This window comes from Eleginops maclovinus, chromosome 4, assembly GCF_036324505.1.
Source record: "Eleginops maclovinus isolate JMC-PN-2008 ecotype Puerto Natales chromosome 4, JC_Emac_rtc_rv5, whole genome shotgun sequence".
Lineage (NCBI taxonomy): Eukaryota > Metazoa > Chordata > Actinopteri > Perciformes > Eleginopidae > Eleginops > Eleginops maclovinus.
This window is the reverse complement of record NC_086352.1, coordinates 10,608,625-10,680,713: the sequence shown is the minus strand read 5'-3', so window position 1 is coordinate 10,680,713 and position 72,089 is coordinate 10,608,625. Positions and strand designations below refer to the sequence as shown.

The 72,089-nt window shown below is 40.6% G+C and overlaps 1 protein-coding gene across 1 annotated transcript; it reads right to left on the bottom strand.

The window, feature by feature from the left end:
- Positions 1 to 24,886: 24,886 nt before the first annotated feature.
- Positions 24,887 to 66,838, bottom strand: igdcc4 (immunoglobulin superfamily, DCC subclass, member 4). Its single transcript, XM_063880496.1, has 20 exons — positions 66,557 to 66,838; positions 49,878 to 50,195; positions 43,933 to 44,074; positions 41,063 to 41,196; positions 37,108 to 37,242; positions 36,120 to 36,272; positions 35,457 to 35,867; positions 35,205 to 35,369; positions 34,779 to 34,916; positions 33,894 to 34,076; positions 33,273 to 33,485; positions 32,803 to 32,904; positions 32,485 to 32,671; positions 31,468 to 31,595; positions 30,308 to 30,478; positions 29,992 to 30,126; positions 27,819 to 27,921; positions 27,462 to 27,693; positions 27,236 to 27,343; positions 24,887 to 26,605 (listed from the first exon to the last, which is right to left on the bottom strand). Exons 1-20 carry the CDS (start codon positions 66,621 to 66,623, stop codon positions 26,087 to 26,089), a joined length of 3,744 nt encoding a protein of 1,247 aa, XP_063736566.1. The 5' UTR covers positions 66,624 to 66,838; the 3' UTR covers positions 24,887 to 26,086.
- Between the last annotated feature and the right edge of the window lie 5,251 nt (positions 66,839 to 72,089).

Below are 72,089 nucleotides of genomic sequence, written 5' to 3'. Positions count from 1 at the left end.
CTTATCTGTTCCTTTGTTCACTTCTCTGGCTGAGTTCACACATCCGCCTCAGGAAGCAAGATTATTAAGCAAACTTAGATCTGAATGAACTCTGGCTGGCCCTTCTTGATGATTGTTCTCTTTTTTTTACGTCATGTATGTCACCATGGAGACTCACGCTGCAAAGCTAATATACAGACCAGATCCTCTTCAGTCAGATGTATAGAAGCATGAATCCCAGCTAATCAAGTCCCTCCGGTCCACTGTGATGCTCAATGAACATTATCCTCTCCCCCTGATGATTCATTATATCACACACTGTAGATGTAATGTGTTTCATACTTACAGGCTGTTTTGCCACACTGGCTGCTAAAACAGAAAATGTACACAATTTACATCAGTTACATAAACCATAGCTTTCATGATGATTTGACTTTTACTGTGTGCTGTGCTCTGACATTTATACAATTTCCACAAGTAGCTGATGCAATTTATTGTCACAGCTGCCCTGGGGAGCCTGAGGCCAACTATTGAACTCAAAGTAATGTCAGAACTAATATGATAGCATAGCATTTCATCAATGAGAAGCACTTTAGCTGTGCCTTAGTGCCTGGGTAGCAACTAACCTGTTTACACTATCTAAAATTTCCCCCCAGTAATCCTCTATAGGTCTAAAGCGAAACAGTATCACTCTTCACTGTTAACAATGTTTGTTATTGATCATTCTTGAGGGAAAGATATCCATTCATGCTAATCCCAAAATGTCACAATTTTATATTCCATATGCCAATCCTTATACTGCATTTCATTTCCCTTGCTGAATAATTTACTCGCCTTTATGACCTCATTTCCCAAGGGAAATCAATAAAAAGTTGGGTAATCTTAAACCTACTGCTTAACTTAAACCCAGATGAGAGGGTTGTGTACAGACCTGAGGTGTAAACTGTCTAGAGAAAGCTTGCCCGACAATTGGAGAGACAGCCTCAACCCTTCTTTTTGCTATCCCTTATTTAGATGGTTCACCAGCTTTGCTTTCTGTTTGCGTTTGTTCAATTATTACTGAAGTTGAGCACGTGGGTCTTTCAGTCACCACTCTGTCTGTATATGCATTTGTCGATTCCTCCTTCCTCTGAGCAGAACAGCTAATGCTGACTGATAAATGTTTTGAAAGGTCGACAAACCTTTCAATCTGGCCTTACAAATCAGTAGATGGAATCACTTATTTTACGCACCTCATGTGGTTTTGAGTCCACATTCTTGTCCAGGGTTTCAAGTCTGGCTGCTGATATGTGGAAAAGGCCTCTGTTAGCTTAGCAATATGTGGCACTGAAGCTTTTTTCTGAGTCATCTCAGGTAAGCCTGCAGCTTTTCAGGATACTTCTGAGGTGTTGTTTTTGCATCTGATATTTTTGGTCACAGTTAATTTAAATAATTTATGTTTACAGAAGGTAAGGTCTGTCAGCCTAACAGAAAAGGCCCTAACTGTATATCCTTTATGAAAAAAGGCTTGTTTTTTGGTGTCTATTATATGTGGCAACTATTTTATTTTCATGAGTCTAACTATAGACATTTCTCAATAAAGGTGTACAACTTTATTTGTGGTAAATCATATTAAAGTAACATATTTATACTTTTAAATCCAGAAATGAATAAGGAATTATGAAATACCTCAAGAAATGAACGGCAGGTTTTCTGACATAATAAAAATGGTATGTTAGTTGTAGGCTACAACACTGGTAAAAAAAAAAATGCTCACCTGTATTGGATAACCCTTCGGTGTATGCATCAATATGAGGGTGTCCCATCGAGGCAGCCCGGATGATTTAGGGGTCACAACTCACTGAGTTGATGCCATTGCATTGTCTAAAGAATGAGGATTTGTTGCCTTCAGGTGCATTGAAAGACTGGATGATTTGTGGGACGCTGTAGTTCAGGCTCGTCCATAGGGTTAATGGATGTGGGGGGGGTCATTAATCTCTATAAGGAGAGGAAATGGCACAGGTATACAGGCCATGTTCAGGCAGGCCCCTCTCAGATGATGCATCATTACCAGCGATCTACCTCTTTGCACACTTGTCTTTGTTTTCACGTTCGACAGGATCCCTTAAATCCCTCAGAGCCACAAAAACAAAAATGAAACTACCTGAAATCACTCTCTGGCTGAAATACTCTTGTGAATAAAGATGACAAGCACCATAATGTTACTTTTTTATGGCTTATATAACAGGTCATATCTCCAAGGGAAAAACAGGGAAATTGTCTTCTAATGATCATTGGGCTTTTTCCCTCCGTTTTGCTGCATGAAAGTGGACAGGAACAAAAGAAGAAAAGGAAAATGCTGAAGTTTTTCTAGAAGGATAAGGGAAGAGTGAACTCATGAAACTGGGTTTACTGTATCCAAAACAGATGTTTTCTCTGGTCTTTTTAAAATATGCATTTAATTGATGCTTACAGTATGATTAGATTTCTTGATAAGAGGTTCATAAAGACATGAATACCAATTAAGCTCGGCATTAAAGCTGAAAACAGGCAACATTACACCCCTGTTAAACAACATGCGTCGTGTTTTACACTTTTTCTTTCTTTATGTTTGACAATACTATATATTTTTTTGACTTTTCGACCTTTACTATATTTTTCTTTGCATATTTTTGGACCACCTTGATTTGTTGACTCTCTAAAATGTTGTACATACAATACTTTGTCGTTTTCAATGATATTTTTGCCCACAAGAAATAAAATCGCTAAATTGCCGAAAATATTAAACTTTAAAAGTCATTTTGAAAGTGTAATTTTGAAAGTATAAAGGGCTTAATCTCTGCAAAATCATGCTCTTTTTTAATTAAAAAAATTACATTTTTATGAACTGACATAATAGACTTACTTTGTAAGACTTATAATAGGAAACATTAACAGTTTCAACTCATTGCATAAGATGTCCAACAATGACATTTTGGCAAATTTAACGATATAATTCCTCTTCAAAATCTGGGCTGAAAAGACGAATAATTATAGTAATGTTCAATTACTTCAAACCTACGCCAACAATTCCTCACATTTCTAAATCATCTGAATTATGGGCAGTAAAGATGAAAGAAAGAAAGATGAAAGATTCAACTTTATTGTCATTGCACAGAGTACAAGTACTAGGACAACAAAATGTGGTCTCTGCATTTGACCCATCCTAGTGTTAGGGGCAGTGGGCTGCCATTATGTACGGCGCCCGGGGAGCAGTGTAGGTAACCAGTGTCTTGCTCAGGGACACCACGGTGGCACTTGGTCTTTCGGGGACTTGAACTGGTGACCTTCCAGTTCCCAGGCCAAGCCCCTATGGACTTCGCCACCACCGCCCTAAAAAAGGTGGCATTTAAAGATCTGGTCCTTAAACATGTTTGAAGATTATTGCTGGTTTGGAGGTTCAAGGGACGTCAACAGCGTAGTTGGGTAGAGCTGTTTTTTTTATTTCTTGTTTTTGCAGAACGGAGAGGGTAGAGTGATGGAAAGCAGAGTTATCAAAGACAGAATATAAATTTCACATTTACGTCTGTTCAAGCCTTACTTACTGAACTACACATTAGCAAACAGGTCCCCATAGTGTTCTAAAAAGAAAGTCTGGAGCAAGGCAAAGAAAGACTGAGTAAGCTGTTATATACCGAACAAATATTGGTAGATCCATCCCAGACTCTTTTCTTTTTATTCTATGATTTCCTTTTCTTTACAATGTAACCGCTAAGCCTTTGGCAATGACTGAAAATCCATAAAGGTTGTTTGAATTGTTTATGTTGGATAAAAATGATATTCGAATTGTATATTTGTAGAGACTCTGCTCTGGTGTAACTTAAAACGACTGCTAAATAGTGATGACACATCCTCTGCACATTTGTGTTGCCAGAAAAAAGGTCAGATTTGCATATGTTTAATTTAAGCAAACTGGCTGTGCTTTGAAGGTATATGGCTTACTACAGGGGTGTGTTTGATCTGAGTAAGCAGGGACTGAATAAAGCAGTGGTTAATGTCATGAAGGCCACAGCCATGTCGCGACACAGACCAAGCTATGCATGTCAATTGGTAGAGGCAATAGCCATAGATATAGAATTCGTGCCCATTTTATACACTGAACATATTTCTACACCATTACATTGGACAAGGGATTATGTAAATGTATCTAGAAACTGAATTCAATAAAAAGAGGTTGTCATACTCATCCAGTGCTTTATTGATCTGGAGTCATTATGTACGGTGGCCCGCAGGTGCAAATGCGCTACAGTGACCCAAAACACAAATGTGCTGCAAGTTTAAAATTATGCAAATAATAATCACAAATCTGCCAAACCACATGCAAATAAAGATACCGCTTCACCAACACATGCGCAGCATTTACAATATATTTATCAGTGTTTACTGAAATCGTTGTGTTATGGGCAGCGGTTTTTTTGTATTTGCAGCATTTTGGTATTTGCAACGTTGCTGCACATATTTATTTGCATGTGTTTACGCCCATTTGTGTTTTTATATTTGCATTGTTTTTGAAAGTGCAGCCCTCCTAATGGAATTTTCTTTGTGCCATTGAAGCGCGATTGCACCTGTTGGCCAGCGTGATAAAGGAACATTATTTTGAAGCGATTCAAAAAATTAAGAATACTTTTTTACAACACTATTTATATAAAATTGAAAAACATTTCAATCCTCCAGAATACGTTTGTAGTATATATTACAATATATATATATATATATATATATATATATATATTGTAATATATATATATATATATATATATATATATATATTGTAATATATATATATATATATATATAATACAATTTTGCATTGAATTTGAGCAATAAGGTCACATAATATGGAAGCTGTAGAAACTATGAGTGGAAATAATGAGGACTTTTAAAATAAGATCCTGAATTTTCCGGGGCTGAACATGAAACATCCTTTTGATTTTCATTTGTTTTTTGTTAAGGAACTAATTCAGCATTTCCAAGTAAAAACTCATTTGGCAGCTTTTACTAATTACTAGGTTTTTGTCCAAAAAGTAATTAGGGATTATAAAACTGTGAATAATGTAGCACTGTCCTTGAGGGGGAAAAAAGTAACTTATGATTATTTGATTAATAATTAATGAGTCAACCAGTCCTGCGCCGCTCACTCTTACATTGTAAATATAACTATTGAAAAGAAGGGGTCAGCATGTTGGTTCATGAACTAATGATTATTTAATGATTCGTAAATAAAGTATAATCTTGTATTTTCCAGTCTGTTCTTCAGTTACTTATCATTATCTACTATTAGTCCTGAAATCATACATTAAATATGTGAGTTTGTGAGTGTGTGTGAGTTTTCAGGAACTACTCATTAATGATTCAGCAATTATTAGGTCAATGCTCCGCACTCACGAATAACCACATACGATTTTGTATACCGTCTTATAAAGCATAGAGGAAGTAAGCCACCTTCACCATCAGTTTCAAAAATAAGAATCTGACATACTGCTATTTGTATTACTTAAACCCCCCTTGGTTCTCAGTGAAAATGAAGCTAAGGGTTTCTAATAATGGGATGGTGAACTGTGAATGAGTACCCAGCTGATGGTTTGTTTGTTTCCGCTGGGGAAGTGACGGGACATTAACATGTCGTTAGAGATATTGGTTGTATTCAGTCAGTGCTTCTCCTGCTGGGCAATAATGAAAAGCTTTGTAAAGAGGCCATAATGAGTTGAACAAGGTAAGCTCTAGAGAGGACAGCTGAAATATCTCACAATTATATTGCTGTGCTTTCACAAAAGCTGCTGTCACAATACATCTCACTGATGACTGTGTAGCTATTGATCCAACATGTTTATTGTTAAAGACTTGATTGGATTATTCAAGGTATAGTAACCCAAAGGAACATGTCAGTAGTAAATTAATTATTCATTTTCTCACATCTCATAGTCAGGGTCAAAAGTGCATGAGGTTATTTAAAGGAAGGCAACATCCAAGACAAGTTTCCAAACAGGGCCTTCAAATTCTTACACTGACCTTTTGATGCTTTTATGTTCCATTTCTTTGGACCGGAGGAGAAACTAGATTACTAAGAGCAGCACATGCCAAACCTCACACAGAATAATCCAAAGCCAACATTATGCAAATGTTCTTCCTCTAAGGTTATAGAGCTAAGACCTAAAAAGCACTTTACATTAGTACAATTTAGAAAGTATTTGCATCAAAATATATCAAAAGTGAAGGCAGATGCTACTGGTTGCGTAATAACCCATTTCAGATTCATATTAAATACTGCCATATGCATTAGTGTGTCTACGACAGCTGTTCAAGGTGCACTCATTTGAATAACTTTGTATACTGCTGTTTTATCTTAAACTATAACTATATGTCAATGTTTATGTATAGTTGTTTTTAAAATGTATAAACTAGTAAACTGAAGCTGCCAGATATATTTCCATCACTGCCACCCCAGGTCCTCTCTACCTCTTTCGTTTAAAGAAATGCATGTATGAAAAATATAGTTGCGGACTCTTCATCCTGTTCAATTCAATCTAAAAACATGAACATGAAAATACTGTCCTGATGAAAAAGGATAACAATGAGGAAGAGAATGGCAGTGGTTATTGATTAGTGCGATTGAAAACCAGTGATACTTAATGTCCTGTTACTCTCAAGTGTTAGTCTTATCTGTGCTTGCATGGGATTGAATGTTAGGTTCACCAAATAGTTCAGGACAGAGATTCATCGCCTTATAGTATCTGGTCATTTGTCTTCTAAATGAAGATTCCTCTAACAAACCAGAGTACCTGGGGGTATCTCTCCTAAGCCGGGCGATATTGGTGCAGGCTGACTAACAATAAGCTGCAGACCCAGTAAACACACACATGGCAAAGAAAATGACTTTACATGACACAGCCTGGGAGCATCAGTGCAAAGGAGTGAGAGTCAATCCCATATTGATTTCCCTCTCTCCCCAGAGGCCCTGCAAACAGACCTTTAGCAAGAGCTAGTCATGTTCTCGGTGGGACCCACATAGATAGGCTGATAACCACAATGAAAAGGTCAAGCTCAGCCTGAAATTAAAAACTGGTGTAAGAAAAACTGAAAGTGTTTGTATTGTATTGAATTCTGCTGACCAGCTGCAAAGAAGTGATCCCAAACACCTTTGAGAGGCGGGATTCACAATGCCGCACTTAAAAACTCATCTGTCCGCAGTCTCTCCATATGGTCGTGTGTGAAGTGGTGGAGGCCCTCTAATAACCTTTATGGTGCTGCTTGGGGCCCAGGGACCTGCCTGCATAATCATCTCAGCCCAGGCAGAGCGCAGAAACCATAAATCAGCTGAGCATGCTCAGGTTGAGCTATTGTCGTCGTGGCAAAACTCATCTGTTTGGCGTTGAGTGCTCAGAGCCTGTTCTTTGAGACGATGACACACTGTAAATGTCCCCGTCTGAAAAATCAGTCTGAGATGGGACGCTAAAAAAAAGGTTGTAAAAGGATTAGAGCCTTTCAATGTGTCATTGTGTCCTCATTGTGATGACCTCAATTAAGTAGTGTTTGCATGGCAGTGAGAGAGTTCAGCCATTATATTATTTCAAAGTCAATTCAATAAAATATTCTATGATTGACAGCTTGCAGTGCCTACCTGCCGCTGATACATTACTCAAGGGGCTTTCAGACGTTTCTGATCGAATGATGTTTCTGCTTAATGGTGTGAAATATTTTGCAGCAGCTCTTTGAGATATGCTTGCTCTTGTTTTTTGGCTAAAACCAACACCCTACATCTGCAGTGAAGCTCACAGATGCAGTGATTTATGTACACACAGCAGGGTTCTCAATATCCATCAACACACCATAGAGCACGTTTTGCACCATAAACTGTATATTTCAACCTTCAGCTAACCGTAAACGTTCAACCTTCTCTTACCAATACTTCAGGAGACAAACAGATTACATTTATATGGTATAAGCATTACAAACAGGGTGTTTAATGTCCCATATTTGCAGTGTTTGCTATATAAAGAATAAAAAGGGAGCGCTATGTTTGTTTCCAGTGCAACAACACATCTAATCTGGGTTTTCCTGATGCAGTGCATGCCAAATATCTGCCACTTTTCTACTTAGTAACCTGGAATTGATATCTCCAGGGTCTGAAACTGCCTTTGTATTTCTCCAGGGTGCTAGACGGGGGCCAAGCCCTAGCTTTCCAATACAAACAGAAAATGAGGGTCAAGCCCAAGCTATCCCTGCATCAAGCCTCAGCTACATTGCCAGCATCTAAGAGCTGATGAATAGAAAACCACTGCCCAGGATCATGGCTCACATCACCCAGCCTCTCTGTTTTATCTTGTTTGTTTTGTTTGTTTTGCATAGCAGACGCTCTCAGGTTGGACCCAATAGAAAACAGCCTGTTCCTCTGAGATGGAAGAGAAACAATGGATTTAAAGTGACTCCCAAACACTTACAGACTCATTCGAGGTTTCTTAAGATCTCTGGAAACCTTGAGAGAGATACAGAACAGGCAATGCATCTGAAATATGTAATTAACCTCTGCCTTTTGTTTCCTGAGTCTTTCAACACAATGTACCAGCTGTTATTGTTAGGAGGTGGAGAGTGAAGGTGTGTAGTATCCTATTATTCTCAGAGATGTTAATTAAAAGTGCTTCCATCTGAATGAGTATAATCATTTTACACATTAAGAAGTCATTTTCATACTGAAAATGACTTCTTAATGTGTAATGTGAACATTGTAATTTAATGTACCACTGATGCCTTACACTACAATTATATTTCAATGTGTTTATTTATCATTACATTGATATTTTGTAGTAACTAATAATCTGAATATGTAAAGTAACGAGTAACTAAAGCTGTCAGATAAATGTAGTGGAGTAAAAAGAACGATATTGGCTTCCACAATGTAGTCGAGTAGAAAGTAGTAGCATAAAAGTACTTCAAAATTGTACTTAAGTAAATGTTCTTTATTACTTTCCACCACTGAGTTCATGTCGGTCTATTGAGTATGATAAAAGAGACGGATCAGAAGATAAATAGCGTGAAGCAAAGGGAATAATAAAAGAGTGATTCATGGAAATCATCTCATGACTCCGATGTGAACATCCTCAGGTGGGGTCTACACATGGAACTTGTCAGTAAGAGTGATAAGCCCTTAGTCAGCAAAGATAGATCATCTTATGCGCAGACAGCCTTTTTGCATTAGCAGTGTAAACCAGAGTAGATATGCACATCGCAGATTGCACGAAGGAGCTGTTTCTCAAAGCAACACTTTGCATCTCATACATCAAAACAGGCAAGCCATGTTTTTTTTTCTTTACTACACCCGTCATGTGTGCCATTACCCCTAATGACTGATGCAATGACACACAGAGGTTGCCAAGTAATGAGACTCGCCTCCTCCATTATTCCTTTCACTATCCCAACACTTTACTCTCATGTGTGAATGATTAGTTATACTAACAATAATGGGGCAGATAACAATGTAATTCCATGACACATTTTACAGACACGTGACCCTAAACACAACTCAAAGGCATGTCATTTGAATAAGCCCAGTAATAAACAAGGCCTTGTGCATTTTTTGACAACTTTGTGTAACCCTAGGGTCAGAGCTGATTCAGTGCAGCTTTAACACATCATTCTAGTCTCATTTCTTCTCAACCGTTTCATTGGTCACTTTGATTGTTGTCTGTCCATGTTCTATAATCTGTGAAGATTTAAATAATGTGTGCACCATGGGGCAGAAGCAGCTGGTCCTTTGTTGTTTTAACACTTCCAGATTTAAATCCACCTTGGTTAAATTGACCTCCCCAATCATAAGGTGTGAGCTTTTGTAAGCTTTTTTTTACCTTTTAAATTGTGCTCTGATACCCGGCCACCTCTGGTTTTCTCTTCTGGGATTGGGATACCTCGTGATTCGGAGGGCTGGCTGATGGCCCTGGATGTTGAAGCTTGATCTGCAGGTGTTGTTTTTTTTGGGGATTGGTGTGAGTAAAAGTTGCCGTTTTACTGGGTTGTCCTTTACGTCATCCTGTTTTCCTTTACTCTGCTGTTGGCCAAGAACCTTCAGTTTGGACACTCTACTTGTTTTAATGCTGACATATTTGGGAGTTGGTGCAGGCTTCCCTTTCCCCTCAACCACCAGAGAGGGCACCACCCTTTCTTTCCAACACGAGGAGGATGGACTGGTGTTGGGTGCGTAGGAGCTGCAGAAGGCAGCTTCTTTTTAGATAGTTTCACAACCTTCTGTCTTGCAGAAGACGCCAAATCTGTATTGAGTGTCTTCAGGGTGACCTGCACCACGCTCTGAGATGGAACGGATGTTTAGATTGGTGTATTCGTCTTTCTCAAGATGTTTTTCTCTGTAAAGGCAAATTTACAAAACATATTAATAGTAACATTTAAAAAAGAAATGTAGTAGTTAATTGAACCTTTATAATATTTTTGGATGTTCTAATTTTGGCTTCAGTCCTGACACAACTCCTTTGAGTTTGTACCTATATTTGCACAGGTTTAGAAATGTAACAAGTATTCTTTAGGTAATTAACAGTTGAGTGGGATTTTTTATCAGGGGTGTTTTGTTGTTTAAGTAAGCTTGGACATCATAAATTACCACTTTAAAATGGTATTCTGATATATTTGAACAGTAGATTACCCCATATCTCTAGGTTAAGTTGAAGGAATGTTTTAATTCAACACAAATGTTTCTGAAATAATGAAGAAATGCCTCATTAATAAAAAAAGACATCATTTTATAAAAAAGAATAATAAGATAACAAATAACATCATTATTTTGTGGCACACCACCATGGTTATGATTTCCTTATTTTGTAACATAATCTGCTATTTTGATAATATTTTTTATGGCACACATCTCTATGACATTTCAATGGTGTACACTATTATGACTAGATACTATTATATATATATATTTTTAAAACAGATTTTTATTGGTTTTCAACAGAAATTTTGACATCATATCAGTAACAGAGATAAATAAAATAAAATGTTGCCATCCATCTATCCTTAGCAGGCAAATCTTCCAGTTAACTGCCCCCCATCTGCCCCCACAGTGCAAGCAGGCACCCTCCTCATATTGCTCTATATACACACACATCTCCCATTAATGTAGTCCCAGTCACATCAGCATCCCACAATAAACAGTGATACATCAAGTAAACAGTAAACAGTGATAGATCAAGCAGTAAGTGCCACACTGTAAGAAAAGACCCTTACGGATTTATATCAGGTGGGCGTGACCATTGTAAGGAAGACTGGCCCCTCATCTCTAGATGAGTCAATTCGTCAGGTAGATAGTTGAGCAGAGGAGCCCACACTTCACCAAAGGACCCCTCATTACCCTTCACAACTGCACTAAGTCGTTCATGGGGGAGGACCCGGAATATTTCCCTATACCATAAGGTGACAGTAGGTGCTTTATCATTGATCCAGTTAATTAAATACATTTTCTGGTCAATAGTAGTAATTTGTCGCATAGTTTGAACTTCAAACGGGTTAGAGTCACCTCCTTTGAGGGGAGGCCGAGGATGAAAAGGCCAGGGTCCCTCTTCACCTTTGCTTGAAAGATGCCACTCAGTTCCTGTGAGATCGTTCCCCAAAATCTTTTTATCAATTTGCATTGGCAGAAGTAATGGTAATATGTTCCTACCCCTCTATGACACTTGTTACACAGAGGTGAAACCTGACGGTCCATCTTATGTAGTATGTAAGGAGTCAGGGGTGTAATATTTTATACTGTGTCTCTCTCAATCTATACATGTAAAGGTGGATTTAAATACTACAATGGCCTCCTGCCAGTCATCCTCAATATACTCTGTGTCAAGATCTTTCTCCCATTTCTGTGCAATGCTTGTGATATGACCTGGACTAAGAGAGTATAGCAGTGCATAGAAGGAAGAGATAAAACGGGTGAGACCTTTACGGGAAATAAGGAACCTCTCAACATCACTGTACATGACTGGGTCAAGAGAGAGTAGGTCCTGGATCCAACAAAGTGCCTGACCTGGAGAAAGCCAAAATGATGTTTTGTGGGAATACTGAATTTGGACTGCAGTTGTTGGAAAGTCATTAACATCCTATTGTCGTATAGGTCTCCAATCACACGCGCCCCATGCCATGCCACATGTCAAAAATATTGGGAAGGAGATCTGGGGGGAAATCCTGGTTCCTCGTAAGAGGGGTCAGGAATGAGGTATGACCTCCTCTGCCTATACATTTACAGATTTCCTGCCACACTCTAATTGTGTTGTATATAATTGGGTTATTCTTGACATCCCTATGTAGCTTTTTCTTATCACCCATGGCCAAGCTCCAAAGTGAGGACGGCAAAGCGGACCACGAATCCAGACAGGGCTTGGATTTGAGATGAACATGTAACCATTCCCATAGGAAGCGAGCGTGACATGCCCAGTTATAGAGAGTTATGTTCGGCAGGCCCAGGCCTCCCCTGTCTGAGGGTAGCTGTAATGTTTTCATTTTCTGTCTGGGCCTCTTGCCATGCCATATGAACCTAGAGAATGCCCTCTCTATATCAAGAGCAACCTTCTTGGAGATCCACAGGGGTAGCATTTGTAGGGGATATAATAACCTGGGGAATACATTCATTTTGATTAGGCTAATGCGCCCCATAAGGGATAAGGGTAGATCGTGCCATCTATCTAGGTCCTTCTTTATTTGACTTGCTATGGGAGAGAAGTTAAGCTTCCATAGCTCTGTCAGGTCTGGTGAGAATTTTATCCCAAGGTAGGTGAAGCCTGTGGGAGGCAATTTAAAGGGACAGTTGGTGAGTGAGGCCAGATGCCAGGCCAAATGAGCTACCCAATGGCATGGCCTCTGATTTGCCATAGTTTATCTTGTAGCCTGTGAAGGAACTGAACTCCTGAATAATAGAGAGAATGGTTGGTATCGATATGTCAGGCTTTGTCAGGAACAACAGAATGTCATCAGCATAAAGTGCAATTTTATGGGTTTTCCCCTCTACCGTCATCCCATGCACATCTTTGTGTTGTCTAATAGCCTCCGCTAGGGGCTCAAGTGCTAGCGCAAAGAGCAACGGAGACAGAGGACAACCTTGTCTCGTCCCCCTACACAGCGGGAAGACGACTGTGTGCCATTAGTTACAACGCTGGCCTGTGGAGAGTTGTAGAGTATCTTAATCCATTTAAGAAATTCCCCTCCCAACCCAAACCTCCCCAGTACATCAAATAAATATTCCCACTCTACCCTGTCGAACGCCTTTTCAGCGTCTAAAGATACAGCAAGTCCTCTATGATTCTTTTGACTTGAGTACTGTATGATGTTCAATAGTCTCCTCACATTTGTGAGGGAGAGCCTGTTCTGTATAAATCTGGTTTGGTCGGCATTTATTAGAGACGGCAGGAACTTTTCCAGTCTTGCTGCAAGCAGTTTGGATAACAACTTACTATCCACATTAATAAGGCTAATGGGCCTAAATGAGCCACAAATATCAGGTGGCTTATCTTTCTTAAGGATAAGTGTGATATTTGCTAGAGTAAGTGTTGGGGGGAGATGACCAATCCTCAAAGAATCCAAATACATGTCAGTAAGCGGTCCAGCTATCTGGTGACTCAATTTCTTGTAGAACTCCGGACAAAACCCATCAGGTCCCGGTGCCTTTCCACCCTTGAGGGATGGCTATGGCTGCATGGACCTCCTCCTCAGTCACTGGTGCAGATAATTTTTCCTTTTGTTCCTCTGACAGGGATGGGAGGGACACCCTATCAAGAAATTCCCTACTCTTCCCCCCAGATAACTCACATTCAGATGAGTAAATCTAGCAATGACGGTATCGTATTTGCCTCCATTCTACCTTTAGCCAATCTTGCTAAAAGACGACCAGGTTTGTTTCCTGACTCATAAAGCCTATGTTTTGCAAAAAAGATGGCTGACTCAGCCTTTCTAGTTAACAGCTGATTTAGGGCTGAACGAGCTGCTTCCAATTTTTTAGACAGAAATCTAGAGGGTGCACTCTTAAATTGTACCTCCAGCTGTTGTATTGTATTTTCTAAGCTAAGTTGTTCCTTCATAGCAGCCCTTCTCTGAGCTGTGGTATACGATATAATATTCCCCCTAAGATAGGCTTTAGCTGTTTCCCCCAGCAGAGAAGGGCTGACGTCTGGAGTCTTATTAGTAGCAATGAAAACATTCCACTGTTCAGTAATATATTCAATGAATGGTGGACTGCTCAATAGAGAGGGGTTCATCCTCAAATGGCGAGAGGAGGGATCAGTGTAAGGAGGACAGATGCTCAAACTTACATGAGAGTGGTCAGAGAGTGAACATATGCCAATTGAGCACTCCCTCACCCTATCTAGAACCATTCTGGATGACAAGAAGAAATCAATTCTTGAAAATGTCTGATGGGGATTGGAAAAGAAGGTGTTATCTCTCTCACTGGGATTGGTCATTCTCCAAGTGTCAAACAGTTCTAAGTCATGGCAGAACTCTTTCAGCCTGAGGCTCTTCCGAGGGATTGGGCTGGATTTAGGTGGGGACTGGTCAAGGCTTGGGTCAGGCACACAGTTAAAATCACCCCCCAATACAACATATGGGGTCGGTACTGATAAGACCTCAGATAAAAGCTTAGGGAAAAAGGCAGAGTCATGCATGTGAATTTGGGCCATATATGCAACCTATGAGAAATGAGGACAGCCTGAAATGAGGACATAGCGGCCATCATTATCTTTTATGGTTTTCTCTAAAGTAAATGGGAGACTGCGGTGGATCAATATGGCTACACCTCTGCTATTTGTGTTATAGGATGAGTAAAACACCTGACCCACCCAGGACCTCCTCAATTTGAGATGTTCCAAATGATTTAAGTGAGTTTCAGACAATAAAGCTGTTTGTGTGTTCTCCTTTTTTTAGAAAAGCGAGGATTTTTTGCCTTTTAATGACATTATTGAACCCCTTACCATTAAGGGAAACTATCTTAAGATCGCTCATAACATGATAAAAGTAAACAATAAAATGTTGTGTAATCTAGCAGAGAGCTTTGTGACATGGCAGAGGGGCTCAATATTTCCACCACAAACAGGCAGAGAAATGGACAGCTCTGTGAAATATCTTATGGATGACTTCAGATATATGATGGCATGAGTAAATAAAGATGGCAGAACAACATGAACAGAGTATTCATCCCCAAACGATGAAATCCCAGCAAACACCCAGTTAAAGTATCCCCAGATCACTGTCCCTCATGTTTTAGCGGTCCTTTCTCCTAGGCCGCGGCGAGGATCCTTATCTTATCCCTCGGGTTGTGCAGCTTGATAATCACTGCGCGGGACCAGTTGGGCTTTGGCGGGGCCAGGGACCTGTGGGCACGGTCAATTTTAATGATGCCCCGCTTGGTCTCCAGGTTCAGCAGTGTGGGTAGCCATTTCTCAAAGAACGTAACCGGCTGTCGGCCCTCCGCATTTTCAGTGAGGTTGTAGATTAAAAGGTTGTCCCTGCGGCTACGTCCCTCGATATCAATGCTCCTCTCCGTCAGGGAGCACACTCTGGTCTCCAAGCCCTTTAACCTGGACTCCATGGCCGACATGTTGTCCTCCGCTTCCGACACACGGCTCTCAGCCTCGGTGATGCGCTTTGTGTTGAACTCCAGTCGTGTTGTAATATTGTCCAATGTGGCTGAGAGATCTCCAAACCTCTTGTCCATCATCGTAGTTATTTTCTCAGCGACGTATTCTGATATTTCCATAGCGAGAGCTTCTGTATCCACACCAGGTGGTGTAGCATCCATGCTAGCTGGCACGGTCGGCTTCGCTACTGGTTCTTCAGCAGACTTGTTTACTGCGAGTTTGGAGGTTTTAGTATTAGGCATGTTATCTCGATGCTGTTAAGCAAAAATGTTTAAGGTTGTAACTTTTTTAAAGTGAGGTGAATAGTAAGATATGGCTCAGTAGCAGCGGGAGCTCAGCAACGGTCGACTGCTCAGGGTGATGACATCACGTGACCCCCTATACTATTATATTTCATGGAATAATATACCATAAATTGTACGACTTTTTTATTCATACTATACTATGATGTTTTTTATGACATTTTTAGTGTGTCTGCAGTACCAACCTGCTGAGAGTTAAACTGTGAGAGCATACTCTGGTATGTGTATCACCAACTGGAGATGCATTAGATTACCAATGAGCCAGCATTGACATTTTTCTGTGATTTCAAATTCACCGAAATCTGCGTCACTAACAACAAAGCTTCTTTTTTTTTTTATCAGTGCTGTGGTGGTAACTTTAAATCCTAAGACACACAACAAATCATTTGTATTGATGTTCCTGATGCTCTTTGGGATGTGATGTTTAAAGCTGGCACGCTTTTCTGTCTTTTGCCATGAGAAGCTGGCAGAGACATACGAGTGAATCTAGATAACAGCCGAGTGTTGTGTGATGTGCAGCATGCAACACTTACATACACTTGGAGAGCTGGAAAGTGGGTCACCCAGCCCACTGAGATTCAGCCTGTACCATTCACTGATGTGGAAATAAGTCTCCTGCATCACCCAGCTGCACTACCGAACACTACCACAGAGAGCAGCAAGCTTTGAACTACACACAACTCGACAAAGATTGAGTCATATTCTCACCACATCTACGTTATGTAATCTGCAACACATGCTGAGAGGATATTGTTTTGAAACAGAACACGCTTCTCCAAACTGGGTATGTGAATGTGCTAAAAATGTGGCATCTTCTAGATTTTCCTTCAGAAAAAATCCACCCTAAAATAATTAGAAACCTGCACATTATTGTCAGAAGTTAGTTAATAACACTATATTAAGAAATTTAGTTGGAATTCCATGGATACATTTCAAGGATGACAGGCTCAATTTGTGCAATAGAAGTTTAATCTGTTATTTAATAGGGGTATTAGGCCTTGAGGTTGTTATCACTGGATGCATCACATATCCATTATTGCTATAATTTTCCAAAGGAACTGCTTTATGACTATTTGTCATAGCAATTTGTCATTGGTAATGAAACATGTTTTTTTTTAAAGAAGCTTTGTATTGGATTTCCTCTGCCTTGGTGCAGTAAAACACAGAACGAAATTAAGTGGAAAATGCAAAGAAGGTGCAACATAAATCGCATGCAAGTCAAATATTTCAGACATAGTTAGCCACATAAACTTGGCTGTCACTGCTGCTGACAGACCATAAAACAAAATAAATGCATTGCTTTGTATTGCTTACAGGCACTGGTGGAATTAAATCCCTCGAGTTTAGAGAACCTGTGTGTTTGTTTAACTCTGCCAGACCTGGTGTAATGTATGCAGAGATTTGAGCTGTGCAGCTTTGACATCAGGTCAGAGTTGGATACAATGTAAGGGCAAGTGAAAGCCTTGTCGGATGACTGATGGCCAGGAGCCAGCACTTTACTCTGAGCAAGCTCTTACTGGCAAGCAACATGCAGGCTCTAATCCTCATGCATTGCCCAAAGCAGAAGGTTTTCATTGCCATGGTTGGCTCACAACTATTGTTGGATCAACTCACTGTTGGCCCCATGTGAAGCCAGGGAGACAGGCATGCTGTCAGTCAGATTCAAAGCATCCCCTTATCAGCCATGGACCTGTGGGGGTTGGACTGTAAGAAGGAGAGAGAGATGAAGGACAAAGCAGGTAGAAGTAAAAGTGAAACATTTACGAACAACAACATTTTAAATCCTTTGGCTCTTGAATCCTTTAGAAATACATAATGTAACTCCTATTTCTTTTATCCAATCCCCTCACTTGACTGGACAAGGGAGTCAGGGATGCACCATCTTGATACTTGAAATAACAGTGTCACACTTGCCCGTGGTTGTAGTATATACAATTGGTATACAGTGATTTTTAAAGCTGCACCCTCTCTGGGGTCCTATTGTGTCCAGCCAACAGTGAATGGAGAGCAGCAGACTGAACCCAGGGGAGAGAAAAAGCTGGGGCAAACAGTCCAGAGCTATTACTGACAGCTCTCTGGTTTTTCTGCCAGCCATACCCCTGTGACTTCAACTTTTACAGCTACTTCTTTACGGGGTATATTAAAGCTTATTGTAAAGCACACAGGGTTTATTATAATTCCAGAGATATGTAGTCCAAAGAAAGCAGATGACTTCCCCCACATTCATCCTCCTCTCAAATCCGCTCTCGCCGACTTCATTCATTTATCTTCAGCCTCATCCTCCTTCATTCTCTATCTCCTCAGGCTGTCTCTGTTTAGTTTGGGGAATTCTTGATTGACAGGTAATAACTCACACTAGGGTTGACATTGAGAAAATGTCTTATCTGTAAAAAGTGTTACTTCTTATAGTAATTTCAGTGAAAAGAAAAATGACTGCAGGAAAAGAGAGCGGGTGCACATGCAAATACTGACAGAAACAAAGACATGTAGCATGCTTTTGAAATTTGACAGGATATTATTTAAGGGTTCACACGAAAACTTATTTTAAAAAGGACACATTCTTAGGTGATTCTGCTTTACTTGAAAGCCAACAGTGTGAAATGACATTCAGCTAAGGTCATGCACAAGACCTGTAGCCATGATGTCATTACCACATTGTACACCTACACCCACTTAAGCACCAGCCACTTTTACATGTTGATGTAAAGCAAGAATAGTCAAAGAAGTAAAAAGGAATGCGGTCAATATAATGCTTTTAGTGTAAGAGGTTTGAATTAAACGAGCCAATATCCAAAGATAAATAAACTGTGACATTTCAAACCCAATGCACACACAAGACTTTGTCCTAACCTACATAGAGGACAACATTGATTCTATAACATGCAAGGGCGACAGTCGTAAAATAAACAAACTGGATGCTGATGTCATAAATAATTCATAAAGGGACAGGACACATGGGATCTAGAAGAGGAGGGTCAACATTGTTAAATAATAAACTAGAAAAAAGAAAGCACTCATTTATTTTGAAATATATAGATATTATTGTTGTGGCATTTCTGCTCTGAAACTGATCTGTCTTTAAAGTAAAGTGGCCAACTGGGTAGTCGAACCCCTGGGTTTCCACAAGCACACAACATCATTTGCAAATACTAGCCAATCCAGGGGGTCTTCTATTGTATGCTTTGAAGTGTCAGAGAGCATACACAGTTCAGCAGTGAAACAAGCAGAGCTGACATAGCAGAAACAGGAAGAGGAAGAATGAATGGGCTGATTCAAGAGCATCACACTGTTATTTCCCCACAGGCAGTGAGCTGTACCTCTCGAGTCCAACCCTCACCTGACTCACTGTGCTCCACTTGCCTGCCTCTCTGATGAAATATGAGGCATGCTGAACTAGCCAAGAGACCACTCCAATGCTTGAGGAGGAAACACAATGCACTATGACAATACCCAGGCGAGTACAGTTATTTATGAGAATGCATTCACGCTTGTGTGTGATAATGTGTGCTTATGTGCAGAGTTGTGCATATCACCCTCTGATGAACAGTGTCGAGTGGCTGAAGATAGTGAGCTCGACCCCTCTGTCGCTCAGCAAGAGCTTTTATCTTACTCGTCTGGGGATTCTGCCACATGATGTCACCTCACTGCTTCTGTCTTAACTCTGTGCCCTCATCTCACCCTCTTATCTCCATCACCTGCCTGTCCTGGCTTTTCTTTTTTTTTTTTACAGTCAGTCTGTCTGCCTTGCCAGTGCACACATAAACACTCAAATCCACCCACACTACCATCCACATGCACACATGCTCATGCAGAAACAGGGACAGACTGACAATAAGACACAGGTGCAAAACGTTTTTCTCCTTCTTTGAGCATTCCATGACATTAGGACTGAATTTTTTAGACAAACTTAGTATGATGGAGAAAACCATTTCCCCCCCTTATGCAATAAATAGTAATGAGGGAAAAGGAATACACAGTATTCAATACATTTACACAAACCTGCAGCCAAGTCAGGTAACGTGAAAGCAGCACATGATGTCCAGCACAGCAATCTCCCTTAATGGGAGTGGCACCAGGTTACTATGCTTCTTTTAAAGGATCAGTGGGAAGGGTCGCACTGCCCCCTGGTGGTTTATAAAAGAATGACAGCTTTTAAGTATGAGCGATTACTACCCAGAGGCGAGTGCTGGAGTGAATAGGGTTGGGCACAAAGCCACTGAGGGCATGTTACCCGACTGATTTGTGGCCCAGACACTGGCTATAACTATGCAGGATTTATTTAACTGTAGCCTGGGCCCTTGAGACCAAGTCTAAAGTATCCCCGTTAGCCCAACATTGTGTGATTTACACATAATCATGATTAAATGGTCTTGACTCGGTTAACACAGAACAGTTCTACAGGTCACAGTATTTAAGGATATACTACAAGATTGATACCTCATTTTTGTGCATTAAAAAAAGCCAGCGATTAGCTTAGCACAAAGACTGGAAACAGCGATAGCCTACAGCTAGCATTTCCTTTGCCCTTTGCCTCAACTCAGGGTAACACAAATAATAATAGCATGTTATATGTTTGTTTAAGATACAGAAGCATGAAAAATAATGTGGTTTCGCTGAACAGATTTTTTTTTTTAACAGGAGCAGGGACATCCAGGAGTCTAGTGGGCTAAGCTAATTGTTGTTTCAAACTTACAGCAAGCTATGTGTGTGCTTTGTATCTTTATTTTTTAATGGCAAGAAAGAACTTGGATATATTCCATACTGTCAAAAATGGCTGCATGAAGTGGCATTGCAGTAACACAACTACATATAAGTGGTGAGAAAGTAACAAAGAAACAAAGGCTAACATTTTAAGATTGATTAATACATTTACTGTTTGACTACATACTGTATACATTGTGTGCTTCAGAGGCAAACTCCTAGCACCGACATGGTTTCTTTGTTGATTGTACATTCTTACAGATCTTCTGCAAGGTTTATCCACAGTTAAGAGGGTGGCATACATTATAATCTTGAATGCCAACAAGCAAAACTCACTGTATCATTAAAGACGATAAAATAAAGAGCAAATGATATAAATATGACAAGACATACCCAAGAATCCAAGTTCCCTGGTGTCTTGAATGTCAGTTTTGAAAAAACAAATGCAAGGAAAGTGGACAGAGTTAAATAAATATAGAAGGTGATAGAAAATGCATTTCAAATCTACATCCGCTTTGGCCTGAAGACAGCAAAGTTTGGTTGAGTTTTTTTTTAAGAATGACACTGAGAACAGTTTTATGTTTATTTACAGAAGAGTAGTTTCCACAGACATCTTGAGAGTTGCTGTGAGTTTCGACATGATCACAAATGGTAACACAGTGGAAATATTTCTACAAACCACAAGCACTACCTATCCTGTGATGATACCTTTGAACAAGCGATGTTTCTAATGACAAATCATGAACACATTTGCCATGACTAACACTGAGTAATCCATCTGTTGTTTTACAGAATAAGAAAATTGCACTTTGAAAAATGTAAGGGGGTCAGAGCACAGATAGAGTCTGTGCTTATACATTCTGAGAAACACGACTGAGCTGGTACACACAAAACTACACAAGGAGACGTACAAAAAATGCACAACAATGTGACATCACTGGACAAAGCAGCGCACCACTAAAGCACCAGAATGTATAGAGAAAAGCCGTAGAGATAGAAATACACAGGGATTTGTACAAAACAAAAATATCATTTATGCATAAGAACTTCATTGTTTTTACCTTTGAAAATAACACATTCTGGCATTGTTTGACAAAAAATGACATGTATCTGAGTTGGATATGCTGGCATGATCCTCTACAATTGTATGCAAAGATGGAGCACCTGAGTAGAGAAGAGACAATTTATTTTAAAATGGGTGTCTGCACTGAGAGGTATGACCTGCCTGGGGAGAATGTCCCTTTAGCCCTTCTCCCTGTGCAGCACTTCAGTCGCCTGGCTTGTGTTAAAGTGGTGTTCTACCAAAGATGACTATTAGGGTGTTATTCGGCAGAAACAGACACTTATTTGCTTTTTTCTCCTACTATATTGGGTTAACCCGTGCTTTAAACTCTTATAAAAGCTTTTACTATTGTAGGATGAAAATTCAAAAGTCAACTGCTCCCACTGACCCCTCCACCCCTCTTTGTTCACCACCAGACTGGACAATCCAAGCCACTGTTATGAGTAAAAACTCTCACTGAGGTAAAATGAAACGGTCGATCCTGTCCTCTCTCTCGGCTCACACAACAGGATGCTTATGAATACATGTTAACTAAAAAACTGATCAAAATAAAATCAACAATTTACCAACATGAGGTATAGTGTTTAACCCCCTTGAAAAAGGGGATGAAATAAACACAATTATTAAAGTAATTATCATCTCTACAAAATAAGATCAGGAGTAATTTCCCTCCCAAATACTCTGATGTTCTAGCCAACAAAAAGACAGACAAAATGTTCATGTATTTAAAAGACAGAGGTTAAAGTAGTTAGCGGAGCTCCTTTAGGCAGAGCATACATCCTTTATGCTGGAGGCAGGTTTATGCTCATTCCTATTTCAGAGTCTATGTGTCGTCTCTATATAACATAATGATCCACTACTGCATCAAGAACGTTGCAATTTGTACAGTGTACCATACAAAAAATCATACTTACATTTTATGTCAGATTTTGGTAGCTATAGTGACTTTTTTCACTATTACTTTCTATATGGTATGATGAAATGCTGGATAAACAAAATAAGTTAATTTATTTTTAAAATGGAAATGCTGGGTGAGAGAAAACTTCACAAACTTTATGCTGAAAAGATCCGAAGAAAATGTTTGAAAGGTCGTTTTTGTCACAGTGACCGATGACTTACTTGAAACACTATCTTAATCCTGCTGATTCAGTTACCGCCATCCACGGTGTTGTAGTCCAAGTAGTTTGCCAAACTGCAGCTCAGACTTTAGTATCTGCAAATGGTGAATGGAAGAACTGAAACCAGCTCTGCATGAAGCCTACGCAGAGCAGGAGCAGAGTCTGGGTTTGCAGCTTCTTCTCTTCATCACATCAATATTACATTATTACGGCTGACCTGGACTGAGAGAGGTATGTTTAAGGTATCAAACTGGAATGCTTTTGAGGTCATTATGCTTATTTCTAGATTTTGGACATACAGGCTTTTAAATATGATGTGAAACAGCTTCAATATAAAATCAGTTAAGAACCTGGATCAAAAATATAAACATAATTTTGGTGGTTTGCTTTAGTTTACTGCATATGACGATGGTAATTAAATCACATGTCAGAAAGGTGTAGCTGCACTGCTTTTTATATATTTAAATCCGTCACCCAAATAAAAGATGTCAAAGCAGGTGTTTGGTTTTAAACAGCTGATAGCAACCTACTCTGGCATCACTAATTGGAACTGGGCCACAGGTAAAACACGGTTGTCACTTCAGATTGATGAGTTGAGTGGTGCAGCAGCAGTTTCCTGCTATTGGCAGGCGTGCTTTTGAGTGCTTTTTATGCACCATTTGAGTATGATTTCCAAATAGCATACTACATTAGGTGCCATACATGTTTAGGTCTTAAAGTAAGGCATTTAACAAAGACTTCTGTAACTGACATGTCTTCAAATCAGAATGTCCATGCACTCACCTCCAAAATATCTAGCAATCACTGTAATGTTTACCCATGGTTTGCTTAGAACACATTCATTTGTCCTTATATGACTGCTACTGTAGCACAAAAAAAAAAGATGGGTACCAACTATGCATTATCAGAAAATCAAGGACTGTATGCTTTAGAGAAAAATGTCTGTCATGTCGTGTCATGTCTGAACAGTTTACATTTCTGTTGCTGATGTAATTGGGTATAGCTGGTGATATTTTGACACTTGCAAAAACAAAGGTAGAGAGAAAGGTAGGATAAAACAGATTTATGACAAGAAGAAATCCACCTGAGAGAAAATGAGGCATCATATTCAACACATTTGGGCTCAATGCTCTGCCAAATTATATCTATATCTGAGTGGATATTAGTTTTAAGATGATTTTTTTTAACTGATATCTACATCGTCCTTCGTCAATCACGGGTAAGAGGAACTTGTTTGAAACTTTAAATCAGTCTATTCGATGTGAAGCACCTTGTGGAACCAGCTTGTTTGCAAACCCACTCTCTCATCTGTGAAGAAGTCAATAATTGCCTCATTTGGGCAAAGAATTAGAGTTCTTCCTTGCAAAATAAGTAGAGCCAGAGGCTTGTTGATTTATTCAGTACTTTCAGAACTAGTTGGTAAATTACTTTAGCTGGCTAACAGGTGGCACAAATGTCAAATTGCAGCAGCTTATACTGTCAAAACTACAGCTGAATGAAATTGGCTGGACTTTGTTTCAGGGGCTTCATATCATAGATGCAGGGACATTTAAGTTGTCTGCAGGGGGTTAACGTTAAGGCTGAGAGACCAAGTCTTTCAGATATCTTAGAGGAAGCCGCAATGCTTTAAAGCGACATCTCCTTTGTCATGAAACAAGAACGTACAGTCAGTGTCGGACGATTATTTCTGCAAACACCAGAGGCTGTGATATCAGAAAAAGATCTTAAAAAGGTGCTAGTTACATAAAACTGATAAAATCACACTGGAAACAGTCCTGAAAAGTAATGAGGTAGTGTTGTTGGTAAGAGCAGGGATGCACTAGTCAACACTGCTAAAAACAATGCGGACTCAGTCAATTGTAGAAAGCAAGCTGATGGAAAACGTTGAAGTTTTAGGGGCTTATGTAAAGAAAATGAAGCACATGTATCTATATTTTCTAATAAATGCAGAAATAAATGTAAGACATGTAGTTTCTGGTACTGAAGCAGAGGTTATCATTTTGGAAATGTTTCACACAACTAGAATCAAATATACCTGTAGAGATAGGTTGATGTAAAACCATTGAGAATATTTAACATTAGAAAATGACTATACAGAGTTCAAAAGCGGTTTAATGGCACAGTATCCCTTTGGTGCATCCCGAAGAGGGAGCAAAATCAGATGGATTGTTTTAACTTTTTCTCTAGTTCTCTTTGTATCAACATGATAAAAACAAGTACCAATGTGAACATGTCAATTTTTCCAAGATGAGATATCCACCAATTGAAATACAGCAACAAAAATACTTTTTACTATTCAACTGAGTGTCCCTGGTTTACAAAGTTACACCACATGAATATATGGCATTATGGAAAAGAATACTTCATGTGTACCAAATGTGTATACTCCATCTCTGTACATTTTTTGTGTCTTTTTTTCCTTCACGATGACAGATGTTACTAAATAGAAGCATCTATAGAAATATACAGACGTTATAAACGCACCTACAATAATTAGGCACCTGAGACCTCCAAACTCCAGTCAGGAAAAGTGTGTGTATGGGTGACTGTTTAAGCTTATGTGTAATACCATGGAATCAGCTGTAATTTAACTTTGTGTGTGTGTGTGTGTGTGTGTGTGTGTGTGTGTGTGTGTGTGTGTGTGTGTGTGTGTGTGTGTGTGTGTGTGTGTGTGTGTGTGTGTGTGTGTGTGTGTGTGTGTGTGTGTGTGTGTGTGTGTGTGTGGACCCTGAGACAGCAGGAGACTGGAGAGAGACACAGGTGTTCTGCACTTTCAGAATAAGTGTGCCGATATTCTTTTCCCTCAGTGCCAGGGTAAAGCATCCACACGACAGAGCTCAGGAGACTTATCGAGCCTGCGTTTCAGATCCTCTCATCCATGATGATAGTCTGTCCCTCTCTCTTATAAAACATTGCAGGCTTTCTCATTCCTGAGTGGAACAAAGCCATGTGCGACACAGTGGGAATAGCTTCCTTCAATCCACTTCCTTCTGCTTGGTTAAGTTAAATCTTCCTCTCCTAAAGACAGGAAAAAAAGCCAGAGGAAAATATGGTTGCAATGCTAGCGAATGCATACCCATATACAGTATTCTACCACTAAAAATATACTGTATGCTGTATATAAACAAACAATGGATTCAAAGTATCTTTAAAATCTTTGCACGGAAGAGAAAGGAATCCAATAATGAGGTGCATAAAAATAATCCTTAAGAATTCTTCCTGGGTACATAAAAGAAAGAAAATCAGTCTGATGTCTGTATGTGTGTGTCAGGGCCGATGCCCTACATGCAGATGCTACGGGCACAGATAACTGTGTGCTGCTGAGGTAGAGTGGACAAGGCCGGAGCTGACAAAGGGGGCAGAGGACAGCCCGGGAGAGATGGCCTTTACTGGTGCCGGGTGGCAGTGTCTGGAATCCCCGTTCTCCAGGTGTTCTGACCTCAGCACAGAATGCACCGTCTTTGGGGAGAGGAAGCCATTGGTCAGCCTCTTTTCCTGCTGTGGCTCTGTGTCTGCACTCGGCTGGTCGCCCAGGCCTTGTAGCTCCCCATTGTGATTAGCCACCAACTTTATCAAGGGAAGACTCGAGGGGCTCTGGGCGAGTGATAGTTTTTCGAGTGAGTCCCTGTCTCCCGGTGGGCTCGGCTGACTCATAGGGGAATATCTGCCCTCTGATAATGAGGGTCCTCTGGTGGTGTTTGAATCCCTCTCGCTTTCGCTGCCATCCTCTTGGTCTGAGAGCTCTGAATGAACAATGACTTCTGCCTCTACCTGGTAACTGCACATGGATGAACACAGAAGATCTTCCAAGTCCTGCAACAAATAGTGATAGTTAGGTTGTTGTATAAGTTGATACACCCAGGTTACTCAAAGATGCAATGATGATTTGGTAAGTGAATGTAAAATGAACGGTCAATTATAGCTATTCCTTTGTACAGTCTGATAAATGTTTCAGATGGATAAAAGCCCTCCTGCTTTCAGCAAAAGCCCAATCATTGGTACATGTTGAATGGAAATGCTGTATTTCTTTCCCCTTTCAGAAACTAGACTGTTTTTTGCATATTTAAGAAACCTAGAAAAGAGTTTGTATTTTTGTTTAAAAACCATGTTTTCAGCAGTCAGAAATAAATGATGACACTACTTCTGTTCACTTTTTTCTGAAATCGAGAACATTTTGTTTTAAAAATGATTGAAAAAACGTATTTAATCGGGTACGTCTGCCCCAATCCTTCCCAATATAAATTGCATTATGCCATGCAAGAACATAAAACTTGACAAGTGTAGAAGCTGTAATTAAGGGGGGCGGGCTTTCGCAAAACTTCAATAGGAAATGCCATTTGACCCATAGATGCTACAGCTGAAGTGGCTTGTTGGTTGCCTTCTAAAATAAATAAGTCATTTGATTAACGACTACTCAGTTAATGTGCTGTTATTAGTCATTACCATGTTGAGAGCGCCATTTATGAGCGACGGAGAGTCTTCTGTTATGGTGTCTCTGTATCTAGTGATTCTGTTGGCCCAGTCATGACTCACAGAGCCATTCCACGCAGTCTGCAAGACAGTAAATCCACCAGAATTACAACTTTTATCCCTCGACCAATAGTTCAAAAAAAATAAAAGAGTGTACAAGGCCAATCTGGAGAAAAGCTCCCCCCTAGCAGGTTTTGACCTTGGGTTCAGGTGCAGGGGCATCCTCCCCCTCCCCTGGATTAGCACTTGCCATCAGGCTCTGCTCCTCGGGGGCCTCTTCTAGTGGCTGACCAGACTCTTGGCTGCCTGAGGGCATCAGTGTCTCCAGCTCGTGGCTATCGCTGCACTCTGGCACGCTGGTGGGAAGGGGGCATCCTCCTCGTCTGTACTGAAGGGTCACAGCTGTGGAGTCCAGGCCCCCAGACACCTCTCTATTTGGATCAGAGATGAGAGGGATGGTATAGCAGTTAGGCATTATAGAGGACTCCATGTTTGAAATACAACATTTATACTGCATTGGTACTGTACAAACACTGACACTGTAGAGTTACATTACCTGGATTTGGCATTACGAAAGCTGAAACACATGCAGAGGAGGATGCATATCAGTCCCAGACACACACCGACAATGATGCCCGTCACTGCATGGATGTCCAACTCTGTTCAAGTAACACACAATAAGAGATAGAAGGACAAAACAGGTAAGAATTAAAGTAAACAAGGACCAGGGCAACACAGCAGAAATGTTGCCAGTTCCAGAAATATAAGCCATATTACTTTTCATATGTGATCTGTTGCCAGGAGCTATTTTGGCTCATATCTAAAACTTCATATTAGGAAAATACTAAGAGTTATTACAGCATCTCTAGTTTGAAATATAGTTTGGCTCAGGCCTGCTGTGAAGAGGCGCTGCATATTTATTCCTTAATTTAAGATAAAGTTACAGTAGCGGAGAGATATGAGGCAACATTCAACTAGGGACAACAGGCCTTCATTGATATTCATTTATGCTGGGTTTCTTTGGCAGTGTGGACACAGAGAGGAGAGGAAACAGATGGCTGGAGCTCTCACCCACCCACCATGCAGCCACCTCGCTCCCATTCACACTGCATACTGGCAACACTGCTGCCTATGTGAACAAAATAAACCTGTTACTCTGTATTATTAATTTTTACATGGCAATACAATGCAAAAGCACTCTTGCTGCTTTTGCATCAAAAAAGTTTTATTTTCAGATTTTGAAGATAAATGATTCCTTCAAAAAATCAATTCCCATCCATTATGCACTCCATGGCTGGCAAAGAAAATAAAACAAAGTTATGTATGTATATAGTTGTGTATATAGGTAACTATATGCTTGAATGTTCAAGCTTATATCCATACTGACGTAATTGAGTTTACAAGCTCATGTTGGACAATTTGTTCACAGAATAGTGAATAACTCCCTCTGTTTGAAGACAAAAGGGACATTTAATAAATACAAGTTAAGCTAAAATGCTGACTGATGGAATTAGAAAGTGTATAATGAGATTGCAGGCTTAACCAAAAAGAGATATGAAAGAGAAGAAAGTGCTTTTTACAGCAATTATCGCAGGCACAGAAAACAGTAATTCAAAGATCTCCCCTGGGGGTCGCTGACGAGGCCGCCCCTTTGTTATCCACACTTAATATTCTCCTCCAAATTGACAAGATTAGGAAAAGCAAAATACAAGTGTCCTGCCGAGCCACACTTTCACTGCTGGCAGGGACACATTACCCACTTTAACAGGAGAGGCTGTGTGTGTGTATGAGAATAGATACACTTACGGAAGCAACAGGGCTGTGCTACTTTCTTCCTAATAAACTAAGAAGCAATTGAACACTTAATTGTGAAATAGAACAATTACTGAATTCTTAATGTTCATATATAAATACCCCTGGATTTATAGCACTTAAATATGTTACTTTCAAAACATCATCTATCTCAATTTGGCATGTTTCGACATTTCCAGAAGTGGTGCAATTTTAAAAACTTGATTTATATTTTTGGGGAATACAGATAGAATATACAGTGTCAAGTGTTTTATTCTAAAGAAAGGTGTCATTACAGTTGCTTAATGCTGATCTTAAAAATCTAAGAGATGAAAAGAAGGCCAGCTTTACTTCTTTTTTTGTTAGCAGGGTCGGCTGCATGTGCAATAAAGTGCACGCAAGTACCTATACGTCCGTCCCTTTAAAACCCTTTTCCCTATTTATGAAGATTGAACAATGGCCTTCAATACAGCATTGTAAAATCAAGATGGCATTTAGTGTACGTTGAAGCGTTCAACTAAAGCTACATAGCAGATTTTACTCCAACAAAAAAACATGTCTTCTTCAGCTAAAAAGTCTCCAACAAACAAGAGATAACTCAACAGAGTCCACATTAGTCTTCGTCTATGGAGATCGACAGCCCTTAAAGCTGCTAAAGGGATTTAACTTGACAACTAGGAGCCAGCCCATCCCTTCATGGAAGACCTGTTCATACTGTAGATGCTGGAAACCTAAATGTCGTGCATATACAATTTATGTATTTTGCATCCCTAAACCCTTCTGACAGTGAGCCTGCAACTTTCCTCTTTCCCCCTCTTTCTTTTGCTAATATATATATTCACACATTTACCCTCTCTATACCTAAATACTACTACTACTACAACAACAACAACCATAATAACAAGATTACTGTCACTTATGTGCTATTTGCCACGTACCATATTTCTGAAGTGGGGTGTGGACATCCTTTACAGGCGAATAAGGCCCCGACCCCACTTCAGTAGCTGCTCCCAGTTTGAAAAAGTAACGGGTGCCACTGGACAGACCCAGGACCTCCACACTGGTAATGCTCCCTGAGAAAGAAAGAGAGAGACAGACAGGGAAACATTGTCAAGGGCAAGCCCATCGTAAAGCATGTTTCACTCACAGTAATAAATATTAAACAAGATTATAAAAATAAAGTGGTTAGTTGCACTTAGTCTGAATATATATGAGAATGTGAGGTTTACAAATTAACAGTTTAAGTGCAGTTACCGTCCTGAGAGAGGTTTTCCCATAAGTGCTCCGGCTGGCTGAGGTTGCCACTGAACAGGATCCTGTAGCTGATGATGATACCGTTAGGCTCCAGCGGAGGGCGCCAGCTCACCAGCACTGAGGACGAGTCCAGAGCGCTCAGCTGCAGGTCCTCAGGAGGAGTGGAGGGCCCTGAAAGAAAGCGGAGGACTGGGTCAGTAATTAGAGCTCAGAGATGAGGCCTCACAGCTGTGGAATGTATTTTGTCTTGGTGGAGGATTTGACATGTTGTGTGACAACCATCTGTGTCCTTGTGTCCCCGCCACCTGGGTACAGGAGAGAGGGGCCAGGCAAAGGGAGAATGGACTGGGCCTCAGGTGATGATACATGGCAGTGGAAGGGTGACTAATGTCATGGGGGTAATTGTGTCATTAAAAGGAGACCACTCAACACTCTCCACCCTTACTTGGCAACATGAGAGCCACACCTGGTTGTTTTATTACTGCCAGTTATCAGCCACAAATGCCAAATACTAATACCCATGTCCACTGGCCAACTGGCCAGCCAACACTTTGATCCGCACACGAGTGAGAAGACTCACCTGCATGCACATTTATATATTAGATTATCCACAGGAAGCAAAAGTGCAACACCTTCACCTTGCTAGCTGTAGACCAAGGTTAGCAAGTGCAGCTCTGGAAGCACAAATGTGCACTTCAAGGACAATTTGAGATAAATTATGTATAAGGGACATGAGGTAATATATTTTTATCAAACACAAACAGAAAATGCTCACTGACCCTGCATCTTCTTCCAGAAACATTTCCACACGTATACAAACAATAGTGTAGCTGCCCATTAGAACAACACTCTAACACACTTTTTGGCACAGCGTAGTTTCCCTTCAGCTGTTTCGGGTTAAGTGACTTGCTCAAGGGCACTGCAAAGGTTGTAAGAGCCAGAAGTTTTTCATTCCTCAATATTAAGTCAGTAAGAAAAGACTTGAAGTGCACACTTGATTGAGATGCTTAATTATTTCTATACTAAGTAAATGCAAATATATATTAAGTAACAGTTAGTATTGTCAGTATAAAACATATGTTATAGCCAACATAGTATCACAGGAAAATCTTCGGATTAGGTCTTAAACCATATCCAACTGAATTGCAGCAGAGACTCACGGTCAGACAGGGTGGACTCCTCCACTGTGCCACTGAAGGGTCCCACTACCTCCACTCCATTAGACTGCACTGCCAGCTCATAACGGGTGAAGGGCCTCAGCGCCCCGAGCAGTATCTCCTGAGCAGAGCTGCAACACACAAACACAGAGGGCTGTGAGTGTGTGTGGTATACATGTGGATCGTGTATGATGGAGAAAAAAACCCCTGAACGAATCAATTCAGTCTTGTTAGTTTGTGCAAACTATTTGCTACAATATGTATTTTCTCTATATTGCTATATATCATTCTGTAGAGTAAATATGACATAACAAGATTGATGAGAGGATAGATGGTATGTATTTCTTGACAAAGAGTAGTGTAGGTGTAGTAGGTGTAGAGGGTAAAATTGATGCAAGGACAATATCATGTGCTCCATTTGATTACTGTCAAAAACAACTTTAAAAATGGAGCTACTCAAAAGACAATAGTACTCGTTCAAGACAAAAGTGTTAGGTGCACTGTATATGAGAAATGGACATAGTCAACGGATGTCATTTGTTATTATATGGGCTGCCGTTTTGAATCCTTTAGTTTGGTATTTTGGTCATCACCAGAAGTGATTTGGAACAAACCCTGAACAAGACCCTTATAAGTGACCAGAATGGATTGCTCCCAGGATCCTCCAATACGCCTGTGGAAATGCCCTTGGGCAACTTACTGAACCCCAAATTTCTCCCAAAGGCATAGCCGTTGGTGTGTAAGAGTGTGTGAATGAGTATTACATTAAATGATGAGCACTTGACACTATGAATGTGCTTCTGAATTGAGTCAGCGGGGTGGGAGGACTAGAAAGACACAATAGAATTCATGTCCATTTAGTAAAAGGTGAAGCGTTTTAAAAATGATTATATAGTGGGTTTAAATTGTTCAGATGTTGACCGTGATCTAAGGGGATACATTGTTGAGGTATCCCGAGGTACTGTCTCTTAAACATTACAGACAGTGATTCAGTTTCTGTTGTTCCTTCCAGTTTCTCACCTTGTGTAATATGAGACCAGTGAGGCGTTGGTGGTTCCCGCCGGGCTGCAGCGCACCGTGTAGTTGATGATGCGTACGTTGCTGAACCGTGGCTTCTCCCAGCGCAGCCAGATGGAGGTGGAGCTGTTGGCCATGGCTTGGATGCTGCTTGGGGGCAATGGAGGGGGGCGCATGGGCGGCCACGATGCTTTAACACACATACACATTACTTGCCTTGATGTAATTTTGTCATTATTTATTATCCCATAAAAGTGATGGAGGGTATCTATCACTCATTCATTCATTTATAATGCGCAAATGCAGGCAGATAAATCTTACTTCTGTCAAGGGCTTTTTCTGTCCTTCCATTCCACATAGCAGCCGCTCCATCTATCTGCTTGTTGAATGCCCAAACTCTCACCTCATACTGCCGGTCAGGGACTGACATATACATACAGCAAGAGAAATACAAAAAAGTAAACACAAATGGCCAGCTGTATGCATATTGCATAAGCATCCTCCTACAAAGACAAGACCTTTAAGTGCAGCCAATTCGAAGTGCAGTTATTCAATTTATGGATTATAAACTGCAAATGGCAACTAAGACAGAATTTGCTATCAAATGCCTTTAAATGAGATGCTAGGCATCCATCTAGTTTTGGTCCTCATGTTTCAAAAGTAAGAGTGCTTATGAAAGCAGTTTTCAAATGATATAAGGACACCGGTAAAAAAGCATTTCAATCGCTCAGAGTTGAATAAAGCTGTCCAAAGGCTACTGTGTGAAAAAGGTGACAGATTCAACAACTTACCCAGCCCAGTGAGGAGATGATACCGGGCTTTCTTACGGAGCCTAATGGTGTGAGTCTGTGTTGTCCTTTCTCTGTTGGCTGCTTCGTCAACCTCCACCTCTCGACAGGACAGCTTATAACCGGAGACCAGTGTGTGATTGGGCGTCGGATGCCATGTCACATTCAGCGTGTTATCTCTGACTTTGACTTTCAGCTCAGTGGGAGCAAAGATCACTGAAAACATTTGGAAAAAGAAAATAAAAATGGCATGACCGAGAATTCCAAATGATTACAATATTACTGACGTCTGACTTACACTTTAGCTATATCTTAGTATTTAAATTCAGATCAGTGGTTCCCAAACTAAGAGTAGAGTCAATGAAGGCTAGGTTCAAATATTCAGTGGAAAAATGAAACTAAAATGTGTAAAATTTGACCAGTCAAGACAAGCAATCTAATAAAATTGCTTTGCTGCAATGCAATAAAATCAAGTGTGGTGAATAATTTATCAGTGCTGTAGAGTTTGTTACTCACATGGAATACAGTTCCCAAAGTCTCATCTCATTCAAAAAGTTATACTACAACACCTGAGTAAAATAAAAGAGGATTTTTCGGGAAATTAACAACTGGTGTTTCCCTTACCCATGCTGTGGTCGCTGTGGTTGTAGTGGGCTAATGTTTGGTGCTGGGCCCACTCAGAGCGGACCCCAAAGCCAACGACTGTCCCAGCTGCTATCCTCAGTCTGTAGGCCTGTTTGGGCTGCAGCTCTCTCAGTGTGAACTGAGTCTCATTACCCCCCACTTCCACTGAGAACACAGAGTCCACTGCGGGAGCACACAATACACACACTCACATATGTATCTACTAGACATAAGTCCACCATAAATTTTTTCATATTTTGTATTCTCTTTTTAGAAAAAGCATTAATATGTTCCGTTTTGAAATACCTAGTTCAACAAATAATGTAGAGTTCATATGCTTTTCTGTGTTGCGTCTGCATAATGTATGTCCTTCAGTTATCTACCTAACTCTTCCTCTGATCAACATCAAAGTCAACAGATGTACTGCTTAGGACTGAACAAAGTGCAATCTGAAGTGTGAGCTTTTGAGATCTGTTGGATGTATCTATTAGTAGTGCATAAGATGCATTATGAATTGAGAAAGGACTTCAACTATCAGCACTTCACAGCATTCTGAGTAAAGTATTGATATTCGCGTGAGCATTTGCCCCTGAATGATGTGTATTCTCCAGCACTGCAGCGGGATAGAAGTATGTTATATGAGGTGTATTTCTCAGGATTAAAGAAAGTGCAGTGTAAAGTGGGAAGTTGTTTGGATTGTAGGTTTCAGATAAAGCTGCAAAATGTATAAGAATAATAACACACCAAAAGTAAATTAGGCTGTCTGTTTGAATGAATAACAGTTAATGGCGAAAGCAGAATGTGTACATATCCTGAATTATACTCACTAAATTGTGCTTTCACTGGCAGTTTAGGTCAATTTGTTGTCCAGCAGGGGTTACTCACCCTGATCCACAGTGCTGTACTCGATGCGGTAGCGGGTAACAGCTCCTCGACTGTACTGGGAGGACAGTGGATGCCACATCAGCCTGATGTCTGTGGGGGAGGTGCTGGCTATAGACAGCTGAGGAGGTGCACTTGGCACTGCAGGGGGTAACAAAATGACATAATGAACTGTTAGATCATTTAAGGTATATCCTATAGACCCACAAAAAACACACTGTATCTACAACTAAACTCACCAAATAAGTATTTGAATTGGCTACGGAGTAGATTGGAACTCATTTGAGTCTCTAGTGATGGCTACTTTTGTAATAACTAAATAAAAATGACACTAAATTAAGGAGTTAAAAGGTTTCCATTCTGTTCTATTGATTTTTCCCTGTGAGTCTATGAAGCATCCAAGGCTGGTGTATGAGTTTAATTCCTCACCGTCCTCCAGCATCTCCACCGTAACAGGCAGGGATGGGCGACTAGCCCCCATGGGAGAGTAAGCCACCACAAAGAAAGTGTAGGCAGTGTGGGGCAGAAGCTCTTTGACGTGATACTCTGTGGTGTCGTTGTTCATTGCAAACTGGTACTCCACATTATCTGACCCTGAAAAGGATGACAATAATCAAATGCTTTATTTCAGGATTTTCGAGCATGCTTACTGTACAGTTACACATATGAATAAAGACACACCTGCGGCGCGTTGGCAGTGCACAGAGTAGCCAATGATTTGGTCTGCGTTGTACTCAGGTTTCTCCCAGGTGAGCAGAGCAGTTGTGCTGGAGTAGGGAGTAGCAGAGAGGTGGTGCGGAGGGCTTGGCAGACCTTCCCTCACAATGACCGTCAGCTTGGCAGTAGCGCAGGCTGTGCCGAGCCCGTTGTCTGCTATGCACTGGTAGTAGCCCTCATCCTCCAGGGCCAGCTGGTTGATGAGCAGGACCCCAGGGCTTTGGGTCTTCACCCGTCTGAACGACTTAATGGGATGACCGTCCTTAAGCCAGTGCAACACCGGAGGAGGTTCCCCAGAGCTGTTGCACACAAATCTGGCTGTGTTTCCCCTTGAGAGGGACACTGTCTCTGGTGGCTGGAGGATCACTGGAGGGGCTGTTAGAAGTACGAAACAAAGCTCTTACTTACAGGGGACACTGACAATGTTCATGTAATGTAAAAGGGACAACACAATGATTTAGCTTCACTTTTTATAAAATTAGACGACATACTAACAAAGTAATTATATTTAAATAACAATCAGACCTTCAATTACTCTGTTTCTTAAGGGGAAGCTAGGGTCAAAGAACCAGTTCACAGAAACCTCTACTTTGTCATTATATACAATAATAACAACATGTCTCCTACCATGCACATGCAGCTCTGCAGCAGCAATGACAAATTCTCTGGTCTTGGGCTTGTTGGCCCGGCAGACGTAGACGCCGGCATGGTGACGCCTCGTGTCCCTAATCACCAGGTTCGTTGCGAGGACAACCACATCAGTAGAAATGGGCTTTCCATCTGATCAGAGAAGAAAGTCACAAAGAACAACAGGACATTCTCAGATCATTACGATGAAAACAACAGGAATTCGACACAGAGGGAAGTGGAGATCAATTTCCAGGCTTTCAGTTGCCTGAGAAACAGCAGAAAAGAAAGAGAGGCAGCGCTTGAAGAGCAGATGATTTCACCTGTAATCCCACAAGTCGACCAACAGGTGGCTCTGTGACTTTTTACTCCGAGGTTCACTGAGGTGTCTGCACTGGCACACTCCCAGGCTGTGTGTAAACCGTTCACTATTCACTATATAGACCTCTATTTAGTTTGTCCGCCATTTTGTGCTGTTGTTGAACGCAATACAGAGAATGATATATAGTGAAATGTAAATGTCAATGAGGAAAGATTATGATGCAGTACTAAACTCAAAGCAAATTGCAGAAATGGGGCAAAATCACATCACAAAAGAGAATTCCTAGAGTTTTACTTGATATCATTCCAACCAAGACTGTGTGTGTGTTTGTGCGTGTTTGTGTGTGATGTAGAAGCAGCAGGTATGAATTAATTAACATGACAAATCACCTCCTGTAAAGCATGGCTCAGCGCACAATGCAGTAGAACAACACAGAACTAGTTTAGAAGGAGACAGCCTTCATCAATAAAACATCAACTTTGCAGCCACAGGATACACACATCTGTGTCCTGACGCCTTGATGTTTCTTCTTTGTGTGTGTGAGACGTATAGTCACAGAGCGAGACACAGATAATGGAAGTGGGACAGACGCCGTAAAATAACAAAAACAAACAGGATGGGAATCCCTGAGAGGAAGAAGTGAGTAAGAGCATTTGCCAGCGTTACCTTGTCTGCTCCAGGACACCAGAGGCTTCAGCTGGCCTTGTGCCATACACTCCATCACAGCGGGACGGCCCAGCACCACTGTTGCATTCTGAGGCGGGGCAACAATAGCGACTCCATTCAGGGCTTCAGCAAAGCCTAGAGCAAAAAATAAATGTATACTTGGGAATTATTTGCCAGTAAAAATTAAATTGACTGTATTTAAATAGCACTTTTCTGGTTTACAGAATTCACCCACTTTCTACACAGGCAAAGGCTGCCATCTCCTCAGGATAACCATTAACACACATTCACACTGTTGCTACTTCAGGGATCAGTATTTTGCCCAAACACATGCTTGCAGTACAGTAGCTGCAAATTAAACCACCAACTTTCCAATTGGTTGACGCCGCCCAACTAGCTATGCTTGTGATTCTACTTGGCAAGCCTGTTTGATTTCACTGATTGGATGAGATATGCCATCAGCCTGGTTCCAACTTCAGAATCTGTTTTTTTTTTAAATAATTGAATTCCTTATCCTTCACCAAGGAAGTGAACAAATAGAAATTCTGCCTTATTATGGGGCGACACTTGTATCCAACATCTCTGTAAAGGCCATTTTTGTTTCTCTAACTATTCCTTGTTTAACCCTAGCATGTAGACACTTCCAAGTCCTCTTAGATATGACAACTGTAATAAGAGACATGTGTTCTCAACAACACTCTGATGATTAATGATAATTTTAAGAAAGTTTAAGATTGTCACCCTTACAATACTGGCTCACAGTGTTCCTTGTACTCACTAACACAGGGGCTCTCCTTGCCCAGTGGATGGCAGTATGAATACGTGGTTGCTGTTAACAGCATGCATTTCCTATTATCATTGAGCAATGCACATGAGAAACGCAGTAATATTGAGCCTTCATTTTAGAGGATATAAATAAATGTTTGATACACAGCTGATTAAGCCACCAATGGAAATTCTGGCCTATAAAGGGAATTGCAGATGATAATCGAGATCAGCAGCTGGTGATTCACAGAGGCGGACGACAGAGGTGCTTTTGAAGATCAATTTGTAGGAGTTTACAGTGACTCCTTAGTGAGCATTTGCATGAGACAGATATCCTTTCACACACAGCAGGTCACTTCATTATAAAAAGAGTCTCAGCAGTTGTCTGATTGCTATCTGGTTGAAGCGTAATCCATTCTTAGTGGCTGTTAAAAATGGACCTGAATAGGAAATCTTGATAAGAGAGGTTTGATGTAAGAGAATAAAGCTCATTTTATTTACAGGTAGCAGTGCACATCTCAGACGGTAGACATATTTACAAAACTGATATTAAACCATGATAAAAGGGTAGACATCATTTGAGGACATTGTGATGATACTTAGCGGCCCCTGACACAAACCTGATAAAGCACAAAAAGGCTTGGGACATGAGGAGACGGAGAAAAGGACAATATACAGCCTGTTTCTATGAGAGAAAAGGTAGACCATTAAACCCAGTAAATAGAAGGACCTCAATTACGGAGCTGAGGCTCATCTCTTCAGTGAATAAGGATGCTAATAAAAGCGTATTGTTTATGGGATGAAGGAAAAGAGACACATTTTTTGAGTGTGTGTAAGCCCCCAAGGTATAGCTGGTTGGTAGAACCATACTTCTCTGCAACTCAGCTCAACCTCAGCAGCACATAATGCTAATGACCTCCAGAGCACGGCCGGGCATTCTGTAAACATGTTATAGATTACTCATTAAGATTACCCACAGCAATCCTTGGATATGCACAAGACTTTAAGTGGGTCAGGCTGCTTTTTTGCACTGCAGGGTGCACCTTCATATGGGTTTTATGTGGATATGATGGGTGAGGGTGCATTATAAGGCATGTAAAAACTGAGGAAGAGGCAGATGAAGCTATAAAGAATATATTTAAGGCAGCTGGAGTACATTATGTGAGAAGAACATGGACTTGAGCACCTCAGCAGCTTGCCATCAAAGCATGGCTATAGGTGTTGAGATGTCCTATTCATAGAACTCTGAAGTTCAAGCGAATTAAGAGGGAAATATGACATCTGTTACCTGAAATGTCTCTCAGGGGAGCTTTAAGTAGTCTCCGTCTTGTCTTTACAGGTGGGACAATTCCTTAAAATGTACTGTATGAATGTCTTAAGAGTAGGGCACCTGTTGTGCAGAAAAAAACCCAATATGGTCCCTTCTATTGCATATGTGTACTAAAAGAAGATACAGGCATGAGAAAAGTAATCCAAATGAAGAATGGGGGCTTTTAAGAACTGTGTAACAACTTTTCCTTATGTGGGATTTGATTCACTTCCTACTGCCTCATCAGTCCGTCTCACTCCTTTTTGTCTTTCTTTTAAAAGGACACAAAGACTTTGACTCAAAGTGTCCTGATGGTTCCAGCAGAGGAGCCAGTTGATTGATCTCTAGCTGCAGAGGCAGATAATATGACACGGCTTTAATGTGGGCTGCCTAATGGTAAAATCACACCTCACTATACTTCTCACTGATTCACTGCACTGTGTAATCCACTGATGCACGTCCTTGTATGACACAAGCAACGGAAGGAGGATTTAAACAGTCAATAAACATTACCTGAAAAATATTCCTTCAATCTGTAAACAGCAGCAATCATTTAATTTTGTTCGAGTGATTTTGGCATAATTACCTCACATTGTAACATTTATCTTCTATTTGTTGCCATATTATTTCAAATTGATGCGCATGACATTTTGAAGTTTTCATTTTTTTTTCAGTCATTTGTCAGAGATAAGCCAGACATCATTTGCTGTGACTGTTACAAAAGGATCCGAGATGCAGTTTAAGATGAACATTATTGGGTGGCATTTATATTTTCCCCTACAGTGCTTATTTAAAAAAAAACCTTTGTATTTGAAATGCATACTTGGGATGTGCAATGCTTCTATTTAGTCGCTGAATTTAAACATTGAAAACATTGTTATTATTTTTCCGTACAGGGAGAATGAGTCCTGTGGACGAAAAGATGCTTAATGAAACAGTGACAGGTGCTTAAGGGAGAATTCATTGAACGTTTCTACACCCTCACTACACAAAATGACTACTGTCTGTCAACATTGTTTTCCTGATGTCTTTGTGTTTCAGGGAAATTAAGTCTGGAAGACAGGCAAGAAAACAATGCACAACACTTACAAGACATCATCAAGTGCTCTGTAGAATAGAAATGCTTTTAATGAGAAATAAGAAGGACATGTGTAGAGAAAGCATGCAAAGAGCACCACTAGAAAAGGTCTGTAAATAATGAAAAAGGGTTGTTTTTCTTTACATCACACCTATTATATCTAGCTTTTTCCTGTTATATTATAAATAAATGAATAGAGGAATTGCTCCAGATACTTTCCCATACATTCCCTATTCACAGAGAGCATTTACTGTATGTGTGCAGCATCATCTATTCTGTTTCTATGGATGAAGTTTCTACAGACGTATACTACTCAGAGGACTCACGGTCCTCACAAAAGACTCAACGAGTACAAAGCCACTTTGTTCTACTGTAATGCAATCTATTATAATGTGTCCTTCGCTCACTAAAATGTGATCTGCTTATTGTTACTTATTTTCCATTCAGATCTGGAGAGAAAGATTAAGGTGTGCTTGCAGAGGCGTGAATTTATTTTGAACAATGGTTCAAAAAGCAAACAACAAAGTTTTATGTGGAACTTTCCTCGGCTTAATATTACCCAGAAAGCATTTTTTTCCCCAGATTTACATAATGTTCATCACCGAGGTTTCAAACAAACAATACAAACAGTGGATTGGACAAAACACATGGTGAGAAAGTGCCATTCATTTAGTACTGGACAGATACTTTTACAAGCATCTAGTCCTAAAAACTCACGGTAGATTATTTGAGGTTGGCCTGGCAGCTCCCAGCGGGGCCTGGCTACCTATTCAAACACAATAAAGCACTGCAACAGACCTCACCTGTGGGGACAGTGAGCCTGGCTTCATGACTGATGTCCTTCCTGGCAGAATTGGACGCGACACAGCGGTAGGCACCCTCATCCTCCTTGGTCACCTCCAGTATCTGAAGCACCCCGTTAAGAAGGGAAATGAACCTGTTGTTCACAGGGCATGACAGAGGAGAGGTGGCACAGTGAGAAAGAGTAAGAAGGCGAATGACAGAAAGAAAAACAACTGAACAAATGGCTCAGTGCCCTGAAGCATAAAACACATCCTGCTGATCAACCCTGCTGGGTCCTCACAGGACTCCATCCTTCTTTATTCAGGAGAGGCTTTTGTGTGCAAACACTACACAAGGGGTTGCGAGTACAAGTCATGCAACATGGAAAGTTTCTGAAAAAAAATGAAGAAACCACTTCAGCGTTATCCTTTTCTCTTGTTTTATTATTAATAGGTATATCTTTGATTTAAATGGCAATATGGTTTTGTTATTGTATTCTATGAACTACTGACAACATGTATATGTGTTGGAATTCAACAAACACTGGAATGGATGACATACATGTAAAGATAAATATTTGAGAAAAATGTGGAGTGTTTTTTTCTGAAGCTGTATATAAAAGAGGAATGCTGTTTCCTGGACAAAGATGACTCCCCAAAATATATTTTCATCTTCTTGGGAACAATAATGATACATGCTGCTCATAATTACTATTTCTAATTCAATAATACTCTCTACTCCACTTCTCACTTGTGGAGGTCATGTTCCAGACTACAGGCCCCCAGGGTACCCTTTATCGTCATCATCACAGCCTATTAATCCCACCAGAATGTGACCAGTGGTAGTCGGTTCAGAAACGAGGAAAGGGGAATGAAGTGTGGCGAGAAAAAAGAGAGGGAGAATAAAGAGGCAATGGATAGAAAAAACTAAAAATAAGAAAAGGTAGAGATTAAGACCTGAAGACAAGGAGCCATGAGACAATGGGGATGGAGGAGTGGCAGAAGAAGACATTTAAAGGGGCTGATAGCGAAGAAAAAAGCAAGAGATGGCAAAAGTGCAAGAAGAGAGAAAAATGCACATTAGAGCCAGAGAGAGAACAGAGAGAGAAAAGGCTGGTGATATATATCAGCCATTCCTTGTCTCATCTTTGTGAGAGGCCATTAACAGCGCCTGAGGTTGGAGAAGAACATCCCACCAATAAGACCTCATAAGCAGCAAGCTGTTTGCAGGTCATGCAGGGCTGCAGCAGCCATTAGCACTTAGTCCTGTGCAATAAGGCTGGAGACAAATTCCAAGGCGCTGTAGCCAGTACAGTCACACTGAAATGTCAATATGGTTAAGTGGCCCTGTAAATGAGACAATTCGTGAGAAAGAGCTGACGGAGCAGCAGGTGTACATTTTGAAAAAGTCTCTTTTCTAACTGTAAGAGTAGTGATATTGCAAGCTCAAGGCTGCTCTTCTGATATTAGTTGACATTTTTTAGACTTTTCTCTTTCACACATTTCTCTAAAGTCCTTGCAAAATTGTAAATCACATCACATTCTGTAGGCAAAAAAAAACAGAGAGTATGGAAACAGCATAGCTAAGAATCCGACAAATTTAGTATTACTAAAATACAAAGAGCTGCTGAAACACATTATTAAATGCTGCCGTTGTTTGAAACTGTCTTTGCACCAAGGGCAAAAGGTTCAGTTACAGTTCATGTTTTATCTACTTCAGTCAAACCCCACACAATTAGTCTTCAAGGATAATGAACTAGAGTTTGCTGCATCTACATCCACTGTTGCTATTATCCGTAACTTGCATTGAATGGCCAAGGCTAGATTAAAGTGGTTTTGTAATTGTTGAACTCTGACCCCTTCACTGACGCTTGTAATTGAATACAGCACAATCCAGGGGGGATAAGCAAAGGAATGATGAGGTGATGATGAACACAGTAATTCACTAAGATATCTGCATGTACATGTATGTTTCATTAGTCCACTTGGTATAGATGGAATATGTTTAGGTTTTCTGATTTTCTTGGTTTACTTTGTAACTGCAGCAAAGTCACATTCACAGCTGGGTATAGACAGCAAACATTTGATTCTAAAATATTGTCTGTATTATGTCTCGGAGGATAACATTTACAAAAAGGAATCACCACGTTGAGTGAGTGACAACTTCTAACTTCCACTAATATCAGTGTGGCATTAAGGGATGAAAGGAAATGATACACGGAGACTTTCCCCTTTTAACCTTGAAAATCCAAAGTAACATATTAGAGTGGAAAATCATATAGTATATGTAGCACATCTTTTGCATGGAACAAATACAAAATCTCAGAGCGATTTTCCAGATAAACAAAGACGCTTAAGTTTGTCATCTGCTTCCATTTCTAAACATTTGTGACAACAGCATGCACATTTATTTGCAAACACTTTGACCACGAATCACTTTTTCCTGCACTGGGGTTGAACCTTAAACCAAATGTTGAGGGCCACAGCAATCAAGAGGTTAATAGTACAGTATCCTTCACATAATACTGTCTGGGATCAGCTTGCAATAACTGAGCACTTTAGAATAGCATTTTAGTAAACTACAGTTTAATTAAACTTTATAGCAAGTAATTTAACTAGAAACTCATGTCCCGTGTGATTTATAATGTCAATCATTTAAATGGCTTAATTTCAGAATGTTATGGACAGCAGTAGGATATTGAAGAGGGAACAGACAAAGGGGAAAGTATCAGGGAAAACAAACAATCACAAAGCGAATATGCACTCAAATTAATTGATACAAAACTGAGTAATCACATCAGTTATTCATTGATATGTGGTCAGAAAATGAGATCACAGTAGAGAAGATGGAACAAAGAAGGTGAAGGACGAAAACAAATAAACAGGGTCACCTTGTCTCCTCAGGGACAGCCACTGTGTCTTTCTCCCAGGTAATAACAGGTGTGGGTACTCCCTCAATCTGGCACTCGAAGCGAGCAGCACCCCCAGCGGGCACTGTTTGGGGCGATGGCTCCTGATGAAACTTGGACAGACCTGGATGGTAGAGAGAAGATAGAGGTCATGGGGGTATCTATCAAAGCAGAGCTGTTGATTTCCCAAAAGACAGTCAGAATGAGCCCAACTCTAAATGACTGTTTCAGCAAATGACATCTTTTTAATGGTCTGACATGTGTGTGTGTCATGTCGTCTTCCTGTAGGACACACTGTACAGTATATAACGTAGATCACACACGATGAGACAGACTGTATTTTTCTGAATGTTTGGTCCATAGTTGTTCGACAGCTCCATTTCAGTATAACAATTGAAATGGGCTGCAAAACCAATGTGGTCATGGAGGGAAGGGGCTCTACATTAACTGTGTGTTCAACCAAATGAAGACCAATTATCCCATCCCCAATTTGGTTTATTCATTTTAATTGGTTTATTTTAAAACCAGCATAATGAGGTTAAGAATCAGTCCATATTCAGGCCATTTTAGGGATTTAAAAAATGTACCGTTTTCTATTTTGTAATTTAATTAAAGACTCGTTCAGACCTTTTAAATACCCTTGAATGTCCTGATTAGGAGAAATGTGGGGATTTAATCAGGCTTGGCTAGCTTATTTCTCTCTCCAGGTTGAGCCTTGGCAGCGCTCCAACTTTCACAGCATCAACACATTCACAGCATGGGAAACCCTCCTCCTGTAGATAATACCCAGCACCAGGGGGCAGCAGTGAGCACTGTCTGAGGGCCTCTAACCTCTGACCCCAACAGGCTGCTGGAGAACAGAACAAAACTGGTTGGCTGTCCCAGCCACTTCGCCTGCAGCTCTGACTGAAGAGTAGAGAGTGGGGGGTGGATGAAAGGAGAGCGCAGACAGAGAAAGCAACAAGAGGCTGGAAGAAAGCAAGGAGGTAACAGAAGGAGACTCCAAATCCCAGATGATATATAACTAGGCTCGAAAAGACAGTATATATGTATAAGTGGCAGCAAACTAGCATTAGGACTGACATAAAGACTGTACATCTCTTCATACATACATGTGCTCCGGGAAATGTACCAAAGAAAAGGCCAGGCTTTGGAATATATAAATGCATCTTTAAAATAAAGTGGTTTATTATCAGTCAGTCTTAGTGTTTTATTACTGTTTTTCTGTAACATATGGCCTCCATGTCGGGCTAACAACTGAACTGATTCACACATGTGCACAGCATGAAAACATGTAAAGATTATCCAGATGTGTTACATACAGAAACATAACTTGCAGGAAGGACAAATCTGATTTATGCATCTCAGAGATACTGTTGTGATACAGTTCAAATAAATTGCATAGGCTCTGCAAAAATGCCTTTTACCAAAACATTAGATCTTACATCTAGAGGTTACATGTAAATTGTTCACTGATCTGAATCCAAGTGATTCTGGAAGTGTTTCTATTTGCGACAGGACAGCCCTGCTCTTTCTTTTGTGTTACTCTAAGCCATGAAATATTCTTTTGCTTTGCAGTCCACTGAAATTCAAGTGAACAAAGCTTAAAGTCTGCAGAGTGCAGCTGTGAGACTGTACTTAGGCACAGTGGTGTAATGTGCTAAATGACTATGTAGACTCTCATTGACAATGCTAACTTGCAGATGTTAAGCAGTTATAACTACATGATTGTACCATTCTATTTTAGCAGGTTAGCATACTAACATTTGCTAATTAGCAATGAAGAAAACGCAGAGATGAGGCTGGGGTGAATTTCACCATCAGTCAAAGTAAAATTGTGACCTGACAATAGCACCGATAGAAAGGTTTAAAGGGTGGCATGAATGTCTGAACCAATTCTCATGGCAACACAGCCAATTGTTGAGATATTAAACTCCAGAAAAGTTCAACCTAGGTACTTCCAAACTTGCAACCAATAACAAGACTGTATCAAGTTTTCAAGCAAAAATGTTTTTTTCTCCACCACTGTAAGCTCGAGGAGACTTTGTGAGATTACCCTAACCCTTTCACACCAACTGTTAGTCATGGCAACAAACTGGCCATCTGTGTTTTCATACTGTGCTGAAAGGAAATTTCAGTACACAGAGGCTGGCCATAGTAGCAGAAAATCATTTGATTCATCTCAGAAACACTTGCAGTGATTGTTGCGTTGCGAGTTTTTGAAGGAACAGTTGATGATTAACCGCTGCCACATATAGCCATTACACAGCAGGATGCCCTCGTGTAAACACACCTCCTGTAACACTGCCATAGAGCCTGACAGGGTGCCAGCTGTGTGTGTGTGTGTGTGTGTGTGTGTGTGTGTGTGTGTGTGTGTGTGTGTGTGTGTGTGTGTGTGTGTGTGTGTGTGTGTGTGTGTGTGTGTGTGTGTGTGCGCACGTGTAAACTTGCGTACACATGTGCCAAGCTACTTGTACCTCAGTGTTTACTCAAGTGTGTTCTTTGATGCCTGTACAAGAACTGCATGTGATTACATTACTGGATGACGCTGAGCATATATGTGCATGATCGTCAGTGTGACGGTGTGTTTAGTGTGTGTGACTGTGAATGTGTGTTTGGTGTTTGGTTGTTTCATTTTAATTTAGTTTCTGATAGCGATTTTAAAATATGTGTTGGCTCCTTTTTACACCTTAATTCCTCTTATTGTGTTTGTGTACGCATTGACTCAGACTAATTGCTTCTATACGTAAACCTACTTGGCAATAAATGTGATTCTGATTCTGTGGTAAACAACATGTGATCAGCGAGAGTGCAGATGAGAAAACTTTACTGAAAGGGGGCGGGCAGTGTCCACAGAAGACACTGTGCCCATGCTTAGATGGAACAATGGCGACTGGCAGGACTTCCACCTCCTCTCTGTCAAAGCATAATCATAATAGTCTTTTAACAGGAATCTATGCAAGCCCCCCGCAATGACATTCCATGACAGAAGCGCCCGGGACCCTGCTGTTTTTCAAAGTCACACTCCCAACAAAAGGTGACATATCAAGCCAAAGGGTAAAAAAACATGTCCAATTATTTCCTAGCAACAAGGTCTTAAAAAAAACATTTTCAGGCAGCTCGCTGGGCACGGCTCTATGAAAAGTATCTAGCCCTTCGATGCACTGCATAAAAAGGTCTCCACATCTTTATTTACTCGCTCTCATTTGTCTTTTTCATTGCTTCTCCCTCTCCCCCCTGCCCTTGACTTTACCCCAGACTTTTTGTCTGTCTTTGTCTGTCCCTCTATCTATGCCCCACTCTTTGGCCCCACAGCTATCAGATTGCAGCGTTTTTCCCCTCCCCTTGTGCAAGCACATAATTCCACCCGTGACCCCTCTGCTACCCAGCTTTCAGCCTCAACAGATATTGGTAACAGCAACTGCGAAACATGTGTACTATGACATTTTAATTTCCTATTTACGGTAAGCTGCCCTTTTAAGCTTTATTATGGTGCTAAACTCTGACCATAAAATGTATTAATTATACATGAAAAATGAAAATGAAAGCTATTTCTAATAGACCTGTTGTATTGTTTGTGAAATGTTTCCGCCAGTACATTTTGTTATATTGTAAGATGTTCCTGAACTACCGTTTCTCATGTTGAGAAGTGATTCTCCTCTTCCCATTTCCATCTTTCCAAAGCCATGGCGTGCATAGATTTGAAATGACGATTGTATTTATTTACTAAAATCATGAGCCTCATGTTAGTTTAAAAAAACATGGACACACTGTTGAAGTAACCAAAATGCATAAACGTTTAAAGTACACACAGGATGTTTATCATGGAGGAGAGCGCACCCTTTTTTATAATTATGTCATCAGCTATTTGACTGTAATGACTTGCAAAAGCTGGTGTGAATTAGGAAATATTGACATTCACCTCGGCAGCCCCATAATGAGAAAGGTTAATTGGTCTAATTAACATTAAAAGCTGCTTTTTCTCCTGCATCATCGTTTGCCCGTCGATGTGTTTGGGAAATGTAATGTGCACACTGTGTGCCTCCTCTGGCATTTTGCCGAAAGAAGAGCGAGTTGGATTCTGAATTCCTGTTTGTCCGTATCTAATGAGTGAGCCAGTCTCTTTCACTGTGTCTTTCCTTTCCCTACACATTTACATGCTTTTATACAAGGCCACATGCATCATATACTGCGACAGGGAAACTGGAGCAGGTGGGTTTCGTGATGTGTTTTCACAGATGTGATCTCTGCTACATTCAGTCTTCGGTCTCATTTCTGCTGGCGAAGACGCAGTAGGAAATGAGAATGTCCGCTCAATGTCAATGTTGAAGCAGTTCAGCCTCGACCTCCTGCAGCCTGGTCACATCCATTTCATAGCTCCTCGCTGCTGATTTAATTCAAAAGCCACACATTCATACATGCGCATTTACACACACACACACACACACACACACACACACACACACACACACACACACACACACACACACACACACACACACACACACACACACACACACACACACACACACACACACACACACACACACACACACACACACACACACACACACACACACACACAGGCAATGACGAAGGTCATTCTTAATGGCGTCTGAAGCCTTTCCTTTCACCATCACCACAAACTCCCTTCAGTCTTTTCTGCCTTCTCACCATTCATCCCACACAACCCCCCCTTCCCCTCCCTCAAACAAGAGATCCTCATCAATAGGCATGTGACAGCTGACAAAAGCAGGGGCATCCACAAAGAGCACTGTCTCATTTTACACAAAGCTAATGACTTAATAAAGATGACCACTTAAGAGTGTGAGAGAAAGAGGCCTCCTTAGAGGGGCGATTAAAGAGCTGCAGTTTTTCTTCTCGTTCCTCTCTCCCGCATCTTCCTGTACATTTCTTTGTTTTCCACCCACTCTTTCTCCTTGTGCCTTTTAACAGACCGGTGTTTAAAAGTGTACTTACTCCCAGGACACTTTGTAGTGCTCCATCAGAGGATAAGTCTCCTATCTGAGGCACAGTAGAACCAAGTTCATCTCCATGCAAGATAATTCCCTTGACAAATCACATTGCTTTGTGTGTGTGTGTGTGTGTGTGTGTGTGTGTGTGTGTGTGTGTGTGTGTGTGTGTGTGTGTGTGTGTGTGTGTGTGTGTGTGTGTGTGTGTGTGTGTGTGTGTGTGTGTGTGTGTGTGTGTGTGTGTGTGATGGCATACTCAACTTTAAAGGGTTACATGAATCAAAGCAATATTCTTCCATCACATATTTCAAGCATTTTAATTGCCAAGAAAAACAGATAGCCCACAACAACAAAAATGAACCTCAAAAACACATTGTGTAGCTTCCACTTTAGGATAACTATCAATAAAGTGGCAGAAAATTGTGAAATATGTCCATCACATTTTCCTAGGGCCCAAGTTTACCTCCCCAAAAATCTTGTTTTGCCCAACCAGGGGGCCAATGAAACCAAATTCCAATGCAATTTACCATCATAGAGGTCTCCAAAGAGCAGACAACATCAAATCTGAGTCTGGAACCAGCAAAATTAGGGTATTTCTATTTAACGAATTGATTACATTATCAGATATGTGGGGTTATTTTGTGTTGATGAACTAATTAATTGATTACCTAATAGTTTCCGTTCTACGTCCAACGCAGCTGTGCCAATAAAGTTTGTTGAACTTTCTAAACTTTGGGATTGGAGCCTATCCAAGCAAGCATTGGGCCCAAACAGTAAGCTCTAGACACATCACTGTAGCTTTATCAGGGCTAGAACTCACCAAATAAACCTGTTCATGCAAGCTTGCAATTGCATTGATTTTGATACATTTTCATTGTCAAAACAACCAAAATACTGGGTCATACATGAGCATAAGAAAACCCTGCAGGACAAATATAACTGCTGGAGACTTACTGGCTAGGAGAACATTCACAGTCCGGCTGGTCAGGGCTCCAAGGGCGCTGGCAGTCACGCAGCTATAGCCCCCCTCAACTCCCTGGGGCGGAGACTGGCCATCCTTAGAAGTCGGCAGCAGGAGGAGGGATCCGTTGGCCAAACACTGCAGGAAGTCACCCCCCTCCAGAGGCAGAGGCTGGCCATCCTGAAACCAGGTGACATTGAAAGGTGTTTCACTGGCCCCAAGGTTGCAGTCCAGCAAGAGGGGCAAACCTGGCTCCAACACTACATGACTGGGACCCGCGCCGCAGCTCAGCTCCACCGAAACAGGCTTTTCTGTGAAGGACAAAGATAGAAACACAGGTTAACCGTGCTCTGTACATGCAACAATCTAAGGAAAAGCTAATAATAATCTACCAGACACTGCGTTGATGAATATATTGTTCAACACATAACAAGTGGAAGCACGTCTCCTCTACATCCCTCTCTGAAAAACATTGGCCCTGGCCTTGATACGTTTCTTTCGTGTTCTCTGTTCCCTCCTTTAGAAAAAAAATGTGAGACGACTGATGTGCATCCTAATCGGCAACTTTGAGACACATCAGAGCAGAAGGTTAAGTTGTATTTGTATCTGTTGTTTGTTTGTGTTACTGGTCAGGAAACATACAGTTATATCAAATGGGACTTTTGTGGTAGAGGGTTAGGATACTAAAGGGTCAGGTTTACCTTCAAAAACAGTTTCCTGTCAAATCTTTCACTATGTTAATGCAGACTCTGAGAGGTCCACGCTGCACTGAAGTTTTCAGGTTTCTTTGCTGGTGTGTGTCAAAGACTGCGGCTCTAAATGAGTAGCCAATTGTGCGTCAGACAATTAGCAATTTGCCTGTTTCATAGCTAAGTCAGTGCTCTTTAGGACAGACATTTTAGGCAACAGAAACAGAAGAGAAAATGTCTTTCTGAGTGTAGAGAATCTTTAGACTATATATTTATTCTATGTCCCTAAATGTTGTTTGTTTTGCACAAGCCTTGCAGGAACCCTCTGTAGGAACCTTTTTATTGCTCTGTGAACACTATCACAACTCCACTATGAATCCAATATTGCACATTCATTCTTCATTGATGCAATTATTCACACATCTTTGTTATTCGTCATTTTTGGCTATTTTTGTCCACTTTATCAATTCCAGCATGAGGCCATTTTTCATTTTACAGCACAAGTTCAATACAATCGATAGTGCTGGCAGCACAGATGGATAGGGGTGGTGCATTCCAGAGGCAGGGTGATTTGGGGACAGAGTAGCGGCCAGAGACAGAGGAGGAGGAGCTCTGAAAATGAAATGGGTGCAGCGGCATGAAGGGATTTGTGTGTCAGCAGCAGGACATTAAAGTCGGTGAGAGAGAGGGGAAGTCCTGGAGTGAGATAAGCAACAGAGTGCTAAATAAACCGTGGTCAAAGGAGATATTTCTCAGCCAATGATATTTTACCATGCTTAAACTTTATCATTCTTGTATTTGAAAGAAAGCCGTATGATTTAGAGTGTGAAAGAATGCCTCCATTGTCATGTTTGCCTATGTTTGAACACACTTAATGCAATTTATAGACTTTCTTTATTTCACTTCTTTGAAAAAATAGATGGAATGATAAAAGTGTAAAAAAGAAAAGCAGTAATAGATCTTGAGAAAAAGGGAATTATTAACAAAAGAAGTAGTGAAACACAAAGACTGGTTTTGTAGGTGGTAGATAAAAGGAATTGAAGAGTTCAAATCTTGACTGACACATTGGGGGTTCATAATGTTTTATGAACAGGCTGAATAGCATTAGACCTATGACTAGTAAGAGTCATTATTGCACTATTCTCGGAGACGACACATTTCATCCAATATTAATTGAATGAATTCATATATATATATATACATGTATATATATGGGCATCTTCGGAGCTTTGGAGCGAGTTGCACACCTCTACATTGTTATTGGCTGACCTCCTCTGTACAGGCCTGGTGGAATATGTACGTGTGGTATTTTTTCCAATGCAGCCGCACTTACTGAAATGTCTAAAACCACATTTGCACTGACAGTGAAAGCAGAGATGTTTGGAGCCAGTCAGTCTCTATCAGATCGAAGTAGTCGGTAGAGTGAATGTGAAGGTTTTCAAGTGTCAACATTATGTGGTTTGAAATTTGCTTCGACAAAGACTTTGGGGAAAAAGCAAAATCAACCTGTTGCCTCTGTCTGACCTCCACTGTCTAGATTTAAAGTGCAGTGCAGCAACTAAATCCACCATGATTTGAGGATTTAATTCTAATTAATTAGTCATTTAATTAAAACAGAAGAAACACTTTTCTAAAGTCTTAGTTTGTTGGTGATAGAAAGCTGAGAAAACAGGACAGTTGAACACCTAATTTGATTATATTTTCGACATTTAAAAGGTTCTAATGGATCTCTTGGAGAGATGTATTGGCATAAAAGTAATATCATTTGCATGAATTACATGACAGCGTTATACACAGGGTTCAGGGTTGTACAAGTGATGTGCCAGCAAGGTTATGGTTGATTGTTTACTTCGTCCTAGAGCTCGGATTCATCTATAGGTGAAACATTTTATAAATTAATTCCCTTTCAGAGTCTTTTCCATTAAGTCATACCTGCATTTGTGTAAGTAAATTCATTTAAAGTTCCCGTCTATAGTTCATTTGACAAATCCATTCATCAATATGGCTTACAGGGTTATTCTCTCACAGATGTGCTGTACATTAAAACACACACACACACACACACACACACACACACACACACACACACACACACACACACACACACACACACACACACACACACACACACACACACACACACACACACACACACACACACACACACACACACACACACACACACACAGGTTTCTTCCAGCTTCTCTTTCTCCAGCGTTGGATTAATTACGTTAATGGGAGTTGACATTTTTTCCTTGATTAAATGAGGCCTGACCCCCCCCACCATCACTTCCTGATGAGGAGGCTGGGTAATGCTGAGAAAGGGTGCAAAGTGCTCACACACACACACACACACACACACACACACACACACACACACACACACACACACACACACACACACACACACACACACACACACACACACACACACACACACACACACACACACACACACACACACACACACACACAAATATGAATAGGGAACAAAGAGAAATTGAATGTAAAGAACAGCAGAGCACACTATAGGAACAGAAACACAAAGTCGAAGTGCGCCATCACAAACACTGACACAGATCCCCTCCATGGCTACTCTTTTTCTTTGCCCCCATTTCAGCTAATTAGGTCTCATTAAGTCCTTAAAAGCCTTTTTCCAGCTCAATGCCAATGGTGTTACATGGCAAGAGGTGGGGATCATTTCATGTCGAAATGGAAGACTCACATATTTGGAGTGGAAGATAAGCAGGAAAACACACATTTTACTCTGGGTTTAGACACCTTTACACTTAAAAAACACAATTTGTAATATGATAAAACAAATGGTATTGTAACCATAAAGTAAGGTTACAGGAAAAGCATGATTTGCTATCCGTTTACAAAATGAGGCATCATAATCGTATCACATATTTCAAGTAGTAGCTATTTCATCGGGGAATAAATCACTTGAAAACTGAGACACACTTTCGCACCAGAAACCTCGACATGCCCGAGATTTGTGGCCAACACGCAGCACATACACACAAACACTTTAAACACATATATTCACACGCTGACATGTACCCACACAGCTGTTTTAACCCACAGAGACACACACAATCCCAAAAGAGGAACTGTCAATGTCTCATGAGGACACAATGTGGTGAAGAGGAGGGTATGGGGGTCTGTGAAGTGGACATCTTGCCATTTTTACTGTACAAATGGGAGATGCTTCAATGGACAGGGTGCACTTTGGGATATAGTAGCGGCTGTGCGGTTTCACTGAGCTGTAATGAATGGATTGCGATGGCACTGCGCCAAGAGGTTCATAGCTTACTCTAAGTAGAGAGAGGACAGCGGTTTACAAAAGGGAGAGAAGATGAGATAGAGCCCATCAAACAACTGCAGAAAATCAAAACAGAGAAAAAAGATAACAAAGAAGCCACACACAAATAACACAGTCCCCTAAAACACATTAAATAACCATTTTGACCTCATCTGGATTTGGAATAGTCTGTTTGTGCCAATAATATCAAATTTGATGTTGTATGAATAAAGTGGTGGTATATGTGTGGTGTATCTTCATACTACTGCCATATATAACTCTTCAGCTGGACAAATCAATGAAATAGACTAGATTTTCAGTGTTATTCACAATGCAATACACAAAGAAAGACTGTCCCACTCTGTCATTCAGACTGAGAATAACTGAGAAAAGTCAGGGGAAATGGAGAAGTTAGGAGGGCACTGCTCTCGATACCATCAACTAGTCCGCTGGTCCATTTCTGTTAATGGATCACTTATTCACAAAACGTTTAGGCGAACATAAGGAGAAAGAGGAGGAGTGGGAGGAGGAGAGTGACCCGACACAGTGAATATTTCACCTGGACCGGCTCACTGTCAACAGAGTGGACAACCCATGACTCGCAGGTCACAGCTCAGGTTTCCACAGTCTCTAAAGCGAAGCTATACAATACCTCTGGCCTTTCAGGAACCAGAGATATGCACAAAGGCTAAGAGAGACAAAAACTGGTGCTTTTTTAATGAATTGAATGTTCTTTTTACATGAGGCTGATACCCCAGTATAACATATAGCATGTTGTCATGTGTTTTGCTGAGTTACCTCGTGAACCCACAGAAGTACTTTGAGCTAATTGCTAACGCCGGCTTGTTAAGAAGCTCACATGCTTACATTAGCAAATTAGCACTTACTGTAACAAAAGGACAGCTGAAGCTGATTGGAGAGTCATTCGTTTACCAGTTATTTGGTCATAAATCAAAGCATTGGACAAATGTACATTTTGATCTCATGGTGACACTTGAAAAAATGTTTTGGGAACTCCAAAGCTGTACCAAATGTTTAAAGGACATCCATTCAATAATTGTTGAAAAAACTCAGTTCAGACCAAGTGGAGTTAAGCAAATGATTGACAATGCCAACCAAATAACTGAGCTTGGCTAAGAATTGGCACAAGAACTAGCTATAGTGTTGGATTAACGTGCCACATTGGCTGAAGGGGCTCACAAACAAGACATGGGAAGAGGGTAAATGAGAAAAAGCAAGGAACCCAGAGTAAAAGAATGAAATACAGGACTGAACAGTGCAGATAAGATTAAGGCAGCCTTGAGACTCGACTCAATTGAGGGAGAGCAATGAAATGTGATTACAGACGCTTTTGCGAAAAGGGACCACTAAAGCACTCAAAAGCAGGGAAAACCAGATTGCCTTGTGCCTCCTGCTAAATTGACACAGCAGTAGTAAGTAATTGCTATGAGTTGCTCCTGAACGATGTCAGAAAGGTATTGTATTGTACTGTAGGTAGCACTCTCTGTGAAACAGTGTTGTAGAATATCACTGTGTTGAAACCCAAATACAGACTGAGTGAACAGAGACAGATGGTCTGATTGATAGCACTGTGCCACGTTTACAGCAGGATAACTCCAGTGTGTGTGTGTGTGGGAGAGTGATCATGATCCTCTGGATGCCACAAACCAAACCACAAAATGAGCTCAACTTGCTTTACAACTGTTTTGAACATTTTTAATCCAGGCTGTTTGCTAACTCTATCATGTTGCATCGATAGCAGCAAGGTAAAATATAGCCTTATAGGGAACTTATACGTGCTTGTGGCCGACACACTATGCGACTTGAGAATAAATCGATATTTCAAAGCCACAGTTGTGATATTCTGAGCAGAAAAGCAGCTAGCGATAAACCCTGCTGAGAGACGGAGAGTCAGGTTTGGGTATGCAAGTGGAAAGACCTGTATAATAACAAGAAACAGACATCTTCACTGACAGACGCACCCCACTCCTGTCTAAATATTTAGGCTTTTATCAAGTAGGCTTCATCTCTGGCTTTCCATGTTATAATGTTACCTTGGGCAAAGCGCTGTCAGGAGTCTGAAGCACGCTACACATTAAACTGTCTTTTATGCATCTTAAATTGCTCTGATGGCAAATAAAACTTTCTGTTTACTAGTTTAGCAACGCTGCACACATAGCGCCCAGAGTTTCACTGAATCGAAAGCGCGGTTGTGAGTCACTCGACAATCTGAACAGCTGTCGTGTCAGGTGTTAACCGTTCAAGCTGTGTTTCCTCCCATGACGATACAGCAGGGTTCTTCTCACACCCCGTCATCTCTCAACACCACACACACACACACACAACACAGTCAGTCAGTCAGTCAGAAAGCTGATACGATGAATCAAAGTTTTTACTCTGACTTTTAGCATCTGAGAGGCCACTGAGATCACACATAATAAGAGTGGAAAAGCCAGAAGGTAAGGGAATATTGCAGACAATAAGCTCTGTGGCAAAGAAACATTTATGACAGGTCTTGTTTAGTAAGATTATATCATTTTTGAAGCGTAAATGCAATCAGGCACCAGTAGTCAATTGAAAATATAAGCTATAAACAAACCACATCATGGTCGCATGGCTTCACATCACCACCGCTAAGCTAAAGTTGGCTTATGTTTGGGGTGAGGACGTTCAGAAGTATTTTGTAGACACTTGTTAGCAACTGCCGTTTTTATGACTCATGGAAGCATCAGGAATTCAACATTGGGGTATTCACTGCCAAATAAATGTCAAAGAACAGAAGTCTGTGGTAAAGAAGGTTTACCACAGACTTTCTTGCAAGCATCTAAACAAAAACACATTGGAAATAACGTTTACTTTGAGACGAGCTAACAAGTTATAAACTGCTCATTCTTCTTTCAGTTGTTTAGGATCCATTCCTAAACAACTTCATGACAGGGCTGATATTCATAGATCTTGCTTCATTCACATTTTCCCAGATTTCAACACATTAAATCATCTTTCTAAATTAAGGATTATGTTGCTGCTCATTAGGACCCGCGGACTCCAGATCAGGTGGCATATTGGAAATCGTTACTTTAGCTTTAAAACAAACAAATCTAAAGTATTACCGTCTAATGAACTCCCAGAGGAACATTATTGACATTTCAAGATGAAAAATACATCAATATTTTTTCTGTCTAGGTCTATAAAATATCAGAAAATATTGAAAAAATGCTCATCACCATTTCCCTGAGACCGAGGTGACAAAGAAAAATTGATTTCTATGTACAACCGGTAATGAAAAACAAGGATGTTTTTTCTAACTATCATAGAAGAATAAAGAGAATAGCAAAGATATGGGTTTGAGTCAGAGGATTTTTGGCATCATTCTTTAACATGACTATACAGCCTCATCATTTTGTGTCATGATTTTTCAATTTGCATTTGCAACTGTCGAAGCACCAGGATGTACAAAAGCTCTACTGTCCAACATCTAATGTAAAAAATCTCCATGCTTCGGTCACAGTTACTCTTTTGTCAAAGCCAGTGGTACTATAAATGGCATTTAATTGTAGAATGAAACAAACACGGCGTGTCCCTCTTGTCCTACTGTGTGTACAAGAGGAAGAAAGGGAGCGAGAACGTGGGACAGAGAGCGGGAGAGAGGGGTGTCCCGGTGCAGTCCCTCATTCCTCCTGCTCTATGTACAGTGCTCATTCATCCCAGTCGGGCTTCCTCCAATCACAGAGCCCCGTTCCTGCATGCGGGGCCTCCCAGCAGCATGGGGCCTCCACATGGCCATGTCAAGTGCCAGGCCCACTTGCATGAGTCAACAAAGCGAGCAATAACACCAACATGGGAGTAACACGGGAGATCCAAATCAGAATGTGTTTGTTCACGCAGCGGCACAGTGAATGCACAGGAATTTGCGCTGGGGGTGACATGAGACAGTGGATTGGTAATGTAAAGGCTCCCAGTATGTAGAGTAGAGCAGGACAATGGTACACACTGGAAGCTATTACATGGAAAAATACTGTCCTCTTATTCAACTCTGCTGTGTGAAGTGCAGCACATGTACATTATAATGCATGTGTGCAAGGATCAGGGTTGAGCATCAAATACAAGGTCAGAATGATGAATGAGACTGCCATGTGACACTACCCAGTGCTGAGGAAGGGCATGCTGCACCGAGCGAGCTTCACATATTATTATGCTCACACCGGGGCTCTCGATAATCACATTGTCCATGTGAGACAGGAGTGCTTCTAATACTTGTGTACTGCTGCATCTGAATGAGAACTGCAGTGTTTGTGTTGATGCAAAAATGATTCTAGATATTCCTATATGTCTCTATAGCATGACGGTTTGAATATGAAAAGATGAGAGATCCATGAAGCACCATCAGGCATCTGCAAAATAACTTCCAATCTCCTTTCCTTTGGCTTCTCTGCATGTGCAGCTGCCTTTCCCTCTGCAGCACGTTCACATCAATATACCATAACTTTAAAGCTGGACTACAACTCTAGACCAACATTGAAATATGTATCTATATATATACACCGCATCTTTCCCGACTGCACGACCACCTTCAGAGTCACTCCTCTGCTCTCATGTGACCAAGCAGACAGCAGGGAGGAATGGAAGGAATGTGAATGCAAGTTAGTGGACCAAAGTGAGCGCCGCCGACTGCTGCTTCTCACAAAAAACTTCACACACAAACACACACACACACACATTTGCTGATATAAAGCACTGGCAGAATAAAAGCCATGCATTAAAAACAAATCTCAGTGGGGTATCATTCACTTGCACCAATTTCCAACACCATGTCCTGTTTCCTGTTGCACGCTTTTTATGTCTTTCTATTTCTTAATTGTATGTTGCATTGTTGGATGTACCTGGGACCTAAGCTTTGCAATGCCAAAATTATGGTAAAGCTACATAGCAATAACGCATATTCATCTTTGAATCATTGAATCATGAAAATCAATGCAAACAGATCTTACCATTATCGAGTTGACTCATAATTGACTGACCATTATCTTTGAAAATGCCTACGTGAATTTGTCAGAATAACAGCTCTTTGAGGCTCTGTAATCTCATTCCAAAAAATATTGCTGCAGCTTCAACATGAAGATAATGTTCAATAACGCCGCCCCTACAAGTGGAGTTGGGGCTACGGATAGAACAAGTGCTGGGATTCAAATCAGGATATTATTGCCTTTGCAGATAACATACTGTATACCTCTCAGTGCAGCTGTGACCCTACTCCAAGCATCAAATCCAATCACCTCATGTAATGTTTTAAATTACACTATGTGGTAAACCTCAATGACGTAGTAAGCCAACAGGAAGATACAGAACAATCCCTTCGAGTTGCATCACTGCAGCAGTGATATCTGTTTGTGCTCCTGGGATTAAAGAACTAACAGATAGCAGCACTACCAAACACTTAGGAACATTTGATCTCTGTACGCAACAGAGAGGCATCTCGCTGCAGAAACCGCCGTAGGAGACTATTAATATTGGTCCCATATGGGATTCTTTGTAATGTTAATGCTCTGTCAATGTTATCTGTTGCCATCTTTGGAAAACTACGTGGCTCAAGTGTGAAAAAAAGGAGGAATATTGCTGGTAGACCAACTCATTGAAATGCTCCTAAAAGTGCAAATATAACAATCTCTCACCTTGGCTCTTCTTGTGAGCCAAATTCTAAATACCATTGCTCCTGTCATGATAATATTTGTCATCCATCCTGACACCAACACGTTATAAGCAAAAAATGGCACTACTAACAGACAGAATTAAAAAAATCTCTCTAAAATCGATGAATAAATGAAAGAAAACTTACGGAAATTGAGTATTTATGATCTCTCAATCACAACCTTTGGCAAAGGTTTTAGAAGGAGATGGAGGGAGGGAATCTTTCTCTTCTTCACGAAAGATTCAACCGATAGTAGTAATAATTACGTAGATAAATGTGTATATGTGAGCAGAATTAAACACTCATTAGCTCACATTTTCACATATTACTGATAGGCTGATCTACTGGAAAGGAAGCACAAACAAAATAACTCCAACACAGTGCTTTGAACCTCCCAAGAGAGAAAGTCATTGAATTCATTGCAGAAAAAAAATCAAGCTCAAGACTTCCTCTCCTTTCATACAAGCACTTCTGTGCTTTAGATAGCCTCCCTGGCAGCATGAAAAGGTGCACACAGGGCACCATAAAAATCAACATATTCACTGCACAAATATACCCAGCTGAAACTCAGCCCAGGGCATCTTTAAATAATATGCATCCTAATTTAGCACGGGCTCTCTGGGGAGGGGATCAAGATGCACTCACAAATCGCAGCTGACACACCCTCGCTTACACACAAGCAAGCAGGCTGGCACACGGGGTGAATGTACCCCAGCAAACACACACACACACACACACACACACACACACACACACACACACACACACACACACACACACAGTTACTTAATTTTCTGCTAATGTGTAATGAGCTATTCTACACAGGCACTGCTGTCCAACTGCTTCTATGTCTCAAGAGATCTGTGTACGCATGTTCACAGAAACACTGGAAGTGTGCGACAAGTTTGGGCCCAAAGTTCAAACGGCTTACAACTAACAGAGTCATTAAAAGTACATTTCACACAAGGACATCATTTGTGCATCACATCATTTAGAAATGCAATTACATTAAGTCATTAAGGAGGCGGTGTCTTAATCTGCTACAGGACATGGCAGAATCGTAGCTTGGTATAATGTATTTTTCTACACAATTACATACTGCACTTACTTACCAGAATAAAAAGACACAAATACATCCTACACAGAAATATTTGTTGGTGATCTGAGAGACCTTACTCACTGATATGAGACACTTGAGCAGTAATAGCAGACACTGACACTGTAGTGGTTCTACAGATAGTATACATCCCTCTACCAATTTGATGTTTAATATTCTGTAGCTGCCACTATACGGGAGGTTGAACAGCTGGCCCTCCAGCGTAGACAAAACAAACTGGAGCTGAACACACTCTAAACATTACAGACGAGTTCAGGAGGTAACATGGACAGACCAACCAAAAGGTTGAGACAGACATTACTCCATCTTCTTATAGCGGATCAGTAAGTTTGACCCAGAGGGGTTGTTGTTCAGTTGTATTTTGGCTACTTCTACACTTATTTTGTCGAGTACATCACAGCTTTTTCTTTGTCAGTCTGTATATTGAGAGCCACTGACAACTCCTAGTATCTGCGTGATGAAATCTGACTTCTCGATTTGATACTACTTTGATACAATGTGTGAAACTGTAGAATGACGTCTAACCTCCAAAAACACCACATGGTGCACTGATGCCTCGTTGATTGGTGCAACAGAATCAGATTAGACAAAAGCAGTCGGCAGGGAGAAGACTACTGCCAAAAAAACAAAACCAAGTTTAAAAGGGAACTTTAAATTCCAAGCCAAAAACTTTTCTCGATATTTGGAAGGTCAACAGAGGCCAAAAGACAAGAGCATTGGACTTAATATAAAAAATGTGGTAGAGGTAAAACATGAGTTGCTGCTTTGTTTTCTGCAGTAAATGTAACAAAGCATGTTGCTACCCAAAGATCTCAATGCACTCCTACCCAATAAGGTTCTCAGCTCCTATGATGACAGATATGTAAGTCTTTATTATCTTGCAGGTTTGCGTCAGTATCTTGTGTGAATGTAGAACAATCGATTATTTATTAATACACACAGTTCAGCGTTTGGCCTATTTTTATTAACATTACTTGAGGTTTTACTACACCCTTTGCTTTGGAAGTAAACACAGAAGCAGAAGAATATTAAAAAGAAATGTTTGGTTGAGATTTGAGTGAAGAATTTAACTTTATAGCAGATGCAACTTTTTCTGAGAGGGATAGCCATGACTTTTCTCTAAAGGAAACCAAATCGTTTGCATAGAAAAAAAATCTGTCTTCACATTTCCTGAGAAATTACTTTGTTCAGGACTTCTTTTTATAAAAGATACAATATTCGCAAGACAACACCCTCACTATATCCAAAATATCTTGCTCTGCCAAGCTGAAAATGTAAGCCCTTGCGTAACGTTACATCGCCACAATATTTAAGTTAGGGAACGTACATTGCCCTATAGTACCTTAGTGCAGTGTGTTGAATAAATGGTTGACTCAAAAAGCATTTCACTCCCACCACCATGCCTCACACTACATATCGTCTCAGCAGTATATTCCCTACAGCAAATGTTCAGTGGAACAATTTACTTTGTATGAAACATGCTGTAGAGATGACCACTTCTGGCCTGAGAATATTGGAAACATACTGTGTTTTTTTCTACGAAAACTATATGTTGAGTTGTAAAGTTATCCATCAGTTTCTACATAAAAAATACATAATTAGATTTCTCCAGGAACTGAAATAACAAGCAGGGAGTTTAAAGCCATTTCAAAGCAGGATAAAAAAGCAACAGTGTGGTAATAATATTGTGTTGGATCTTACAGTAATGACTGGTATGTCAAGAGCATGTGAGTAAATGCTGCTCATTTGGATGCCTTTAAGAAGGTCTAAGGACTCATTTAACCTGGTTACAGTTTATTTCAAATATGCACCTGTGGTTGGCCATTCGTTCCCTTGCCTATACTTGTATTTTTAGATTAAGGTACACGTTAGCTGTTCACTAGTCTACATTATTACTTCCGTCTGTACAGGGTGACATTACAAGTTAAAACAGAGAGTGGTATAAGCTGTGTTAAACTCATAATGTAATCAGAGACACATTCATGTGAATACACTTTAAACCAGTGGTTCCATGCTTTTCTACCCTTAGGGTCAACGCCATTAACTCACAATTCTTACAGGCTCTTCAATTTGCTTCAATTTAATTTCACAACATGACAATTAAACTAAACATGATTTAATTTGGTATCCAAACACAATAAACGTAATGCACAGCAAGAAGAATGTGCCATTGGGGCTTAGAAAACAAAGAGAGTAAAGGAGTTGCAACAGCAATTAGACCACGCTCATTCAGCCGTGTGTTTTTTTTACACTGTTACATGTTCATAATGAGGCTGTTAAAAAGAAAAGGATAAAGGGTATACAAATGTATTTGAACCATTCAGAATGGACCCATGGACTAGTTTTTGAACACCACTCACAAATAGGAGGACATCATTTAAGACCACAATTACCTGAAATAGACAGTATGACTGAGTATTTTTTTCTTGGTTGAAGGTCTCTAATATATTATACCACCAGCTATAGTTGAGAATTAATTTGCAAAAGGTCAGAAATGTTTCTTTCTTTGTGGAGTTTGAAAAGTCCCTCTGAATTTGCTTTCTACTTTCCTGCAGGCTCACAGGTTTCCTTCCAAAGACATGCAGAATAGGCAGTTTAACGAAATGGCACTTGGTAAAGGGAATTAAATTAATAGGGAGTACTTTCCCCCTAATCAAGGCCTATCACACTATGCTGCTTCAGTGGAATTACACAATACCGCTACTGCACTGCATCTCCCAACGGTGGACAAAACAGGAAAGCATGCAAGGTCAATCAACACCTGCTGGTACAAATCAAATAATAAGAGGACTGAGATTTAATGTGAGCTGTGAGAGTGTTAATACAAACAGTGAATACTCGTGCGGGGCATCAAGGGTAAATTATCTCATATGACATTCTCGGTCAGCGGAATGCCAATGCTTCATCATGCTGTGTTTACAATTTTCATGTGCATATAAAGAGGCCAAAGGCGTTATAATAATCAGATTTATTTGGTCATAAAGTCTTGCAGGAGTGCAGATGTGATCTTTTATTTTGTCCATTAAACACTGCATGGACTGTGAACACACAGGACACTCTGGCACTCTTGTTTCATTAATTTGCTTGTGGTATGTTAAGTGAAGTTGACATGGTTTCATTTGATCTCTAAAATGGATAAAACAAGCTCTTTGTTTGTGAATGTAGCAATGGCCCTTGCCCTCAAATTCGCCCCACCAGCGCCCGCTTATTCATCTCTGTCCCAGAATCACCCACAGCCCCCACCCAGCAGCCTCAGTTCCCACAACCACCGACACAAAAACATTCATGCTCCACTTTCAGAACCCAGCAAAATAAACACAGAGAGAAACATGCACACACTGTGTCACCCTAAGGGAATAATAATAATGCAAAATAATCATTTTGTAATAATGCATTCATGATGCTGCTGTCAGTGTTTGCAGAGAGATGCAAATGTGGCTCCTTCTTCTCTGAAGCAAAGTAGTTTAGAGGACCTTAATATTAAAACAAATGGTTTTTGGTTGTTTCCCAAATGGGATATGTAAATAACATCTCAGACTTTAACCTCTGTATTTCATAGATTTTTAGAAAGCGACCAAATGTCAAAAGTGCTTGGTACCAACTTTCAATGATAAATCTCTCAGTGCAAAAATAAATCAATTTCCACTTCACTCTTATCACAGACAACCTCCATCACAATCGCCATTTACCTGCAAGAGATTTCATCATCTAGATGTGATGGCCCCCAGTGTGGCACTCACTCTCCTGTCAGGAGGATCTCAAGGGGAGTAATTTCTTACTCTGTCTGTGCAGGAGTCTGCGGGCCATGGTAATCTTACTCTATATAAATTGTATCCTATGACCTTCTACCATTACATCAGATGGAAGTCAAGGAGGCATACTTCTAGTTGCCTCCCTCTTAAGGTCTTTATAGGCATAATTGAACAATGAATGATGGGACTTGTGACAAAATTACAGTATAGCTCAGAGGGAGATGATGTCTACATAGATGTGTTAAGCACGTTCTACTTTTTGAAGTATTGATTCCACAACATTTGACTTTTCAACAACTCCCTCTCAGCCTTTCGTCGGTAGCAATTACATCATGTCATAATAGAGTTGCAGCAGCAGCAAAACTATGTGCAAGCAATCTCCAGACACAAGAGAAGGAAAAAACCTTCACTGAAACGACTTTAATAATGCAGCTATACAGTATGCACAAGACCACTGAAAGATGGGTGAGACAAAAGGCGACAGTAAGCAACATTCTCTCATCTATTTGTAATAAAATCCGAGACACACATAAACAGCATTGCGATAAGACAGTGTAAATCTTTAAGCAGACATTTTTTGCCAGGAGATGTACTAAAATTGGACAACTGTCGATGTGAGATAAGACTAAAGGAAAGTAATAGCTTGTGAAGTATATGCGTGGGCAAATCAACCTGTCAACCATTTCAAGACGTCAGCAATAATACGTTACATAATGAGATTGTATGCATCAGAGGTAAAGGGGTGATTGTTCTTTCATCAGCAAATGTTACCATTTTAAGTCAAATCTAAACTGACCAACTTTCTTTGTGGCTCCACAATAATTGGATGGCACTTGAAACTAACAAGGATGTCTTAATTGAATAATCTGCTGACCGTGTTCTTAATTAATGTGGGTCATAAAATGTCAGAAACAAAAGTGGCCTCGTTTAATTCATGGTTTCATAACACAATCAGTGCAAAATTAAAACAATCACTTCAATACATGACTAATCAAAGCAGCTCACAGCAGACAAACATACAGTTCCACTTGTCTGGTCCTCAGGCACTTGACAGATAAACACAAAACCTTTTAACATGTAAATGCTTAGTCATTCAAACGTTATTCAGCTAGATAATGTAGATGAAATATCAATTTGACTATGTTCATTCTTGTTTTAGTTGTCTAATATCATACAGTCATGAAAGATGTGTGCATCCTTGGTATAAATGGTAAAAACAAAAAAAAAGTTCGAAAAAAAGAAAAGAAAAAGCAATGCATGGCAGGTTCACTTTTATCTTCTTTTCCTGACCCTGAAAAGCTTTTAGTTGTATAGCCTCCACTGATAGTCGGCACAGGTATTTGTCATGTAAATCCTGCAGTCGGTCTTTCACCCACTCGTCGCCGCCTGTGTAGGCAGACTTTCCTCTCAAACCAGCACGCTTCCACTTTCGGGAGCCACCGCAATGTCTGGGGAAACCAGCAGCTCTCAGACGCATTCTACTTCAAGTTTATCAAAAGCATAGATAACGAAGTCCTTTTGGTGCCATTATCCCACGCTTTCAAAATCCTCTCACTGAACTTTCTGAGCCATTGGCTGAAAACCAGGCATCTAATGCGTATAGTCGATTATTAAACGGTGAGAAAGAAAAACAAACTTTGGATTTTATTTGTCTGGCAAAGCAATTGAAACATTTAGGAAAGAGCTGCTTCCAGGGGGATCCACACTTATTAAACACCAAATCCGAGCCCAAATGTGTCCATAATAAGCCTCATCGCATGTTTGATCCGAAACTTCCCCGGTCGGTTCAAAGCCCCCCGGCCGCTCAGTGACACCGCTCCTCGGGCTGCAACTTCCAAACACCAAAGCCTCACTGCCCGTCCTGACAGAGACACTCATGGTGGAACAATACAACCCTACCTCGTACGAACCGGAGGGGCCGCGTGAGGTGAGCACCACAGAACACGGAGGGGATATTGCTCGTATACCGTGCAAGGTGCATATCACCCAAGTAGCTCTCCCCTATCTTTGATCACAGCCCACTTGTGTTCTGAGTAACTGCACTTCAGTGTAATTTGAGTGGCCCGCTGCCTCACACATGCACTCCACTGAAAAACATGCAGATGATTAAAGTGAGCGCTTTACCTTGCTTGGATGGACCACACAACAGCGAAAGAAGACAGAACAGCCAAATTGTACTCTCCACCGCCATGTACAGCCTTTGATTTCCTCCAGTGGGGTAGCAGTACGTCTATACAACCAGCTATACCGTTATAGCGACATGCATATGTTGGAATCCGCTTTTGTCTCCGCCGGTGCGTAAAGGACTCTCTGTGAATGTTTAGGTCTCTTTGGTGAGCAGTCCCCTGGCTTTACTAACAATAAGCTTGCTTTAGTCGGGGGAGAGCCGTCGTGTCTCTCGGCGCTTCAACGCCATGTTGCGAACGAATGTTAAGTGTGTGTTAGCTGCTGGTCTACACACACATGGAAGCACACATGCGCGCGCACATACGCGCACACGCACGTTCACCAGACACTGGCTGGCTGGCTGGTCGTAGCTGGAGTCTTGAAAAGCTATCGGTGATTCTAACACACCCCTTCTTCCTCTCTTTTTTTTGTTCAACTCCATGCTTCCCTCCAACACTTGGGGGATTCATTCAGAGCGAATAGATTGGAGAAACACTTGCAATACCAAATCTGTCAAAATATATTTTACCCCAGGCGCCCTCTCTCTGTGTCTGGAATGATGAATTCGTTAGGGATCTCTGCTTTAGCAATGCAAAGTGTAGAGAATGATCTGGCAAAACAGTAATCAGTAACGACTGCAAAATGTGTTGCCCTGGATGAACCCAATGTAGCCCACATGTTCATTTTAATGAGCACTCTCACATCCAGATGCACATGTTCCAGTGAAAACGTGTTCTAATAATCCGGCATCTACAATCATTCATTCACATCATTTAATCTAGATAAAGAGTGTTTTCCTAAAGGGGTACTTAAGTGTGTGAGCATGCACTGGGTATTGCATTGTAGACATTACTGCATGAATGCTTGTGTGTAATAAAGCAGGTCTGGGTAAAAATGGAGAGTAAGAAAGGCACATGTGCACAGGCAGGAGGAGGAGAAGGAGGAGGTGGTGGAAATGAAGGATGGGGGTGTGGTGGTGGTGGGGGGGGGGGGGGGGTGGTGTGCATCCCAATCAATCAACCAGCCCGCCTCCTGCACTGAGTGCTGAGGGACCCACTGACTTTTGCACATAGCGGGAGCCAGCTGGAGCCCAGCCCTCCCAGAGCAGACAAAGACTCGCCTCGTGCAGCACTCTCACCATCACTGATACCAGCAGCATCCCCACATTCACCAGCACACAAGCATACAGCAGGAGAGGAAACCACTAGCTTTAATAGGATCAGATATGGCTATACAGCAGTCTATGTGTGTATCAAAGCTGCTACTTGTAACGCTGTAATGAACAAATCATTGTTCCTCGAAGTTCCAAAGTGCGATGTGCACCTTGTGATACAACATCTTCTCATAAATTGCCTCTTTGAAATGAAAGAATGTCTATTATGGACTAGTTTTGCAGCATTAAACCAAAGTGAAAATTGTGTCCTTTAAAATACAGCCTATTTTTTTTTCAATATGGGTTTATAGGATCATTCTGCACCATAGAGAAGAAAGAGAGGCAATCATAAAAGTCAGTAATGAAGGAGTTCCCTTTGGTATTAATATCTTGTCCACACATTTCTTTTCTCTTCTCATCGTTTTCATTTAATGCTGATATGAGATTGATTTGAGCTGATGAAATGAAATGAGATGGATGCATTTCCCAGGTGTCTGATTAAAGCACATGTCCAGGCCATTGGATTATGTGATTGCATTGGAAAACTAATAGCATTTCTGTGTCCTCTGTGATTGTGGTCAAGCTGTAATTTCCCTGCTTCTCCTTTTTTTCCCCTTGCCAGCACCCATAAAATAATGAACACAAACTACCAGCTGCTCGCAAATCACTCACACAAGTGCTATGATCTGAAAGCACCAACCATCTACGAGAAATAGCTTTAGTTCAGTTTGGATATAAAATGTTGACACTATTTGATAGAGTTTTTGGCGGTGAGCCTTTATCAATCACAAGTTTTATGTGTGCGTGTTTGGGTGTTCTGCTTTACTGTATGTTTATTGTAGGAACTGTAAACAGCAACTTAAGTGTGCAATGCAATACATGACTACAACGTAAAGCTAAGTTTGTAATCTAGTGCCAGCAGTCCAGAAAACCAAAGTTAAAGTACTTGACTCCCGTCAGAACCACAGAAGCTGACCCGGTGGAGGGTACGACCTGCTCAGAGCTATGTTCTTAATTATGGGTAACATGATTCCCTTAAACCACAATCCCACAGAACATGCTGCAGCAACAGTTGAAACCCCATCTGCAATTCATTACCCCCAATAGATATTGCTGGCTCTTTGGTGATAAGATTGGTTGCACTGTGATTCAAGGGACGCCTCTCATTACCATATTTAAAGCTGTTTTGTACAAGATAAAAACAATGTGCTCTAGGAATTGCATGACTTCGTTCCAACAGGCACTGCTTTTTTTTCACAGTCAAAGAAGGCAAGCCATGATAGCCAAAGATGGAGCAGGCCAAGTGCTGAGAAAATTATTTACACAATTGATGCTCTGCCCACTGAGACCAATTAGGATAGTAAACTTGTCTGGCTTCAAACAGCAAGAGGTTTTAGTAGTTTCTCTTGGCAGTGAGCAGTAGATTGGTGTTGCTGTTTTTCTTTGAAATCAAATTACAGTTTCATACTTTAGAAAATATTGTAATTGGTTGGCGAGGAGCTGAGAAACTCCGCTACAGAACATGAGCATCTTAGTGAGTGTTGAATTTGCCGTGAGATAAAACAGTTTTTTTTTTTAAAATGTCTGCATTAGATTACATTAATCAAGACAATTGTTGAATCAAATGAAGATGTGCAATCTGCCACCATTGGGGATTTCAGGTCTTCCTCCAGGCCACCTAGCTGAGGCTGATCAGACCTCAGCCTGTGTCCAGATGGCTACTTCTTTCCCCATTGGATCTACTCTCTTGAGCCACAAAGGCGGTGAGCGGGTCGAATCGAGGGTCTAAGGACAGAGGGTGTTGTAGCTGTGCAGATTGTAAGACCATTGAGGCTGATTTGTCATGGTTATTCTTTGCTGTATCATGTTGCATCCAACTTCAATCTTGAAGCACCTCTAGGCACCTCCGCTTTATTCATAAATCAAAGCCTGGTCCAAGCAACCCTCCCAAGAGACTGAAAGTACAGCATGATGACTTGCCTAGAGGATTGGACACAGAATACTGTCTGCTTTCAAGGTGTTGACTGTGATATGCTTAGGGAACCTGAGCTGAAGTCTCCTGCAGAGGCCAATATTCATGCAGGCTGATGCAGATGGTTTCTTTGGGGGCGCAACTCAGGATAGCCTCTAGAGTTCAACGTTTCAGGCACAGCAGGCATTCCGGTGCCTAAGCTTTGCCTCGTGTGTAGATTCAAGGAACTGGGAAGCATGTTGGACCCTTTCTGGACATGGAAATTGATGAGTTGGGGCTCAGCTTTCGAAAGCTAAGCTAATCCCACCATTTCATCCAAGTCCTCATTTTCATTCCAGCTTTGGCCGCAGTCAAGTCAATGACCTCCCTAATTTTTGTCACCTTCAAGGTAACTTTCAAAGTACTGAGTGGCATTCAAAGCTTGTTATGCTCATAGAATGTCATTTTCTGTTCTAATAACCCTTTTCCTCTCTCCAGAAAAAGAGCACTGTAGACTGTAGCGACTGGCACACAATGAGTGGCCACAGTATTCTGGGCAGAAGAACGACATGTTGGTCCTCTGCTCTCAGCCATCTCTCCTAGTCAATGAAGGTGGATGGTAGGTTTGACACATCCTTGCCATGGCTCTTCAGGTGCTTTATCTGTGATTGCTTTTATGCTAAATCCAATGCAAAAAAAGAAAGGTTGTCTTTCACTTGTTCTCTCTTCGGCACAAGCTTTCCTGACGTGGCTGGTTTGAAATTCACCAGGATCCACTCCATCAGCTTTTCCAGTCACTGAAGTGTCCACCTGCAATCAATTCATGGTGTTACTTGAGATGGTGCACCCTGTGACTATCCTAAATTGTAACATGTGCCTGATGTAACTGCACCAGATGAGGCTCTTATTCTGAAGTTATCAGCATTGAGAATTCAAGTTTCTGCTGGGTGCATGTTGTGCAATCAGTACCAGCTAGATATGAGACCTGCATGTAAAAACTCACTTGCTTTTTTAACAGACATAAAACTATTTCCATTTAATTTGATTTCATTATTCCAAACAATCCAATCTTTGACACTAATAGCACATTAAGAGCTGTCTAATGATGATAACACACTTATTGGTCGTTCTTAAAGAACACATACTGTGTGCTTAGTGAAACATACGTGAAAGTGCCATTAGATCAGATGAGTGTATTTAACCCGAAGGAATAATGTTAAGAAACGTATACTGATGATGTCATTATGAGGTTCATTAGCCAGCCTGTGGTGCAAGGGTTATAAAGTGTTGTTCATATGCAAAATTGATAAATATAACGTACCCCCATTTATTGATACAGAATCCATATAAAATAATTTAAATGTAGTCTCAAGGCCTTATGTTTGATTTCCTACCATGTTAACTTCACACTGTATATTTTAAATGTACTTTTAATTAAATATTCCATTCCTTACACACTTAATGTAAATAATATCCTGCTTTATTTTGTGTATACTGTACATTCCCTTCAATAGTGTTTCATTTTATTGGTCAGATAGTTTTTAGATTTTTTTATCTTCACGGTCAAATTGTATATTCTCTAATCACGAATGCTGTTTTATTTCTATTTTCAGATGTTTAAAAAAAGAAAATCCCAATTTGGGATCAATGAAGTACATCTTATCTTATGTTAAAGAGCTGGAAAAGTAAATCCCACTGATTAAAACGTTCACTTTCAATACTGTCATCCTAACAGCGGGGGTGCTTCCATTTTGAGGTTAAGTGCTGGATGATAGAGGAATCATTGTGGGTGTGTAGCAGTCACTCACTGCCTCTAATTATGGCCCAGTGAAATATGTTAATGGTGGTTAGCTGACACTCAGTTTCTTTTTATTAATATTTGACGTATTAATTCATGAACCTTTCTATTTCAAGTGTTAAAGGGACTGAGAAAACAATCTGTTTCTGTTATTCTGTTCATTTACACATATGAGAGTTGTAAACAAATAGCCCCTGATTTAAAAAATGTATATAAAAATGACCAAATCCAAAGTTTATATTAAAACGAAAGCAGTGAGACCTTCACTAGAGTAAGAAATAATTGAAGTAATACATCGTCTTTTCTTCTTCCCCTCTTGTTTGTGTCTTTGATTGTGACACTTTTGTCTCTGACAGACTTGTATATTTCAATACTGAGTACATTAACCTCTGTGGTGGCTGTCTTTTCATCTCAAGGTCAGAAACACAGCTCAATCTGACAGCAAAGTGTCTCCTGAATAGGCAAGGAAACACCACAGACTGACAGACAGATAAACCAGTGCCCCCTGCTGGAGGTGTTGAGGAATTACCACATCAGGTCCACGCACAAGCATACATCACTCATGTCAATGGTACAAAGGGAGCAACTT

What these genes read in the sequence shown, in the direction of transcription:
- igdcc4 (XM_063880496.1), bottom strand. Translation starts at nt 66,623, where the DNA reads ATGGCGGTGGAGAGTACAATTTGGCTGTTCTGTCTTCTTTCGCTGTTG. An exon ending in TGCAGAGCTGCATGTGCATG is followed by an intron (nt 35,868 to 36,119) that starts GTAGGAGACATG and finishes TACTTCTAACAG; the next exon opens with CCCCTCCAGTGATCCTCCAG. An exon ending in AGAAAAAGCCCTTGACAGAA is followed by an intron (nt 32,672 to 32,802) that starts GTAAGATTTATC and finishes TGTGTGTTAAAG; the next exon opens with CATCGTGGCCGCCCATGCGC.